At 38.7% G+C, this 72,089-nt stretch overlaps 3 pseudogenes; 2 read left to right on the forward strand and 1 right to left on the reverse strand.

The window, feature by feature from the left end:
• Positions 1-21,041: 21,041 nt before the first annotated feature.
• Positions 21,042-59,690, reverse strand: LOC149181458 (threonine--tRNA ligase, mitochondrial 1 pseudogene; annotated as a pseudogene).
• A 5,206-nt stretch (positions 59,691-64,896) lies between these two features.
• LOC149181459 (pre-mRNA-processing-splicing factor 8A pseudogene) lies at positions 64,897-66,155 on the forward strand (annotated as a pseudogene).
• Positions 66,156-69,840: 3,685 nt separating this feature from the next.
• LOC149181460 (pre-mRNA-processing-splicing factor 8A pseudogene) lies at positions 69,841-71,105 on the forward strand (annotated as a pseudogene).
• Positions 71,106-72,089: the final 984 nt, after the last annotated feature.

Here is a 72,089-nt window from a genome sequence, read left to right on the forward strand (position 1 = left end):
ATCCAGGATAACTAGGAACAGGAATCGCATTAGGGATATTATATCCTCCTGGAAAACCAGGATTAACCGGACCGTACTGGGGTTGTTGAGGTTGTTGATAAGTGTACCCAGGATACGGTTGATACTGGTAAACCGGCTGCTGGACAGCTTGCCTTTGTTGGTACTGTCCCTGGTACGGTTGTTGAACAAATTGAGGTTGAGAAGTGACAACCGTACTTATACCAGGCTGACCCATAGGCATCTGGACCGTGGTTTGAATCGTAGGTCCAGACAACGGTAAAGATGCCTGAGGAGTGGTTGCAGAGACAGTAGAAATCAGAGCTGTCGATACTCCAGAAGTAAGTGCGGTAGATGCAGCGGTAGTTGCAGCAGCCGTTTGAGATGGAGTACTAGGTGCAATTGGTGGCTGAGTAACTACCGAAGTTACAGAAGTTTGAACATTTGACTGGGCAGGTTGCGGTTGCTGGGGTGAACCAGAAACTACGGGTTGTCCAGCTTGAGGTACCAACTGTATACTTGGCTGCAACACCTGTTGACCCTGTGATGGATCCCACACTAACATTCCAGGGTATTGACCCGTAACAGGTTGAGAATACTGAGGTCCATAACCGGATTGAGGATAGGATTGATAATTGTAAGGTGCAGTTCCCATACCTTGACCATATGACTGACCTTGAGGTGGTTGATAACCTTGACTCGAGTATTGACCTTGAGGTTGATAACCTTGGGGTAAATACTGATACTGGGGTTGACCTTGACCTTGAGGTTGATACCCTTGAGGTTGATACCCTTGGGGTTGCCATCCTTGAGGTTGATATTGATACTGAGGTTGACCCTGGGGTACATATTGAGGCTGGGGTTGACCTTGAGGCATGTATTGCACCATAGGTACATACTGACCTTGAGGTTGCCCCCCAGACACAATTTGTGTACCTTGAGGTTGCCCCCCAGGCGGTAATTGGGGCTGCCCCCCAGGCGGTAATTGGCCACCTTGAGGTTGGGAAACGGGAGCTGAACCTGACATCATGTAAATGTCTCCTACACCCAATGGTATATTACCATTGTTTCCAGCTAATAACCCATGATCAACAGGTTGAGGGGACGCCCCCGCAAAGGTACCAGAAAGCGATTGATACCCAGTGGGAACAGAAGGACTGCCGTGTAAGAAAGATTCAGGAGCTTGAGTAAACACGGACGACTAACCAGACATATTTACAGGAGTATAAATACCTCCAGGTGGAAAAGGAGTACGAGGTGGAGAAAAACCTATCCCTGAGTTGTCTAAATAATTAGTTAACGAAAGGTACCAAGTAGTACTTCTAGGAGGACTGTAAAAGATAGATTCACGCTCCCTGAGCTCAATAGTAAGTTGATCTTCAAGGTTAGAGATGCCTATTTCTTCCTCTGGAGCAAGTTCTTCAATAGCAATCAAACCAGTAGGAAGATTTTTGGTGATAACTCGTTCTATCCTTGGTGAATCTGGAACACTAGAAGTCGGAGTAACAGGTTCGGATATTTCAGGTTCTTCGCCTATATCACTAGTAGACGAAAAACTACCAGCAAGCTCAGAAACTGTAACAGCTTCAGGATTATAACCTGTCTCTAGACTTTGGTAATCTGGATGGACTACCAAGGAAGATTCTCCTTCTTCAGGTGAACCTACTTTACTGCCACTAGGAGGAGTTACAAGGACCTTCAACCCTTCGTACTGACCCGGGACGTCTTCAGGAGATCCACCCCGTGATCTACGGAGTTTCCTCAACAAATCAGTTCCGGTAACAATCTCAGGTGACTTGCCCCGAAGTCTACGGGACTGTCTCGGTAATTCCGCCACAGCTAAAACTTTTTAACTACTACACATGAAAACAAAGTAAAATCTCAAATCAAACCACCTAAAGTCGCTAAAGAACCAAACAAATTTGAATCACACGCCTAAAGAATCTAGGGCGTCAAACCAAGCACAAACAGTAGCCTTCCAGACCGAAAACGCTAGTTGGAGATGAAACCCAACATCGCTGGATTCAGTACAGAAGTGGCGGGTGGAACAGTTACCCCGGCAACCTGCTTAATGAATAGACCGGCACAAGTTCCTCCACTTTAACCGTCTCGAGTGAAGTGAACCCCCCAGAAAATCCAAGTGAGTCTAGCCGACGTCTGCTCCAGGTACAGTGGGATCTTCCCTCCACCGTCACCTCGGTAGAATCCTAAAGATAATGGTCACTAAGGTTACCAACCGCAACAAATGCACCTGGGGGAACAGTCTACACTCCGACAGCACGCAAGGGCAGAGTATCAAGCTCAATCCCCTTGCCGGTTCCTTGACAATAATCCAAGGTTTACCGACAAGTGACCCCTGGCTCCTCGACAATGGTTAATCCGAGGTTTACCGTTTGTAATACGTGCGTGTCTGGCGTCGTTCCCAATGAGGGGGGATTGATCCCCTCACTGGTTCGGACACGAGCTCGTGCTTCTCCTTTAAGAGGAGCTTTCCCAGAGTACAAATGAGACAATTGGATTTATTCTATCACAAGATAAGCTACTTGTTTGGTTTTGTTGTCTTGGAGAGTTAATTACTCACCTACTCCAAGACACTAGCCTGATCTAAATTGGTGTTTCAGAGCCCTAGTAAATAAAAGTTACTACGTCGATTTTACTTTAAGCGTTAATTTTATGGTTTTTCTTAAAGACAAAAGGTAGTGGAAGTGAAACCAATGGTGTGTAGACTCGACTCAAACCACTACAAAGATGCACCTAAGATGATTTACGCTACTTTCCTCTTTCAATGAAATTCCTAACTAAGAGAGTTGAGAGATGCAAATTTGATAGAAAACAACTTTCTTAGTAAAGACAATCAAAGAAACAATTCTCTTTATCTTTTCAAGCATACAAACATGACCACTCCTTACGTGCACGGAAAAACTCTTTTTCTTTCAAAACTTTTCAAAGCTACTTGAAACAAAACTTTTCAAAGGAGATGTTTTTTTTTTTTTTTTTGTATTTTCTCTTTTTAATAAAGCATATAAATCTATTTTAACGAAAACTAATCTCAAAAACTATAAAATCTATGAAAACTTGACTCACAAGCAAATCAAAAAAGGAAAATACTCTAAGCAAACCTAACAAGGCAAAAGCTCACAAAGATGATTCTAGGTTGTTTTACTTGACCAAAATCAAATCAAGGACCAGCTAATGCAGAATCAAAAGACTAGTCAAAACAAAACTCAAATCTTTTTGTTCTTTTTGTAAAATGGAATTCAAGACTCAATCAACAAGCACTTCGAAATTTGCCCAAAGAAACAACTCAATGGTAAGTTGCTCTCACAGGTAGACTTTATGACAGGTCTGACTTCTAAGAATGCTGACAAAACCAGAGATATCTAAGGCTTGACAACTTCTACCGCCAAAGTCACTACAAGACCTACTCAAAAATCAAACCCTAGGGCTTAAATTTCTATGAAATCCACTAAAACACTCAATGCTATTGAAACAAGTTCAGGTGAAGATCTTTGACAAGAGACTAATGGATCTGGGCGGTAAAAACTAAGAAAAAGAAAAATCTAAGAGAAAAAATGCAAAAAATGGAATTTTCTTAAATTTTAGCAGGGGACGCAGGCAACCCGTTAAAACAGGTGTGGGCCCGCTCTGTGCACACAGCGACAGTGCGTCCAGGGACGCACTATGCAATACTCAGAGGGTGCGTCCTACTGGAAAATTCAAGAAAAACTAAATTGAATCTAACCCTAAGCTAACCCACCCAAAAACAAAGTCACAGAGCCAAAAACCAGAAAAATAAACCAATTTTCTCAGAGCAAAGTTCATACAAAGGAAAAGACTTTCACATCAATGGAGTCCCCAGCGGAGTCGCCAATTTGTCAGGCGGAAAGAGTCGATAGTGCGGACACAAATCAACCTCCCTAGGAGCCTAAGACTCTCTAGTGACAAACAAGACAAACAAGAGCAATCCTTCTCTAAACATGCATTTACTATATGGGAAATCAAGTGTTTAGATCCTACCTGTAATCCAACACTGTTGTAGCAGTCCAGCTCCACTGATCCGGATGAGCTCCTCCTTCACTTTGAAACCTGCATACACTAAAAATCAAACGATTAAATAGCACTTGATAATCTCATAGAATAAAACATATTTAACACATAGACCAAGGAGTACATGAAACAACTCATAAATAACAAGTTGTTGAGAAGAATGGACTCATTTGCATTAATAGGTAACAAAAGGAACAAATACAACCTAAGCCTTGGTGTTGTGCAAGTCCCTCCCAGGGTCCATCAAGAGTTCTCCTTTACTTTGACAAAGCTCACCCACTTCCAAATAGAACAAGCAAAGATGGCAATCTCTCCTCACAAGCTTCTAAATGGGAGTCCTAATTCCTGCAGCATTTACCCTTAGAAATGTATAGCTTCCAACCTCCCCTCCTTCTGGCCCAATGCCTGTATTTATAGTGCTCAAGAGGAGGTTAATCAGGTCCACCATCAATGGGATAATCCCCTCTTTGGATGGGATAGCTCCCTTATTGATGGGATAAGTTCCTCTTTGGTAGGAGTGCATGAACCATCTGGAGGCGCTCAATACACGTCGAACAACCTTCTAGAATGCTCTAGAAATGACCACAAGTAACTTTTTAAAGATGAAACTTGTGCATTTTAACCTTTACAGGGGGACGCACCTGCCCCTTTACATACAAAGCGTCCAAAGACGCAGCTTTTGTGAACATTGGGTGCGTCCCCACAGGTAAGGTTGAGAGAACCTGCGTACCCAGAGATAAATACATTTATAAAGACTTTCTCTCTTTTTTGGAGTTTGACATGGAGAGCAGAGGTATAAGACTTGCCTAAGAGGATAGCATGACTGTTGATAGAGCCATACTAACTGTAAATAGTCATGGTGACATTTTTTAGTGTAACATGGTGAGAGGGTTATCCATTACAATCAACCCTGAGGTGATCAGCAGAGTAACCACACTTCCTCAAGGGGTACAATGGAGGAGGGAGGACAAGGCTAGTAGCACCTTTGCTAAGAAAAATGTCTTCCTAAATGATGAAGAGCCAATTGAAGACAAAAATGGGGCCAGGAGGGAGAGCCTTTCCTATCCTTGGGATGAGGTGAGCTACCACATCCTAAAATACATTTCTTGTGAAGGGAGGATCAGTGTAGTCTATGGCTACCAATTTAGACTCCTCCATGAGTTGAGGTTCAGAGATGATTTACCCATAAACCAAAGGCTTAGTATGCCTTATTTCCTCTTGCAGTCAATTATAGACATGAGCTAGAAGGTGCAAGAAGGGAAACAACATCAATTAACACATCATGGACTCATTAACTTGATAAACAAGGATGCCTTGAACCAATTGAGAATTCCTATTCTCTGGTCAACATTTAGAGACATGGATAGAGAGGCTATCCTTGAAACCCAAGCCCTTGAATATGGTGGGACCCCAACCTCTAGTGATGAAGAGGAAGAAGAAAAAAGAGGAAGAAGAAGAAGCAGAAGCAGAAGCGGAAGAAGAAGAGAAGGCCGAAATAGACAAAAAAGAAAAAGAAGGAGAAGAAGAAGAGGAGGAGCATAAGGTAGAGACCAGACCTGAGAAGCATACTAACGAAGGGGAGATATCTCCAAGATTGTATCTTGAGCCCACTAAAAAGGAGGCATTTGCTGCCTTGGTTGCCTTGAGCACACCTATCAAGTCCAAGAGGAAAAGACAGAGGCATACTCCCCTTTATTTTAAAATAAGAAGAAGCACCAGGATCAAGCAGGGGAAACCAAAAAAACCTACAATAACTCCCATCATAATTGAAGAGTCACCAAACAAGCAGGAGGAGCTAGGTTCCTTAGGAATGAAGAGTGAGGAAGGAACATCACAACAAGCAACCCCAAAGGCTCCCATCACCTATGTTAGGAAGCCTGTCACTAGGTCAACATCAACAAAGCAAACCAAGGCACCTGTGACCCTCTTACAGAAAGGAAAAATCCTGCTATAGGATCCTCAAACAATGCTACAGGAAACACTGTCAGTGCTACAGGAAACACAAAAAAAGCTATAGGAAGGACAACAAGGGTAGAGAGAAGGCAAGGAAGAAACACCATAGGTGCAAGAGGGGGAAACTTCTCCAAAAACATTCGAGGGAGATTTTCCAAAGTTGTATGAGCCTAACCCACAACCAAATCTGAGTTCTTACTACAAGTTCATTGAGGGAGGCAGAGTAATACCACATAAATTTTCAATCCCTCTCTTCTTTGAGCTTGAAAAAGAAAGGGCAAGAACACATCACTGGATGCAAATTTCCAAGTCAAAGAAAGTAAAATATGTGGGCCATATGGAAGAAAAAATCCTAGAGATGGGAAGGGATTTGAGTGAGTTGAGAGATAGAGAACACATCATTAGATATCAATTACATGTAGTAAACACATGGCTAAGGAGGCATTTGTAGGAAAAAGAGAGCCAATTGTCCACCACAGCAAGCCTCTCCATGGAGGCACTTCTATGCAGGATGCCATCCAAATCATATGCACTATACCTCAAGGATTAATGGTGATAGTTTCAAATTAATACATTATCACAACAGGGGACCATGTCATTACAAGACTATAGACAATTCATAGAGTTATGTGACAAGAGCACCCTGGAAGACAATGCTAAAATATATGAATGTTGCCTAGATAACTTTTCCTTGACAAATTTGAATGTGTGGGACCCTAATTCAAAGTTGGGGGACTTGCAGCTGATGGCCCTTTGGATCATGGATGAGCCATGAGGAGGCTAGGGTTGAGGAAGTGAAGAGAATAGTAGAAAAATAGGAAGGAAAGGCCCTCTACATCAGAGCAGAACAAATAAATTCCATAGCTGTTATTAGTAACCACAAAATCATTTCCAATGATGCTCAACTTCCAACAAGATACCTAGCTACACAAGAACAATTCATCTCCCATTTTGAAAACACTTTAAGGTTATTGGGACTAAGATCCGGCAAGCATGTCAGAGGAGATGGAGCAACCTTCCACACAATCTAATGATCATAGAGTATCACTCCCCTGAGAGGTTGAGAAATGCATTGGAAATGAACCCCCTATATAAGAATGCCATGAAGAGACTAAAGATCAATTAGATTGGACTAAAACTCAGTCCACCCTTGCTGTTGGGTCTATTAGAAGGTAGGAAGGAAGAAGAGGAAGAAAGAAGTGGGAAGAAATATTTAAAAATGCAAGGTTCTATCCTCAAGAGGAAAATCCATCAATAGAGGCTTGGGATGTCAGAGAGGCCACAAGAGCTATGAAAGATATGGATATAGACTAAGTTTCTAATATGATGAGCAACACTTTCAGTAGGGGGGTGATGATGAGGCTCGTAAATATGTAAACTATACGAGTCAAAATTCCACTCTCTAGCTTATTAAAATTGACTTTCTCACATTTATTTACATCTTTTTCTTAGTGAGAAGGGTGAAGGTGAGTTACTATGTCATGTGGCCTAATATGTATTAAATGCAGGAATTGGAGTAGTTCTGGGTTGACTTAAGTGCAGGAACTTGAAATGGGCAAGCAAGAGAGATTTTAGGAGATTGGTCTCCCTCCTTAACTCCTCAAATCATTCGAATATTCCTCCACCATATCTCATTAGCTCGAAGTTACTAGTAGCCACACAAGTCGAGTCTATTGGCAGCCAAGCCAATGACATTTAAGAAAGAGTCATTCTTGAGTTAGGGAGCCAAGTATCCCTATTTTATAGGGAGTTGTTGGGAGCTCCAATTTTGTATAAATAAGAGAGACACAAGACTCATTAGGATTCAATTTTTTGATTTAGCCAAGAGGCAATTTGAGCTTAAACATTGTGACTGTTATTGTTATGTTGTAATTGACATTTTGACTATAATGAGAAATTCTACCTTGATCCAGCACTGAGTTGACTCAGAGGGCTTAAGTTCTTGGGTTAGGGCCTAACCCTAGTAGCAGAAGTTCCTCTTTTTGTATATGTATTCTTAGATTAAAATGATAGTTAGCTGCTGAATTTATTTATGTTTTGTTTAGCTTAACAAGTATTTGAATTATTGCTTAAACTAGTTTCCATTAGTTTGAATAGGTAGATCATTGGTGCAGTAGTGGAGGAAAGTACTTAAAAAAATCTTGTGACAATGGCCTCTATCTCATCTCCCTCATGGAATCATGATTAGAGGCCCCCAATCTCACAACCCCAAAAATAGAGTTTGTCTTTTGGTCATGGCATAACATTCTTAGCTAGATCATTGTTTATGATTTCTTGGAAGCACCTGTAGTTGTTATCATGTTTCCTTAAGTTTTTTGTAGCTTAAAATGCATTCCATTTCATATATCTAGTCCTTAACAATAGATAGATCAATGTTCTTAAATTCAATTCATGTTTTCCATGTTGACATGTAGTGATGCATAAATGAAAAGAAAAATAGGTTTTGTTCCAGGGATTGTTGATCTGTAGGGATGAACTCATCCAACCAACTCTACCTAGGTCCTCTCCACCTTTTGCCAAGTCATACCATCCCATAGTCCTAACCTCTATTTTGCAACCACCATGAGAAAGACACCTTAGGAAAATCCAACCTGCTTGGAGTGTTGGGCTTAGTCTTGGGTAATATGCACCTTCCCTACACCTTCTCTCACCATCATACATCTCTCCAACACCTCACATCACTTTTCTTGCCCCCCTAAGCCCTTCAACTAACTTCTTGTAGAAAACTAGGACATCTTGTAGAAAATTAGGACATCCTAAAGCAGTTTCCTGTAGCAGCTACATGATCTCCTGTAGCAGCCTGTTTGACCCTGTTTTGACCAAAGATGGTAGTATAAGAGTAGGTTATGCCCTCATCTTGGATTTGATGCCTATCAATGCCACCTGAGATCAACTCTCCTATGCCTTCTCCCTCTGCAAGATTAGACAAAATAGCATAGCATTTACATTTCTAAATGTAGAAATTATAAGATTATTTTTCTGCAATTGTAAAATGAGATAATTAGTGCATGTATGTAGGAGTCCTAGAATGATAGAAAAACTTTCCATTTCCAAACAGTCCTAATAGTTAGAGGATACATTGCAAGGTTAGCATAGTTATTTTCTGCAAGTAAATTGTATCATTTCCCAGCTAGATGATTTATGGCATTTCATAGCATTTACCGTTCAGTAACTTTCATTTCATAAATAGGCAATCATTTACTTTCCTGCATTAGAAATAGCTTTACATTCACCGTCAGTAGTTAGACTCCTTCTAGTCAATAGAAGACTGGTTTGGAACCCCAGAGGTCTAGCGCCCTAGTTGAGAGGTGAAATACGCAGAATGTTGCATTTGTTGTGTATATAGCACTGTCACATCCAAGTTTATACGAAACCCCAGGTTGATAAAGTAAATTTGGTAGCCCTAGGAGCTGCAGCATCCTTGCTGCAATACTGAGGCTCATCATGAAGTACATCAGATCCTGCATTGCATGTGGCATTGTCAAACCGACCATCAAGAAGAAAGTCCTATATACTCCTCTGCATACTCCTATTCGGCCTTGGGAATCCATCTCCATGAATTACATGCTAATCCTTCCTTCTACTAAGCATGTAAATGACTACGTTTTCGTGGTCATCGACAGGTTCTCTAAGGTGGCCATTATGGCGGCCTGCAAGAAGAGTATCACAACAAAAGCCATTATTAATCTCTTCTTTGAACAAGTGTGGGTAAATTTTGGGATCCAATAGTCCATTATCTTAGATTGGGACAATAGGTTCCTATGTACATTTTGGTCAAATCTCTGGTAGATGTTGGATACCAATCTCACTAAGTCCAGGGATTTCCACCCCCAAACTGATGGCCAAACATAGGTCATCAATAGGATGATCATACACATTCTCTGTATGTACATATTGAAGCATCCATGAACATGTTACGAAAGCCTCCCCTATAAGAAACTAGCCACAAACCCTTTTAGGTGGGGTTAGGATTCCAGCCACTATGCCCCATTGATGTGGTCATACCATTCGTAGCTCTTAGGCAGATTCAACCCATGTATAGTCCAAAGATGATAGGGCTAACAACTTCGTTGAGCACATTCAACACATTCGCCAACAGGTCCATGAAATATTGGACAAAGCTAATGCTAAGTACAAGCAATGCCATGATCAACATTGGGTGCCACACAAGTTCCAGGTGGGCGACAATGTTTGGTTACATTTTAAGAAGGAGCGCCTCGTTGGGCCCCACCACAAGCTTCACCCACTCCGATATGGGACTTACAACATCACTAAGGCTGTAGGGGACAATTATTTCGAGCTCAACATTCCACCATTCCTTGGCCTGAACCCAATGTTCTACGTGGACCGCCTTCAACCATAGTTTCCACCATTACTAGACACATCAGACATTGCAGAACAACTCACACCAATAGAGTTAGACATGGATTGCATGGAATAGGTCACAATTGATTGGATCATGGACATGTACATCAAGAACACTCGCTAGTAGAAGATCCATTGTACCAGGTTGTCAAATTTGGCCAACTCCTGCACCAAGGCAAGTGGCTCACCAGGGACCAAGTTCAGTAGAATTTTCCCCATCTCATGGAGGCACTCAATGCAATGGGGACCATTGCTTCCTAAGGGGGGAGGACTGATCCAGGTGGATATTGTTGGTTTCCTGCCTATTCCACTTGGATCCGCACCGTTTTTTTTCCACTTTCCTTAATTGTAGCACAACTTACTATTTTTGGCATTTCTTTGGGTCCTGAACTTCTGGAGCCATTTTGAGGAACTAAAAGATGTTTTTAGGGGAAAACAGAGAGACCAAAAAAGTTCCAAACCAATTATTGGTTTGTTTTTGGCCTCCTCTTCATGATCTTTGATAAATGAGGTATTATTATAGTGAAATGGAGATCGTATGCCAAAGTTATGACCCTAGGATGTTGATGTACCAATTTACCTAAATAGGGCCTACAATTTTAGCACTTCATCTCCTAGGGTTAGGATGTTTAGGGTTTTCCATTTTTTCTCAGTAGTAAATAGGCCTTTGAGCCTCATTGTAACACCTTTCATAGGCATGTAGCCACCACATCTCTTCTTAGAGATAAGCTACCATTGCTCGAGCTAGTTTATTTTTATTTCTATATGTAAGCATATTTCAGTTCTTTGATATTAATGAAGTGAATTTTTATTTTTTCCGCATCTTTGTGTATATGGGTGTTTCTTTATTTTGTTGCATTCCTACATATGTCCGTATTAATGGTATTAGAGTGGTCTGATCTTTCTCTTTTTTTATTTGCATGTCCCCAAAGGTTAGGGTATAAGGAGTTAGGGCTCGATCTAGTTGAACTGTTGCAAGACCAGCCTCACAAAACGAAATGACCTCCCATGGTGGAAGAAAAGAAAGAGGAGGGGGTAGGAGATCCTTTCAAAATACTGCTCAAGGAATCCCTCAAGCAACAGAGGAATGCAATGACAGATAATATTTCCCAGATCCTTCGACTGCTACCCACATGCGACACATATTCATCTAGTAACCACTCTGGAGGCATGACTCCTTTGAAGGTACAATTTAACTTTTATATTCCCATATTTGAGGGCCAAATAGATGTAGAGGCCATAGATAAATGGTTAAATCTGTTGGAAGGATATTTTTTAGTTCATGACTTTTCCAATTGGGAAAATATTACTTTTGCACTTCTCAAAGCTTTCCCACACATCAAGGACTGGTGAGAAACCTACTATGAACAAAAGGATGAGAGGGAATCTTCATTGTTTTCAGCCGCACCCACTTGGAATTCTTTCCAAGATGCCATCAAGGAACAATATTACCCTGTCAGAAGGTCTGAAGATAAATACATAAAGTTGACAATGCTACAGCAGGGAAGGGACCAAGATGTGCCAGATTTCACAAATGTTTTTCATAACCTTCGCATGAAGCTAGGTATCAAGGATTTTAAGAGACATTTGGTACTCAAGTACCATGACTATCTACACAAGTACATCCAAGGTGAAATGGAGTTCTTCGACATCTCCTCACTCAGCATGACGTACCGATACATTGTCAAGATTGAGCAGAAGTTTATACAGAAGAAGCGAGACTTTGGATCTGCGAATCCGAAGCAAGGAAAATGCACCCCCAAACCACAAAGCAAAAGGACAAAGTGAAGGTGGGGCGACCCAGGAAAACCCATCAAAGCCGAAAGCAAAGAAAAACACCATGAAAACAAATAAGGACATGAGAAAATGGTGTGAGTTCCATAAGAGCTTCATTCACAAGAGAAGTGAGTGTTAGGCCAAGCAGTCATTGGTGGCTGAGCTGAAGGCTTCTGAATCAAACACATTTTCTGACTCTGATTTGGAACCTAACAAGGGGAATGACAAAGGGAAGCAGATCGTTGACATGGAGCCCAGTACCACCATGGCCACCACTAAGATCTAGAAGAATGAGCCTGAATATCCAGAGGAGGGGGAACGCCTCTTCCACTCATAAATGTGGCCGAAGGTTTCTTTTCTGTAGTTCATTGTCAAAAACGAGAGCCAAAATAACTTTATTTCAGTAGAGGTCATGAAGTGGTTGTGCCTACTGACTACAACACATCTGCAACTGTACATCATTGGGTGGCTTCACCAAGGATGAGATGTCTGCGTCAGCCAACAATTTCTCCTTCCCTACAACATCAAGCCCTTCATGGATGAGGTATTATGTGATATCTCTCCTGTTGAAGTTTGTGATGTATTATTAGGAAACCCATACTTATGGAAACGACATGTTGCATATGAGTCTAGACCTTGCTTTGTGATTATTACTTTGGGCAATAAGTTGTACAGGATACCAGAGGTAGCCACGCCTACCACCATCTCTTTGATCATTGCAAAGTAATGTAGTAAGATCATTTTCCAGACCAGGAAATTTATTTTCCTTGTGATTCAACCTTAGGGAAAGAAGAAGGTTGTGGCCATGGCTTCCAGACAGGGCTTCTCCATACAACAACAAAAAATGGACAAGGTCGTGTAGGAGTACAAGGACATTTTTGCCTCACCTACAGGGGTACCTCTGCACTATCAAGTCAAACACTCCATCGATCTAACCCCGGGCACATTATTACCTAATGGACCAATCTATGGACATTATGTTCTAGAGAACGATGAGATCAAGAGGAAAATTCAAGATTTGTTGCAGAAAGGGAAAATCAAGCTAAGATCATCACCTTATGGGAGCCCGATTGTATTGGCACAGAAGAAGGATGAGACCTAGAAATTTTGTATTGACTATTGGGTGCTAAACAAGATCACTGTACCTTCTGGACCAGCTCAAGGGGGAAAAATATTTTAGCAAGATTGACTTGAAGTCTGGTTATCACCAGGTGCCTATCGAACCCTCTGATGTATGGAAGATTGCCTTCAATTCCAAGGAGGGCCTCTTCGAATGGTTGGTCATACCTTTTGGGCTGACGAAAGACCCCACAAATTTCATGAGATTGATGGACGACATGTTGTGACCCTTCACCAATGAATTCATGGTGGTGTATAAATTAGACGACATATTTATCTTTAGCCAGAGTTGGGAAGAGGACCTCCACCATATTCGATAGGTCCTTCAAACCCTGTGACAACGCAAGTTGTGTGCCAATTTGGAGAAACAAACTTTTGGCCTCACCCAGGTTCAATATATTGGGTACATCCTTGATGAGAAGGGTGTGCATGTGGACCCAGCTAAGATACAATTCATTCACGATTGGCTAGTCCCAACCACTCTAACAGAGCTTCGCAGTTTTCTGGGTCTTGCCAATTTTTATCACAGATTCATGTTAGGGTTCTCTCATATCACTTGGCCAAGGAAAGTCACCAAGGGTGGAGCGAAATCAAAGTTCTTTTAGTCCGAATCCCAACATAAGGCATTTTATGAGTTGAAGCATTGCCTCTGCTTTACACCAGTACTCACATTACCAAACCTACAACAACCATTTGAGATCGATATAGGTGCCTCCGACTATGCTATTGATGTAGTTCTTACTTAGCAGGGGCATCCATTGGCATATGACAATGAGACACTTTCAGACACAGTCCGAAAGTATCCCACCTATGACAAAGAGATGTATTCCATTGTGCAGGTCTATCAAGAATGGAAGCATTACGTTTCAGGGAAGGAAACGATCATCCACACAGACCACCGACCCCTATAGTTCATATAGACACAAGGGAAGTTGCAAGATGATTTCCATCATAAATGGTCTATATATCTGCAACAGTTCCATTTGAACATTAAGTACAAGAAGGGAAGTACCAATAATGTTGCAGACTGCCTCAGCCAACCACCTATCATGGCGCTGACCACTGTGTTCAACTCTTGTGGGCATGAGACTGCGGGGTGGCCACATATTTATAAGAGCAATCCATAATTCAATAGCACATACCATACACTCCTGGAATGTAAGAAAGTTCCAAATTTTCACCTTCAGGATGCACTATTATGCAACCCAAGACACATCCATATTCCTTCAAGAGAGCATGTCAAGGTGATTTTGGAGGTGTACTATAGTCGGGTCGTTGGACATTTCATGGTAGAGAAAATAGTGGCAGTGCTGTAGAAGTATTTTTATTGGCTGAACCTTCGACAGGATGTTGTGAAGTACATCATATCCTGCATTGCATGTGCCATTGCCAAACTGACCATCAAGAAGAATTGCCTATATACTCTGTTGGAAATAATATTGAGAGGGGGGTGAATTAGTATTATTAAATCAATTATTTGTCATTTCACAATCAGATTTGTATACGCTACTTCAGCTATGGGAAACTGCGTATATACGCTACTGTGTCTAAAGAAACCAACGTATATAAGAAAACTTAAGATTCATTAATTGTTGATCTTTAATCAGTGCATCAGGACTTCATTAATCATAAGAACAGTAAATAGGAGTAGTAAAACAGAACAGATCATTACACACATGGACACAAAGATATAAGGTGGAAACATAATGTGGGTGAAAACCACCTGCTGCAATTTGTCTCTATCTTCTTTTAATTAGAAACTTCTTTTTACAATGATTTTGTACTGGTGCAGTCTTATACCAGTATGCAAGTTGCCACCTATAGAAGGCTACAACCTTCTCTCATTCTCCAGCTTCTCTTGGAAGGGAGCTACAACCCCCTTAGCTCTTGTACTAGCTGAGGTACTAGTACGTAGGTGCTGACCTATAGAAGGCTACAACCTTCTCTTTTCTTCCAGGGACAAAGTTTCATAAATTTTTAGACTGGATCCATGAATAACATCAATCAAACATCAAATATATCTGCATCAACCAATCTCCTTTGCACCAAAAAAGCTGAATCAAATAGTCACTTCTCTGAATGTTGTACCCAGAAAACAATAACAGTAACCAGACGCCAATTCTAAACCCAGAACACTACAACAACAAATAGAAGTAGCTAAAACATATTTCAAGAGACGTATGCTACTTCAATGTGTACAACCTACGTGCATACACTTCTGAATTAAGCCCAACCTGTGTATACGCAATTTTGAATTACAGAACCAGCGTGTATACGCGCCTTTGCTTTGATGAACCTGCGTACAGATCTATAAAGGATAATTCATTCTTTCAGATATTCAGACATCAGTTACACCTAGATTATCATATTTATAGATCAAGTCATGCGCCAAATATAACAAATCAAAATCACACAAAGATACTACTATTCAAGTCTTGAGTTTTGACTCATCAATAGAACTTATCCATCTTCTTGTGCTCAAGTTCCTCCTTGATTCAGATTCAGCTATGCACCATAAACCAATCACCAGATATTTCCGATCTTGCTCTTCATAAGATATTCAATACTTGAGTTGACACCTTTGCCAAATGATCTCCTCCTTTTTATAGTCTTAGGCCTTACTCAAACCATGGTCCAAAACCATAGAGAACCAATACTAGGTACCTAATACCTGGGTTTAATACTTCGGACGCAATACCAAGGTCCAAATGCCATGGACCTAAAAATAAGCTTTCCCACATGTACGCACTTTTTTGTGCATGAAAGTGCGTGCATACGCATACGTGACTTTTGATCGGCAATACCGTGTGTATACGTGACTTCGCCAAAGGAAACCTGCGTATACCTCACTTTCTTTCATTCTGAGAGCCTAAATAGTGATATGCCATCTGAGTGAGTTGTCATCAAGGACAACACCTGTGTCATAGCGCCAAACCTGTGTCATAATGCCAACAATCTCCCCCTTTGGACTTGATGGCAACCCTAAGTCACTCAAAGTCATTCTCCCCCTTTGACATCAAGGGCAAAGCATTATGTTCCCCCTGAGTTCATGCTAAAATCTCTGCTCTATTGTGTTGTTCACGCTCCCCCTGACTGTAGGCAAGGTCTGCAAGAAGATGTTCTACAAGAAGATACATAACTTTATACATCATAAGTGACCTTCCTACCACCAAAGACTCATACATACATCCATCTCCCAACCAATTAGGGATACACCAAAAGGTTACACAAGATAAAACAAGAACATTACATTATCCATCCTAGGCATAGTGGGGAAATCAAAGAAGGTCGTTACATGACCTTGATAAGAAAAGAAATACATGACATAGAGACGAAATATCTATAACCAGACTATGATAGTTATCAACAACTATCATCAGCAGCATCTGTCAATCATCATTCAGACCAGCAACCATGTTCTCCTTCTACACCTGTTCCCCCTGAAACCAAAACACTGTGATCTTGAACCAAGATCTTCTTGGATAATGCCAACAATGCATTATTAGAAGAATATATATGCTCCCCTGAACCTGTGCTAGATGGTCTCTATCAGACCCATATCAAACTCCTTTCATCTTGAGCCTGGCCCATTGTTTGTCCTCAAACCAACATATACGCGACTGTACCCACATAAACCGGTGTATGTACGCGGATCCTCCTCATGAAACTCACGTACACCCACTTTTCTCTGAAACAGACAAGTTTCAATAGCAAGATGATGCATCGACTACTCCCAGCTTCTGTCTGAGGTATTCAAATGTTTCCCTGGGCAGTGGTTTGGTGAGTATATAAGCGACTTGTTCCTTGGAGGGAACATACTATAATTTAACCTTTTGTTCAAGCACTTGTTCCTAGAGAAAATGATATTCGATAGGTATGTGCTTGGTCTTTGAATGCATGACGAGATTCTTTGAAATACTAATTGCACTTGTATTATCACAAAAAATGGAGATAGGTGGAGTACAAGTGATTTGCATGTCTTGCAATGTTTGCATCATCCAAAGGAGTTGTGTGCAATAAGATGCAGGAGCTACATATTCTGGTTCAACTGTAGATAATGCAATTGAACTCTGTTTCTTGCTGAACCAAGATACTAATTTAGGACCCATGAATAATGCACCACCACTAGTGCTTTTTTTGTCATCCACGCTTCCTGCCCAATCTGCATCTGTATACACATGAAGTGTGAGATCTGTACTTCTAGGATACCATAAGCCATTGTTTTGAGTTCCTTGAAGATACTTGAAAATTCTCTTAACTGCCTGAAGATGAGTTTCCTTTGGATTTGCTTGAAACCTTCCAACTATTCCCACTGCATGCATAATGTCTAGTCGGGTACCTGTTAGATAGAGCAAACTACCAATCACGGATCTATAGGTTAGTTGATGCACTGCTGCTGATTCATCATTTGCGTTGAGGCTACATCCTATTACCATAGGGGTACATACTGGTTTCGAATCCTCCATCCCATATTTCTTCAAGATCTGCTTGAGATACTTGGTTTGTGATAGAAAAATACCGTCTTTGTTTTGTTGGACTTGTAAACCAAGAAAATATGTGAGCTCACCAAGCAGGGACATTTCAAATTCTTTTTGCATCACCAAGGCAAATTTTTGACTCATGTCTTCTTCATTGCTACCAAAGATGATATCATCAACATATACAACAAGTATTAGCAACTTATCATTGTCAATTTTTATATATAGATTGCTGTCTGTTGATCCTTTTGTAAAACCTTGTTGATGGAGATACTTATCCAAATGATAATACCAAGCCCTTGGAGCCTGTTTAAGGCCATAGAGAGCCTTTTTGAGTCTACATACAAGTTTTGGATCATTTCCAAGGATAAACCCATCTGGTTGCTCAATATACACTTCTTCATCCAAGTCTCCATTTAGAAAAGTAGACTTCATGTCCATTTGAAATACTTTGAACTTCTGAAAGCTAGAAAGAGCAAGGAACATTCTTATGGCCTCAAGTCTAGCAACTGGTGCAAAAGTTTCTTCAAATTCTATGCCTTCTTGTTGAGCATACCCTTTACAAACAAGTCTTGCCTTGTTTCTAATAACATCTCCATTTTCATTCAGTTTGTTTTTAAATATCCAATTTGTGCCTATTACATTTTTATCTTTTGGTCTAGGAACCAACTCCCAAGTGTTATTGTTTTCAATCTGATCTAGTTCTTCATTCATGGCCTTGACCCAGCATTCATCTTTGCATGCTTCACTTATATTTTGTGGTTCAGTGGAGGAAAGAAATGCTAGGTTTCTTGAAGCTTCTAAAATAGTTCTTCTTGTTTGTACACCTGCCTCTTTCTGCCCCAAAATTTTAGTTTTTGGATGATTCTTCTGAACTTACCTGGATGGAGTCGTTTCTTCTATCCCTGTCTGTTCTTCTGGTGCCTCATGGGTTTCTTCTTCATCATGAGTCTGATTTGTTGTTGTTAAACACACATGGGCAGCAAAGAATAGGAAAGATAAATCATTTAGTACATTTTTTTATTAACAGGAGATGTACATTTATAATACAATGTTGTGACTCTTGGGTTTCAGATCCCACAGTCTCTTGGACTGCTTAGTCTTTTCGGCTTCCACACTAACCCTTTAGGATTAGGTGTCCAACATTCCCCCCCTTAATCCGAAGGGTTATGTATGAGTCCAAGAAGAGAGCTGTAATACAAAATGTGCAAAAAATGCATGGCAGCACTAGGCTGAATGTGCTCTATGAAATGTTGGTAAAAAGGGCGGTGGTTTAAGGATGACCACCAACAGTGGAACGCTTAGTGCAGTTCCTGGAACTCTTCCAAAACTGGCAAGAAACTGAAGTTTTCTGCTAGAGGAAGTGATCCTATTGTTTTAAAGAGGGAAACCTTCAACCATAAAAGGGAGGTCTCACCCCGCATAAAAGGTAAAACTTCAACCTGAAAAGGGAAGTCTCAACCTGTGATGGTTTAAGGATAACCAGCAACTCTGGAATGCTTAATGCAATTCCTGGAACTCTTCCAAAACTGGCAAGAAGCTGGTGTCTTCTGCTAGAGGAAGTGTTCTCAATCTATGATGGTTTAAGGATGACCAAAAACTCTGTAATTCCTGGAATTCTTCCAAAACTGGCAAGAAGCTGGAGTCTTCTGCTAGAGGAAGTGTCCCAGATCGCCAACTGAAGGCATGTTCAGGCATCTTTGTCTCTGGCTACAACTCTGAAACTGGTGTGGCAGGTTGTGGCTCAGGCTCGCTTGATGTGACTTTGAAGCTTGTAGATGACCATCATTTCACCCCCTGTCAGGTACAAGGTGAGAAGATGGAGAAAACTCAACTGCAAGACTGTTCAATACTCTGGAACAAGTTCTAACATGTGTTTGGAATATCTTCTTGGCTGTTGATGCCCATTGCCAAGAAGTGATCCATCCAAGATGAATCTTTGTTCTTGCAGGACGTTTGTTTTTGAAGCATCTGTGTGAAGAATGGCTGGTTTTATCACAGTGCTTACATGGATGAAGATCAAAACAGTGATCTTTCAAATGGCCAACTCGGTCACAGTGTTGGCATTTCACGATCTGTTGTTTTTGTTGTTGTTGTTGCTGTGGAAGAGGGGCAGAATCTGGAACAGCTGGAGGTGAGCTGTCATGAGGAGCAGGTGAACTGTCATAAATGAATCCAGCACTCTGAAACTGAATGGGCTTGGCATAGTCTGGAATATGAAAGGACAAGTCCTTGTCATATCCAAGACCAGTTCTGTGCTTGTTGTGGACAAGCTGTTCCCAAGGTCTGATGATGGGCTTGGGAAGTGCAGATTGAGTTTCTGCATCTGCATGTACAACTGCTGCTTTATCTGTAACATTATTAACATGCTGCTGATGGGTGGTTGTCTCAATGTTCTGAACAAAAACAGGTTCAGAATGGTGTCTATTTTGATGTAGCTCTTCTTGCTGTAGCTGTGATTCAAGCTGCAAAAAATCGATCTTTTCTTGTGCATTTTGTAAACATGTCTGAATTTCTGAGAGAGATCCTTTGCTGATTTGTAATGTGTCATCAACAGTAGATAATATCAAAGTTTTAAGGAACTGTAATACTTCACTGGTTCTGGCCATCTGTCTTAATGCAGAAAAATAATATCTACTCACAGTACACAACAATATCCTTTATAAATGTCAGCAAATGATCAGTGTGCAGTATAAAAGATTACAATCAGCTCACCAAAATCTTTTATAGATCCACGCATCCAAAAAACTCTGTGGGTCCTCAAAAACCTGTCTGTGTGCCGCACTGCATATTATTCATTTATAAGTAAAGTAGTCTCTCCAGAATCCTTGTGGAAGGCATGGGTAAATATCACTTTTCCTCCTCTACTAAAGCTGACAATGATATGTAGTTTATACACACCCAAGTGCTTGGCAAATGTGCAAAAATCGAGAAGCAAAAACTAATGGCAGGATCATATGATAGTTTCAAATATCACTGGACAGCGCGCATTTAATATTTAAAACGTTTCACATATCATTGTGTAACCATGCTACCTCAAAAGTGTTGTTCAGGTTCTTTAGTTCTGCGCTCCTGCTTTCTCTTGCAACAACAATAATAACGCTCAGTATCAAACGAATCTCTGGTTTTTCTTCAGTTGTAAATCTTCCATGGCAGTTCCTCAGAAAGAAGGGACTGGACTGTAGCAGCAGCTCAAAGATGCATCAATATCGGAGACTAAACAAGAATGGCGTCCCTTATTAGCCAATTCAAGAAAAAATATCGGAAAATATTTTTTTATATTTCTGTGGTCACTTTACTCATCAATACACAAAATTTCATCAATAAGAACTTTGACTTGGTTCAGGTCAAACCCTGAACCTTGATATACATTTCCTGATCAGAGAACACAGGTTTTTACACTACATTGTGCATTTCTTCACTTCCAAATATGATATAAAATTTCTTTCCAATTCAGGGCAACAAAATTAGCTGAGAAATAAAGACCGAGGAGAATTTTAACTCTGAAATTTTATAATTTTCTAAGCAGCTTAGCCTGCCTTGAGCTAATGAAACGCTTCAATCTCCTCTCTAAACAATTTAAGAAGTTCATCCATACTCCTTACTTCATGTGTTGATTTATCTCGGATGCGAACACTAACCTGTCCAGTGTTTGCTTCCTCTTCACCAACAACTAAAATATAGTTGTATTGTGCTAGCTGTGCCTCCCGGACCTTCTTCTGAATCTTTCTGTCTGACGTATCAACATCAACATAATAACCAGCTTGATGAATCTGATCACGAACTCTCAATGCATACTCTGAAGATTTCTCTGACACCGGGCATACAATTGCCTGCCGAGGACTGAGCCAGAAAGGCCATTTCCCTGCATAATGCTCCAAAAGTATTGCAAGCATGCGCTCAACAGAACCAAGTATGGCCTCGAGTAATACTAGGCTCGAGTGACAAACGCTCTGAGCCGTCACTCCTCACACACGAGAAGCGGGGGGAGGAGCTGAAGAGTCTTCTTACAGTTCTACGCCCCTTTTCTCTGATTCCAAAGGCTAAGACTGCTAAGATTGTTAGAGGAGTAATTGATGCGGTTGGAAGATAAGGAGATTGATACACCGGGTCTGCTCGCCATGATGATACTGGGAATCCTTCAACTTAGCCTTGCTAAAATTAAGCTTTTCACGCAGATGTTGTATTAAAACCTGGTAAGTTCCCCAGCAAGGTAAATTTTAGTGAAACAATCGAACCTCGAGTGAAATGAAAGGCCAAACAGTCACTTGAAGAAGTCGAACCACTGAGATATCTCCAGCAAGGAAAGTTTTGCGTCTTTTTTTTCCTTATAACAGCAGTATACCAGCTCTATAAAACTCCATGTAGCTCAAAAAATGAGAAGTTAAGGGACTGATATTATACACAATAATATATTTCTTTGCTCAGTAGGTATATTCTCAGCCAGCCATGAAAATGAATGCAGACCCCGCAATGCTATTCTGACGGCACACAACACCAGTGTCCGCAGCCTAAATAGCGGACGGGCGCACCACACAAGTAATCCAGACAAGACACTGGTAGGGATTATAAAAAATTAACTGTAATAATGTCGAATAGCTTCCCATCGCAATTTTATTCAAGAGAATACTGAGCTTTAAAGGGCGTTTAATATAGAGGGCCCCGGGGTAAATTTAATCTTCATAACCAGATGATATCGCGTGCAGGAAACGATTCAACGGTAGAATAAAATGCACAGAAAATGATGGCAAAGATGCGCAGATGATGAAACGTTCAGGTATGGCCAGACAACAGTTCTGGCACGTAATCAATGCCCAGAGAGAATCAATGTCAGACTGCCGAAGGCATCTCCTTTTCCAACGCACTTTTCAGTAACGTCAATAATAAGTGCGCAGAGGCAGAATATGGGACAGAGGAGTGCTCAGGACAGAGGAGCGATAGACTCAGCAGTGGTAGCGCTATGTCAGGCATATGCGTAGAGAATATTGTGGACAGATGCGTTTATGAAGACAAAGGTGTTATAATGCAGCGCTTGAAAAGAATATGGCAGAGGGCCAGGACTGCCATGCACATAACAGGCCACAGAAAAACAAGCGGCTCTGATACCATGTTAAACACACATGGACAACAAAGAATAGGAAAGATAAATCATTTAGTACATTTTTTTATTAATAGGAGATGTACATTTATAATACAATGTTGTGACTCTTGGGTTTCAGATCCCAAGGTCTCTTGGACTGCTTAGTCTTTTCGGCTTCCACACTAACCCTTTAGGATTAGGTGTCCAACAGTTGTTGAAGGATAGTCCTCATCATCTTCGAAATCTTTAAATTTTACTTGCCTAGGAATGTTTCCTTCTTCATCAACCACTACATCAATACTTTCAACAATTTTCCCAAGTCTTTTATTGTAACACTTATATGCTTTGCTGTGGGGAGAGTAACCAAGAAGAATTCCTTCATATGCTCTAGGTTCAAACTTACCAAGGTTTTCATCAGTGTTTTTGATGTAACATTTGCTTCCAAATATTTTGAAGTATTTTACTGTGGGAGTCTTACCATACCAAAGTTCATGAGGAGTTTGAGTGCTGTTTACTCGGACATTTGTCTTGTTGAGAATAGTAACTGCAGCAAATGCGACTTCACCCCAGAATGTTGCGGGAGTTCCAGACTCATCAAGCATAGCACAAGCCATTTTTTGAACCGTTCTATTCATCCTTTCCACTACTCCATTTTGCTGAGGAGTCCTTGCAGTAGAGAATTCCCTTCTTATTCCATGTTCTTCACAAAAATTGAAAAATTCATCTGAGGTAAATTCCCCACCTCTATCAGACCTGAGGCATTTGATTCTGTGATCTGATTCGTTTTCAACCAAGGCTTTGAATGCTTTGAACTTTTTGAAAGCTTCGTCTTTATGCTTCATAAGTCCTATCCAACACATCCTGGAAAAGTTGTCAATGAACAATATAAAGTATTCTTCTCCTTGAGGTGACCTTTTCCTACATGGACCACATACATCAGTATGGACAAGTTCAAGTGGCCTACTAGCTGATCCTTCCTTCTTAGGGAAATTAATTATGGTTTGCTTCCCAAACTGACATGATTTGCATATTGTATTGTCTGGAATTCTGATGTCAAGGAGATCACGAACAACCTGATATTTGCACACTTTCCTTATTTGAGGGAAGCTTAGATGCCCCAATCTTCTATGCTATAGCCAATGTTCATCATTCTTGCTTAGATAGCATTGTTGTTGTCCTCCATTGAGTATGTATAAATTATTTGGTATTCTTATGCCTTTGATCACTGTTTCTCCTGTATCAAGCTCATGAACAATACATCCATTTGATCGAAATATTACCTCATTTCCTTGATCACACATTTGACTGACACTTAACAGATTATGCTTTAATCCATAAACATACATAACATTCCCAACTTTGACCTTTTCTTTCAAAAGAACAGAACCTGTACCTTTTATGAATGCAGGAGTGTCATTTCCAAATGAGACCTTCTTTTCCTTTTCTAAGGCACTATATGATTGAAGTTTTTCTTTATCACCTGTCATATGTTTCGAGCATCCACTGTCAATGTACCACTGGTTTTCCTACCCTTCCGCATATAAGGCTATACCACATCTTTTTGGTTGCGGTTCTTTCTTCCTCCATGTTTTGGGGCTCAATGAAGCTTTCTCCTTCTGAGTTGTTTGCCAAAACCTACTCCTGCATTCAGAATCTTTATGACCAAAGTTGTTACAAATAGAACATTCTATTTCATTTTCAAGAGCAGAAAAGTTATTGTAGGTTCTTTTCATGATTCCAGTCACACTCCTTTGATTTCGTGCTTCTCTGGTCATGATGGTCTTGTAGGCAACACATTGAGCTGCTTTATGTCCAAAGTTATGACAAGAGAAACATTGGCCATTGAAGAAATTCCTGTGATCATCAAACCTTCTGTCTAGGTGATTGTAATAGCCATTCATTCTTGAGGCAAATTGAGAATGATTTACCTATGGTTGGTTGTAGCTTCTGTTCATCCTTGAAGTAGATTGCCCTCGATTTACTTGGTGATCTTCATTGTGCCTTTGCTGTCGATTGTCAACCTGTTCACTTCTCCTTGCTGCTTCAAGATAACTTTTGGAGGTAGATGGCTTCTGTGCTTGAGATGTTTCTTCAGTATACCCAAGACCAGTCTTGATTAGAGGAGAACATTGCACTTTGATAATCTCATCTAAAGTTTCATATCCTTTAGCAAATCTAAGATTAAGAGCTTTTGTTTTCTCAATGTCCTTTCTAAGTCCCACAATTTCACATTCTAACTTTTCATTGTGTTTTTCCCTTTCAGCAAGCTGGAATGTCAGAGTATCTATAATCATATTATTTTCTTCTAAGAAAATTTTGAGTTTAGAAATTTCTTCATAAAGACCTTCTTCATCTATAGCATCCAAGTAATCATCATCTTCAAAAGCCATCAAAAGTCTATAATCATTACCTTGTTCATCTTCATCACTATTTGAAAATACATCACTGTCTTCATGTGTGTAATAGCTCTTCTTACTTACATTCTGTTTTCTGTTCCATCTAACTGGTTCCTTACCTTTGTCAAGATTATCTTTATGAGGACACTTGGCAGCATAGTGACCGACTCTTCCACAAGCAAAACATTTGAAAGGTAGCTTACCTCTGAATCTTCCAGAACCCCATTGAAGGTTCTTGACAAAATTTGATTCTTCCTCTTCTTCCGACATATGTCTTGAGTCATTGTAATCTCCTTTTCCTGAGGCTTTGAATGCGGCTTCTCTCTTGTCTGATGGTCCCCCTTTTCTCATTTCGTAAGCGGTTAGGATTCTGTGTAGCTGTGACATGGTAATGCTCTATAGATTCTATTTTTCTTCTATGGCAGAAACTTTTGATTCAAACTTAGAAGACAAAGATCTTAAAACCTTTTCAACCAAAACAACTTCTTTTATTTCTTCACCCAAATTTTTCATATGATTAACAATCTCATCTATACGTAGGAAATAGTTAGCCACACTTTCATCATTGTACATTCTGAGATTTTCATATTGAATTCTGAGAGTTTGTAGTTTTGCTCGTTTTACCTGATCATCTCCTTCATAGCTCAGAACGATCTTGTCCCATATTTCTTTTGTGGTTTTGAGCTGCATAACCTTGACGAATTCTGATTGAGATAGACTCCCTAATAGAGTATTGACAGCCTTTGCATTTGTTTCATACTGCTTCTTACCAGCCGTATCTAAAGGAGTTACTGATGGAAATGTGTATCCTATGTCCACGATATCCCAAACTTTTGTACCAAGAAATTGAAGACATGTTGTGATTCTTAACTTCCAATAGACGAAGTTGCTCCGATCAAAAATTGGTGGCCTGATCGATGCTTCTTTCTTGTAGTTGCTCATGATGATAGATCTTCCTTCAAGCGATCAAGCTTCTTCTGAAGGACCTGCTCTGATACCAATTGTTGGAAATAATACTGAGAGGGGGGGTGAATCAGTATTATTAAATCAATTATTTTTCATTTCACAATTAGATTTGTATATGCTACTTCAGCTATGGGAAACTGCATATATACACTACTGTGTCTAAAGAAACCAATGTATATCAGAAAACTTAAGATTCATTAATTGTTGATCTTTAATCAGTGCATCATGACTTCATTAATCATAAGAACAGTAAATAGGAGCAGTAAAACAAAATAGATCATCACACACATGGACACAAAGATATAAGGTGGAAACCCAATGTGGGTGAAAACCACATGCTGCAATTCGTCTCTATCTTCTTTTAATTAGAAACTTCTTTTTACAATTATTTTGTATCGGTGCAGTCTTATACCAGTATGCAGGCTGCAACCTGCAGAAGGCTACAACCTTCTCTTGTTCTCTAGCTTCTCCTGGAAGGGAGGTACAACCCCCTTAGCTCTTCTACTAGCTGAGGTACTAGTACGTAGGTGCTAACCTACAGAAGGCTACAACCTTCTCTTTTCTTCCAGGGACCACGTTTCATAAATTTTCAGACTGGATCCATGAATAACATCAATCAAACATCAAATATATCTGCATCAACCAATCTCCTTTGCACCAAACAAACTGAATCAAATAGTCACTTCTCTGAATGTTGTACCCAGAAAATAATAACAGTAACCAGACACCAATTCTGAACCCAGAACACTGCAGCAACAAACAGAAGTAGCTAAAACATATTTCAAGAGACGTATGCTACTTCAATGTGTACAACCTGTGTGCATACGCTTCTGAATTAAGCCCAACCTGCGTATACGCAATTTTGAATTACAGAACCAGTGTGTATACGTGCCTTTGCTTTGATGAACCTACGTACAGATCTATAAAGGATAATTCATTCTTTCAGATATTCAGACATCAGTTACACCCAGATTATCAGATTTATAGATCAAGTCATGCGCCAAATATAACAGATCAAAATCACACAAAGATACTACTATTCAAGTCTTGAGTTTTGACTCATCAATAGAACTTATCCATCTTCTTGCACTCAGGTTCCTCCTTGATTCAGATTCAGCTATGCACCATAAACCAATCACCAGATATTTCCGATCTTGCTCTTCATAAGATATTCAATACTTGAGTCGATACCTTTGCCAAATGATCTCCTCCTTTTTATAGTCTTAGGCCTTACTCAAACCATGGTCCAAAACCATAGAGAACCAATACTAGGGACCCAATACCTGGGTTTAATACTTCGGACGCAATACCAAGGTCCAAAACCATAGGTCCAAATACCATGGACCTAAAAATAAGCTTTCCCACATGTATGCGCTTTTCTGTGCATGAAAGTGCGTGCATACGCATACGCAACTTTTAATCTGAAATACCATGTGTATACGCGACTTCGTCAAAGGAAACCTGTGTATACCTCGCTTTCTTTCATTCTGAGAGCCTGAATAGTGATTTGCCATCTGAGTGAGTTGCCATCAAGGACAACACCTGTGTCATAGCGCCAAACCTGTGTCATAATGCCAACATACTCCTCTGCCTAATCCTAGTCGACTTTGGGAATCCATCACCATGGATTACATGTCGGGCCTTCCTTCTACTAAGCATGGCAACGACTGCATTTTTGTGGTTGTCGACCTGTTCTCTAAGATGGCCATTATGGCAACCTATAAGAAGAGTATCACAATAGAAGCTCTTCTTTGAATGAGTGTGGGTATATCTTGGGATCCCATAGTCCATTATCTCATATCGGGACAATAGGTTCCTAAGTACATTTTGGTCAAGTCTCTGGTCGATGTTGGATACCAATCTCATTAAGTCCATGACTTTCCACCCCCAAATTGATGGCTAAACATAGATCTTCAATAGGATGATCACACACATTCTGTGTATGTACAACTCAAATCATCCACGGACATGGGATGAAAGCCTCCCCTATGTCCAACACAACTAAAACAGAGCTATACATAGCTTAACTGGCCACAACCCCTTTCAGGTGGGGTTGGGATTCAATCCACTATATCTCATTGATGTGGCCATACTATTTGCAGCTACTCAGGTAGATTTGGCTCATGTCTAGTCTAAAACTAACAAGGTCAACAACTTCATTGAGTTCATTCATCACATCTACCAACAGGTCCATGACATACTAGACAGAGCTAATACTAAGTATAAGCAGTGTCATGATCAACATCGAGTGCCACACAATTTTGAGGTGGGCAAAAATGCTTGGTTACATTTGCAGAAGGAGCACCTCGATGGGCCCCACTGCAAGCTTCACCCGCTCCAATATGGGCCTTACACCATCACTAAGGATGTAGGGGAAAATTATTTCGAGCTCAACATTCCACCATTCCTTGGCATGCACCCAGTGTTCAATGTGGACCGCCTTTGACCATACTTTCTACCATTATCGGACACATCAAACATTGCAAAACAACTCACACCAACAGAGTTAAACCCGAACTGCATGGAACATGCCACAATTGATCAGATCATGGACATGTAGATCAATAACACTCGCCAGCAGAATATTCAATTGTATTGGACTGTCAAAGTTGGCCAACTCTCGCACCAAGGCAACTGGCTCACCAGGGACCAAGTTCAACAAACGTTTCCCCATCTCATGGAGGCACTCAATGCAATGGGGAGCATTTCTTCCTAAGGGGGAAGGATTGATCCAGGTGGATATTTGTGGCTACCCACCTATTCCACTTGGACCCCCACCATTGTTTATTTTTAGTTTCCTTAATTATAGTATAACTTACTATTTTTGGCAGTTTTTTAGGTCTAACTTCCGGAGCCGTTTTGAGGGACTAAAATATGTTTTTAGGGAAAATGGAGAGATTGAAAAAGACTCAAACCAATTGATATTTTTGTTTTTAGCCTCCACTTTGAGATCTTTGAAATGAGGTATTATGATAGCCAAACGAAGATCATATGCCAAAGTTACGACCCCGGGAAGTTGATGTACCAATTTACCCAATGGGGCCCATAGTTTTGACACTTCATCTCCTAGGGTTAGGATGTTTAGGGTTTTCCATTGTTTCTCAATAATAAATAGGCCTTTGAGCCTCATTATAACACATATCAGAGGCATGTAGCCGCTATATCTCTTCTCATAGATAAGCTACCATCGCCCGAGCTAGTTTATTTTTATTTCTATATGTAAGAATATTTCAGTTCTTTGATATTAATGAGATGAAGTTTTATTTATGTTGCATCTTTGTGTATATGGGTATTTCTGTATTTTCTTGCATTCCTACATAAGTCTAGATCAATCTGTATACTAAATGCTTTGCCACTAGAATGGAGCAACTTTTGCGACAAGCATCTACTCCAAGAAGGATTTAACTCTCTTTGATGAGTTATGGGCTTAGTGCATATTGGAAGAATCAAGGATCAACGTGAAATATGATATTGGATCAGATGAGCAATCTCAAGCCTTTCTAGCCTGAGTCAAGAAGTTGAAGAAGGGAAAGTCTAAGAAGAAAAACATGTCCAAGGTTCAATTCCTCAAGTGCAATGCTTTTGGACACCTTAAAAGGGATTCTCCAAACCAACAAAACAACAAGAGAAGGGAAGGGAGTGAAGTTCTGTCGAAGTAGTGGGAGAACTTGAGAAGAAGGAAAATAAGGAAAAAGTGAAGGATCTTTAGTACTAAAAAAGGTTCACTAACTGTCAGGTTATTTATAGGGATTAATCTTTCTTTTAGGATAGTATGTTTTGCATAACATCATAGAAAGAATCATATGATAGTAGCATGTCTAAAATTTACATGATTAAGTTGCTTTGTAGAGATCATCTAGATAGATGGATAGATAGACATTTTTCATATTGATCATCCAAGCCATTATCTAACATTATGTTAGAAGAAGTCATATTGCTTAGGTGGATCATCAGGATCCTGGAAGAACCATAATCATGAAAGGTTCTCGGAAGAAGCATTATGACAAAGGTTAGTAGACATTCCATGTAATGTGGAATCAATACTAGTAAAGGGATGAAAGAATGTAATGGGTCAGGATGTAGGCTCTTTGTGAGATATATGAATAAATAAATGTTAGACTTTAGGATTTTGTGCCCTTCTTTTGGAAAATTATGATTTAGATCATCCACAGTATTATGTACATCCTGTCGATGTTTCAAATCGCAAAGGGGATCCATCTTCAGGACAAAAAGTGAGTGACTGATTGAAAGAAGAGTTAAACGACCAAAAAAACCAGATAAATATCTAATGAGTGAACAAAAATATTAAAAAACCGACTAATTCTTTATATATATATATATATATATATATATATATATAAACTATATCTACATTAATAAAACGTATATATAAAATAAATAATAATTAATTATAAACAATTAATATATTTTAATTAATTATAAGTAATTAATAATTTATTTGTTGAAATAGATAAATAATAATTAATTTTATTTATAAATTAATTTTTAATTTTTATTTATTTCAAATTAATATAAATAAATAATAATAAATAATTTATTTATTTTTGATAATAATTTTTTATGAAAATTACTTGAAACCTGATTCACTTAATTAATAATAATAATAATTTTATTTATTTATTTGTTTAAATAGATAATTAATAATAATAATTAATTTTATATATAATTAATTTTAATTTTTAATTATTGAACTAACTAATTACTATTATTAATAATATATAATTTATTTCTTTATGATAATATTTTTTTATGAAAATTGATTGAAACCTATTTCACTTAATTAATTAATAATAATAATAATAATAATAATAATATAGTAATTAATTTGTAATAAATAAATAAATAAATAATTATTATTAATTAATTATCTATTCTTAATAAATAAATAATTATTATTATGAATAAATAATCATTAATAGTTTATTATTTAATTAATTTATTTAATAAGATAATTAACTGAAGAATTAATTCATATGTTAGTTAAAATGTTTATATATATCTATATATATATATATATATATATATATATATATATATATATATATATATATATATATATATTAATGAGATTCAAGAAAATGAGAGAGGGTTATACCTGGGATACTATACCTCAAAAGATCTTGAAGCATTAATATGCCTAATCAGGGGAAGCCAATTTCTACTGATCTCATTCCCACCATCCCTGTTGAGGTTATGCAGATATTTCATATTCTCTAGTGCCTCTTTGATTTTCCTCTTTTGATAATGATCTTCCCTAGCGATAATTTTGGCATTCTCCAAACAAACATGACACTTAGTTTTCGAGGAGTGTTCTACAAGGGTTGAAGTGCGTGATTTCCCATTCTTAATATTTGCTTCGTGCTCTTCAAGTCTTCTTTTTAAAGAGCACCCTGTCTCTCCAATATAACTCTTGCCATAAGAACAATCAATCTTATAAACTCCCTTAAGTTGTTTCTGATCGATGCTATCCTTGATAGACCTCATTCTTTGCTTAATTGTTCCACATGTCGTAAAATGAGTGAATATGTCCTTTCTTAAAATCTTAGCGATCTTATCAGTAACTCCTTGAATGAATGGAAGGAAAAATTTTCCGCAATTTTCTTGAGGGCCCTTGGAGAGGACCTTTCCTTCAACTCTTTTTATAGCTTTCTTAATATCGTTCTCCTTGTATCCTATATCCTTAAAAACAGAGGTTAAGTGCTTAATTTCTTGATTAAGGTGATCATTGATTTTGGTAGAAATGGATTAGGACACATTGATTTCAATATTGCAGAAAAATTCAATAGTTTGGACAATGGATTAGTAGGGATGACATATTGTGACGTCTTGGTGGGTGAGAGAATCTCTAGAAGCTCTCCTAAAATCAAGAATAAAGAATGCGAAATTAATCCAGAGAGTATGAGCAGCGTGGGTTTCTCTGTTGGATGGAACATCAACTGCCTTGATAATTCAGACAATGTAGGATGCCCAATTAAGGGTTTTTATAACAATGGTTGCTACATTAAAAACCTGGAAGATGAGCACAACAGCTTGATAGTTGATGGTAGCAGCTCCAAGGAGGTAAACAATTTGGAAATCAAAAAAGATGATAGTAGCTCCAATGATGTCAACATTGGAGGGAGGCATAAGATATTGAGCTTGGATGAGCATTTTATGATCAGACCCAATGAGAGCGACCATGAGAGTAGTAAAAATTGCGGGAAGAATAGTTCAGTTTTTAATAGCAAGGAGTTTGGTAGTTCGAATAGCATTGTTTCGAATAACATTGTTTCAAAATTTGAGCCTAAGAATAAGGTTATTAATATTTCTTCCCTAGATCTCAGTCCTAAAGCAATTAATATTCTTAGCAAAGGTTTGAGATTCACAGTTACTCCTAGGAGCTTTCCATTTGAGAGCATCATTTGTAACATTGAGAATGGGACTCAAGGCCTCTCCTTAGATGACAAAGAAGTATTAAGACATGAATATTCCCTTATAATGAGGAAAGCCAAACCGCCAAGAAGTAATTTGAATAAGGATGAGAAGGTTGCTTTCAAGTCCCTTTGAAATAATGACAAGATCATGGTGCTTAAGGCAGATAAATGAGGAGCAGCTGTTGTTTTAGATAAATATTATTACATTCATAAAATTAATGAGCATATTAATTGCGGTAGTTATAGGAGACTTAAGTCCAACCCCATACCCAAGGTTATAAAAGAGGTCAAGAAGGCAATCTTGGAGTCCAACCTTGATGATAAAATAAAAAAGAAGTTAATTCCTTCCTATGAGGTTATCCCTAGAATTTATGGGTTACCAAAAATACACAAGGAAGGGATCCCTCTTAGATCAATAGTCAATACCATTGGATCCCCCACCTATGAATTAGCTAAATATGTTGCTAAGATCCTGAAGCCTCTTGTTGGGAACACATACTCTTTTATAAAGGAATCTAATGATTTTGTAAAACTTATAAAAAATGAGAGGGTTGATAGGGATGAAATTTTGGTAAGTTTGACGTAGTATCCTTATTTACAAAGATTCCCTTGGATGAGGCTATTCATGTTATAAAATAAGTCACTGATCCAGAAACAACTTAAATTGCAGCGATCTGTTTGCATTCCACTTTTTTCAGTTTCCAAGGAAGTTATTATGAGGAGATATCTGGAGTCATAATGGGATCCCCTCTCTCACCAATTGTTGCCAATTTATACATGGAGTATTTTGAGAGAAAATCCCTTGACTCATATCCTTTGAAACCAACATGGTGGAAGAGATTTGTTGATGACACCAACTTAAAATGGACTCATGGTAGGGCTGAGCTTGAGAAGTTTTTCAATCATCTTAACTCTATCTCATTAGAAATTAAGTTTACTATGGAGCTTGAAGAAAATGATAGAATTACTTTTTAGATGTCCTTGTTATCAAAAAGGAGGATGGTACTTTGGGACACCAAGTCTTTAGGAAGAAAACCCACACTGAAAGCTATCTTCATGCTGATTCGTACCATCATCCATCCCAAAAATTTGGTGTCCTTAACACTCTTGCTATTAGGGCCCTTAGAATATCTGACTCTGATCACCTTAATGAAGAAATTAAGCACTTAACCTATATTTTTAAGGATATAGGATACAAGGAGAAGGATATTAAGAAAGCTATAAAAAGAGCTGAAGGAAAGGTCCTCTCCAAGGGCTCTCAAGAAAATTATGGAAAATTTTACCTTCCATTCATTTAAGGACTTACGGATAAGATCGCTAATATTTTAAGAAAGAAGGACATATTCACTCAGTTTACGACATGTGGAACAATTAAGCAAAGAATGAGGCATGTCAAGGATAACATCGATCAACGACAACTTAAGGGAGTTTATAAGATTGATTATTCTTATGGCAGAAGTTATATTAGAGAGACAAGGCGCTCTTTAAAAACAAGACTTAAAGAACATGAAGAAGATACTAAGAATGGGAGATTGTGCACTTCAGCCCTTGTAGAACACTCCTCGAAAACCAAGCATCATGTTTGTTTGGAGAACGCCAAAATTATCACTAGGGAAGATCATTATCAAAAGAGGAAAATCTGAGAGGCACTTGAGATGATGAAATATCTGCATAACCTCAACAATGATGGTGGGAATGAGATTAGTGGAAATTGGCTTCCCTTAATTAGGAATATCAACACTTCAAGGTCTTTTGAGGTATAGTATCCTAGGTATAACCCTCTCTCCCTTCCTTGAATCTCATTAAAATATATAAAATTTTAACAAACATATGAATTAATTCATTAGTTAGTTATCCTATCAAATAAATAAATAAAATAATTATTTATTAATGATTATTTATTCATAATAATAATAATTTATTTATTAATCCTCGATGGGGGTGTCCAATATATGAGACAATTGGTCTCACGCTGGAGTGTCGAGCTAGTTGAGCCTCCACGCATAGCAAAAATGCCTTAAAGGCCCATTGTGACCTGGGCCGGAATCCCGTGAGCGATACTTAATGTGAAGTGAAGATAGGAGGGTGGCCATTTGTAGTTGTTGGGTGATGAGGAGGGAGTGTTGGGCGTGATAGAGTAGTGAGGTATTGGCACCCTAGCTTAGGCTAAGGCTTGGGGTGACAATGTAGGATGAACTCGGGGCAGGTGGATGTGTGGGGGACTGGAATCTGTAATCAATCTGGTTGTGGGATCTGAGTGGGAATTGGAGCAATCGACGCAACGAGGGATAAATTTTTTGGGTTGGAGATGCTAGTTTTTTGTATCATCGGAAGTGATCTAGCCTTGAAAAATGGTGGAGAGGCTAAGGCACAAGATTTCTAAAGAACTCATAAACCGTTTGGTGAAATTCCACCCGGATTGTATTTTATTAAAATAATTAATATTTTTAATGGCGTTCTTAAGTCTAAACTTAGGGAAATTAAAATATTAATGGGTATTAATCAAAATATGAGTGAGAATGATCTAGAAGTTGGATCAAGTCATGTTTTAATCTTATCCATCGATTAGAGACTTAATCTCGGCCGTTGAACACTCAACAAGAAAAGTATAAAATGGAGGTTGGGGTTCATTTGAAAACACATAGAGAGATTGAGGAAATCGATTTTGTGAGGTGAGAAGTTATCAGGAGAAAAATTGATTAGGGAGATATTGCAGCTGAGGGGTAGAGAGAATCTAGGAGAAGGACTTTTCAGAAAATACAAAACAAAGAGGTGGAGAGAGTTTGCAGAGAGACAACGTAGTAGGCGGGTGAGCTGACGCAAAAATGTTGCCTTTCACGCATAATCCAGAAATGTCGGAACAAAAAACACTGTTGGGAACTATCGGGAGAGCTGACACAGAGGAAACATAGTCGCCAAGAGAGATGATGCAGAAAAGATGCATGTCACGTAGAATATAGAACTATCAGAACAATCGAAACTGCCAAGAACTGCTGGAACAACTGAGAGGGCTGACATAAAGGGCAGAGAAGGTGATGCAAGGCTGACGCAGAGTCAACACAAAAATAGTCAGGGTTAACCAGTCTTGTTTCCGAATCATCTGGAATTTTTCCAGGTGAAGTGAGGTAAAACTCACTTAGATTACTACATGAGGATCCTAGATTTGTATTCAGATATTTCTCCTGCATAATGATAAACCCTCAGAACCGCTACATCATTTTTCCCGCATTGGGTTTTTCGGGGACTATTGTGTCAAAAAATAAGTGTATCCTATGTATCTTGTTCTTTACTATGTTTTCTGTTTCATGAGATCAAATATTTAATTAATGTAGGTTGTAGAAGTAATTTGTTTTAGTATTCAGAAGAATAACTTGATGAATGTAATTTAAAAATCACGTAGGCGAAGTAGATTCAGATTTGTTGCAATAGGGGTTCCTTTGAGTGTAGGAATTTTCACGTGGTATCAGAGCATTGATTTCGAAATAGGAAGAGTAGATCCAGTGCTAAGTAGTGAGGCCAAAAGATGCATTTGGTAGCAATTCAAATCCCCTTGAAGGGATTGCGCAGTCCTTGCCGGGAAGCAGAGATCTAAGGAAATCTCTCTCTGAGTTAGATGACAGAGAGGTATGATTTCCAGTTCGTGAGTTTTCATAGGTTGAGGGAGTGACACAAAGCCTTAGTGTAGTGCCTGAACGGCACAGTTTCTACCAGGGCAGAAATCCGCTAGAAAAGAACGAAGACACATTGTTATCAAGAAAACTAGTGTCTATGCAGAGCTGCTAGTCCCACTAAGGCTGGTAGCTACCTTAGAAACAAACAAACTAAAACTACTTTCATTTTCCTTTATGAGAAATAGATAAGAGGGGAATAAGGAGACCAACCTCTGTCTTGCGCTTTGTTCCTTGCTCGATTCCTCTCTCTTCTAATAGGTCTTCGCCACTCACTTCCTCGTCTACCCAGCTTCAAAGAGCACCTGTAGAATCAAAGCAGCATAACACTATCCAATAACATAGATCTATTATCATAAACAATATAGGACCAGATATATATTAACCACACAAATGCATATAACATCAATCATACAAGAATGTGCAGGAAAACTTGAATAGCTTTATTGATAATAAAGAAAGAGAAAAGAGGATTACAACCAATTGTTCTGACCCAACATCATCCTCTCAGCAAGAAATCCCTTCTTCACCTCATGAAAAGCTTAGATCACCCAACACTATGATATTGCACCAAGAAACCAACAGCACTTCCTTACAAGATATAAAATTCCAACCCCTGTATCTCTGGGATGAGGGATCCATATATAGATGTTTGCAAGGGGGGTGAGTCAGCTTTTGAGATTTGATTAGTGTCCTCCCTCTGATAGTTCTTGATTCCACTTGGAGATTGATGATCTCTTACTCATCCCTGGGCGAATGCAGAGAGGCAAGTGTCATAGGAGAAGTTTCTGGAAGATTCCATGATCCTCCACCTTGCGAATTGACCCTGCCATTTGTCCACTCTCGCCCATCGCACCCCATAGAATGGATTTTCAACATGCATCACACCTACTGTGTGTAGGCAGGTGGGATGCAATGCACTTTGACCATGGAGCAGTTGAAATGGTCCAGTTTTGACCAGTTCTGAGTAGTTTTTCATGGATAACTTCTGGGAGATGCTGTAATCAGTTGACCTTGTTCTTTTAGGGGTTAGAACAACACCTTTAGGGACTTAGGAGCCCTTGGTTTATGGACATTTATGATTGGGGTTGCAATGCCAAAAAATGTCTATAACAGTTGCCCCCTAAAGCATGAGGTCGTTAATCTTTTGATGTCGGGTGAAATGCTTTATCATGAGGATCCAAAGTTTTTTCAAGCTGGAAGGTGACGTGTAATAAGATACAATACAATACATTATCTTCATAATATTTTCATGATCTACCTGAGGCAGGCATTCCCATGCTCAGCTTTATAAATTCATTTTCGTGTACATGAGACAGACAATCGTCTGAGTGTAGACTGATGATTCTGGTAGAGCCATCATCCCTTAGATTGGATGATTATCTGTGCAGCAATGATGTACATTTGATGTATTTATTTTCTTGAATATATATTGCAGCCCAGATGGATGAAACTAGATCCGGGGTCTTCAATCTCATTCGATCTTCACTCAAAGTACAAGTCGATCCATGTGAGAGATGTTCTGGAGTCGAACATGGAAAGACATCGCCTGATTACCAACCAATGATGTAAGCTGTTAATAGGCGCGAGAGGAATCACCGATAATGATGATGACCCTCAAGGTACTACAATACAATTCACGTGGTGTGAATAAGGAACTTGGCATCGAACACCATGCAAAATCTTTCGGTCGAAGGCCATTTATGTAAACCTATCGCCGAAAGTGAGAAACTTGCCATTCAGGCATGCAAGCTTCAAAGTACTGAAAGGGTTGTTCCTAGATCGACTTCTTGGATAATGAGCTGATGTCAACAAGAAGCGATCCGTCATAGGAGGGCCTTAGTGAATCCCACATCAATGACATGGAATGGAGCAAATGATTTTAATGGAGGTGAAAACGATCTGGTGATATAAGGTTCAGGGTGGCGGTCATGAAAGAATGGAGCGTAAATGTATTGCAGTGGGTGAGACACAGGTGAATTCTCTGAGCGACTTCTCTTGAACATATCGGCGAAACTGACATGATGGATCGGTAGCATTAACCCCAAATATGGATGGTGTGACGGAACCATGGTGATGTGACCAGTGAATGGAACAACCCAACCCGACTCGGATGTGGAGTGAAAGTGTCATGTTCAAGAGCGACTTGCTACCAATAAAGTTTTCTTCCCAATTTTTCCCCAGTCATTGCTAACCAGTACCTCTTTATTTTTGTCAAGCTTGAGGAGGATAACATATGCTTGTTCTATAATTTTCCCTTCGGGCAAACCCATCGCTACGTTTTAATGAGCCTAGCAATAGTGAAACTCGTTCTTGTCTGTTATGGACAAGTTTGTCGCTATTCGGTTTTAACAAGTTTAACGACAAAGATATCTCAGTCCTTTTCAATTTTATAGAGTCTGAAAAGGGACGTAAAGAAAACTCCAAAAATCCTTTTTCGTCACATGATCCCTTGAGTCCGAAAAAGTATAAAACAATACAAAAGGGATGGATTTTCGGTACTTTTAACGAGCCGAACAAAACAAGCGCTCGATCTTTTTGTGTAATAATCCCTCAAGTCCAAAAAACATTAAAATCTAAAGGAGGGATAGCACTTCTGGTCACTTTAATGAGCTGGAGAGGCCAATGGCTCGGCAATATTTTCATATTTTACAAGTCAGTTGAAAAGAGCTTAAAGGAGACTCGTTTTTGAGGAACGAGTGATAGATTCGGGTAGTAGCTAATTCCAGGGAAGGTTTGGAATTTTCCAATCACGGCAGTGTCACAAGGATGGCTAACAGGATCACTCTTCGCAGCTATTCGTCAAAAAGGGTAAACAATCAAATGGGGGTGAATGATCAGCCAATACAGAGTGCAGGTGATGATGAAAACACAACCAAGGCTTCAAAGGTTGATGATAATACATTCACAATGGTTATTTACCGGAAATTTGTTCATTTTTTAATGAGCTTAAACTCTGGAGGAACATTTTCTCATTTCTTATGTTTATTTTTTAACGAGCTTGAATTCCGCGTTAAAACTGCTCGATAATCCAGTCGTATAATAAGGATGTCTCATATATAAACGACATCTTTTCAAAGCTTTGCCCCGCATCCTTTCTTTATGCAAGTTAGGAAATGACCAATCCTATGAGTTTAAAGGGTTAGAGGACCTATAAATTTAAAAAATAAATGGTCACTCTTCGCTTGCATGCCAAAAGGTTTTCATGCCCCCATGTATAGCGAAGTAGAGTTTCCAGGTTACCTCTCAATTTGCAGACAAAACATTTGTTTTATCGGGAAAGGCCTACCTTTTCAGGTTACCCCTCAATTTGCAGACAAAACATTTGTTTTATCGGGAAAGGCCTACCTTAACAGAGGTATCTTATTCCGGTCTAATCCCATTTTCCAAAATGGATGGGTGTGTCAGGCCAGTCATATACTCTCCGCAGAAACCCACCCTATACCCAAGGTTTTCCGGTCGAAACAGGCCAGGGTGAATGCCCCCTGGGTTTCAGTCATATCCTCTGAATCACTCTCGTTCATCAGGAGGACGGACTGGGGATTGATGAGACATTCCTTGCATGAAAAGACCATTCAGGGTTGGTATATGACTATTTGCTATGTGTGAACCGGGGAATGAAAGCTGGTTTATGAGCTTGACCACTCTTCCTTCGTGCGAAAAACACATTACTCTAAAGAGTGAGGAGACAATGGCTCCCATGCAATAAATATAGTCTCGTCCAAGGAGTAGATTATAATCCAGAGGTCCTTGGACTACCATTACGTTCATGTGAACGGTTTTCCTTCTCAACGTTATCGGCACATTGGGAAGGATCCCTAACGGTCGACTGGTTCCTTTGTCAAAGCTTGTTAGATTTCTCATCTCAGGCAAAAGCGATGGTGAACCAAGCGCTTTCCAAGCAGTTGAGGAAAGGATACTCATAGAAGCCCCTTCATCTATGATGGTACTGGCCATGACCATTCTATATATTTGAGTGATGATTCGAAATGGTACACTAGCCGGTAAGCGGGGTTTGCCTAGTAGATTCCAATCGAAGGAAACAACTAGGTTGCTTGGAGGTGGGACCGAATAGACGGCCGGATATGACTCTGACGAACTTCCTTCCTGCGGTAAAGGAATGGGTAGACTGCCCCCATGTTCATCGAAGTCTGTGCTTACGAAGAGAATTTGGACGGTGTCATCCTTGTTCTCTTTGGTGATTGTATCATCTGAAGACGGATCCTCTGAAGGCATGACCGGGTCAACTGCCGCCTCGACCTTTTGACTTTCGTTTGGTGTGGATTCAGATGGTTTATCTTCAATGATAGACGTTTCGGCTGACCACAAGGGCATGTCAAGCGGATTTTCAACTAGTGACGGACTCGGCAAGAGTTTCTTATATCCAGGAGGAAGCCGTAATGGTGAAACCGGACGGTCTTCCAAAACTCTTTTAGCTTCGTCTAAGAAGGGACAATGGTGGATGGCGTGATCGCCTTCACACAATTTACAGGGAAATTTATATTTTCCTTTTTTTCCAGGGGATTCACTTTCACTAGTTGACAGTGTATGCTCAACATGATCGTCAGAGGTTGATGACACCGGATTGTGCAAACGAGGAGACTAGTCCCTTAAGATCTGAGGGATGCAAGGACAATCTCGATGATAGTGGTCTCCTTTGCAAATGACACATGGTGATTTAGGCCTGGACGGTGCAGTGTGTGGATTTTCGCTAGACGATGCCTGGTCGCCCCTTTTTGCCTTTGGCTCCTTCTTCTTCTTCTCAGTTACTTGACTTTTGGCTTTACCAGCTTCATCAAGCGAAGAGGAAGGAGGAGAGGAAGAATTGGACGAAGTACAGGGTTGAGGGGTAACTCTGGTATCGTTTAGTTGTTGACTTGATTGTTTAGGAATCACGGTGTTCTAAACGATAGAAGTTGAGAAGAGCCATACGGGCAAGCCAATTGTCAATCCTAGAAGAGACAATGTGGCCATATGGGGTGCACCAACATCTCCCCAAGAGGAGAAGGGACTAGGATTTCCTCCAAGGGGAACTCCTTGGTTGGTGGACTCCATTTTTCTCAACCTAAGACCAACATAGGAAAGGTGATATTTATTCCAATTAAAATAAATTTTAGATGCTTTGACACAACTTGTTTTTTCAATTTTTAAGAGTCGAGAAAAAACAAAAGATGACTCTAGTCGCCTTCGATTTTTAATGAGCCTGAAGTGACAAGTGCTCAGATGGACCTTTTCCTTTAAGGAGTCTGAAAAGGAACGAAAGGGACTACTCTAGAAATCTAGACAGAGGGATTACCAAACAAATCGAAAAATTGTAGAATACTTTTTACGGTACGGCAGTCAATCTTCCCGAATGCTGTGTTTAGTGCATTGCGATCGATAGGGCAGTAGACACGACTTCCTATGGATAAAGGATATAGCCTATTGTGGTCTCCCAAAATATACTCGACAGTACGTGGGAGCACAAGTCCGTACTGGCACTTGTCGTCTCAAAGTGGAGGAATCACCCAACCAACAGTGAAAACAACAGTTACCAGGCTTTACGACGTCGAAATACATCTCTAGCCTAGACTTCTAGATGTTGTGCGTTAGGTTACAAAGCGTTTTTAGATTCATTAAATTTATTTTATAGTTGATCTTGCTTAAGAAATTTGCCTTTTAGGTTCACCGCGTGATGTAGATGTACAATTCCTAAAATGCAATCTAAGATGATAAACAGTCGTTTAATCTTCTTTTTGCAATGAAAATCCTAGCTACTAAGGAAAGAGAGATGGCGTTCTTTCAACAAAGAGCAGAGAGCACACACTATATGCATTGTCCTAAATCAAACCAACAAATATTCTAAATGCAAATGCACATGTATGTGTTTGTTTTCAACCTTCTTAATGTGTGAATGATAAAAGGAAAGCTAAGCGCAAATATGAATTATTTTTCAAAGTGACGTTACTAACAAGTTTCTTTTCAAGACAAAATGAGGACAATGACGACACTTGCGACTTGGAAATGAAAACTTGCTTTCGACACTTGAAAAACTACTAATTCAAATCAAATACAAGAGTAACAGTGTAATCAACTATCAAGAACAATCGGATTCTCTTCTGTGACTGAAAACGACACTTGCGACACTTTCAAATCAAGAAAGGACAGTACAATTACACTACTTCTTTGTAAAAGAGAACTAAAAATGGCTCAAAATCCATAAAAACATTTACAGTTCTTTGCACAATGGAGGCGGAATAATGGCAAGGAAGGGGGTTTCCAATAGAGGTGTACTGACTACAGGCAGCAAAACTCTTGAATAGAGCTGAAAAGAGTGAACACAGAAACCAAAATCTAAGAGCAGAAGAGGTCTGATCAATGCACCTATAGCACAGGGAAACTAAAATGCAACACACCTACTACACTCGGGAAGTGCAATGCATTCAGGTTTCAAAGAAGAGATAGTGCGATGGACCAGGGACGAGACTTTAACTGGGTTCCGGGTCACAGTTTGCAGCTCAGTTCAGGGATTTAGGCCGAGCAAGTGGTAATCAGTAAATGAATCACAGGGGTAGATCTAAGGAGGTTACTAGAGCCACCACAAGGGAAATTAGAGAGCTTGTAAATCAATTGTTTAATTCATAAACAAAACCCGGAGATAGACTGAAGCAACATTGATCTACTTTACACTTGCATAGAAAATGCAGTTCGAAGGCTAGCTGGCTTGACTTCAGGCTCTGTCTGTAAGTTTATAAAGTAAACAAATGTAGATAAACAAACAACCTATTTGCTCCCCAGCGGAGTCGCCATTTTGTTATCGGGAAAACTAGTGTCTATGCAGAGCTGCTAGTCCCACTAAGGCTGGTAGCTACCTTAGAAACAAACAAACTAAAACTACTTTCGTTTTCCTTTATGAGAAATAGATAAGAGGGGAATAAGGAGACCAAGCTCTGTCTTGCGCTTGGTTCCTTGCTCGATTCCTCTCTCTTCTGATAGGTCTTCGCCACTCGCTTCCTCGTCTACCTAGCTTCAAAGAGCACCTGTAGAATCAAAGAAACATAACACTATCCAAGAACATAGATCTATTATCATAAACAATATAGGACCAGATATATATTGACCACACAAATGCATATAACATCAATCATACAAGAATGTGCAGGAAAACTTGAATAGCTTTATTAATAATCAAGAAAGAGCAAAGAGGATTACAACCAATTGTTCTGACCCAGCATCATCCTCTCAGCAAGAAAGCCCTTCTTCACCTCATGAAAAGCTTAGATCACCCAACACTATGATATTGCACCAAGAAACCAACAGTACTTCCTTACAAGATACAAAATTCCAGCCCCTGGATCTCTGGGATGAGGGATACATATATAGATGTTTGCAAGGGGGGTGAGTCAGCTTTTGAGATTTGATTAGTGTCCTCCCTCTGATAGTTCTTGATTCCACTTGGATATTGATGATCTCTTACTCATCCCTGGGCAAATGCAGAGAGGCAAGTGTCACAAGAGAAGTTTCTGGAAGATTCCATGATCCTCCACCTTGTGAATTGACCCTGCCATTTGTCCACTCTCGCCCATCGCACCCCATAGAAGGGATTTTCAACATGCATCGCAGCTACTGTGTGAAGGCAGGTGGGATGCAACGCACTTTGACCATGGAGCAGTTGAAATGGTCCAGTTTTGACCAGTTCTGAGTAGTTTTTCATGGAGAACTTCTGGGAGATGCTGTAATAAGTTGAAATTGTTCTTTTAGGAGTTGGAGCAACACCTTTAGGGACTTAGGAGCCCTTGGTTTATGGACATTTATGATTGGGGTTGCAGTACCCAAAAATGTCTATAACACACGTAGAAGGGGAATTTTCTCCTTAGAGAACTTTTCGCCAAAAAGTTTGAATTTCTCACTTGCTGAGCAGTCCTAAGTAGTGACTAGAGGAAACAATTTCGCAGTTGGGTGAGATGGCATTGCATGGGCTTACAAATGATGACAGGTTGTATGAAGCCTCCAACTATGTCATATGGAAGACTAGAATCTTAGCTGTTATGGAGGAATATGATCTCGAGGCTTACGTCAATAGTGTTGTAGCTGTTCCTGCTGAAAACAATCAAAAGAATAAGTACAAGGCCAAGTAGGGGAAGGAAAAAGGCTCATTCTCAATGGAGTTCGAGATCATGTGGTCTCACACTTGCAGGGAAGGGATACAACTCGAGAGATGTGGGAAGCCTTATCTTCTCTGTATTAAGGCTCTTCCGAATAGTGGAAGATGTATTTAGAGAAGAAGTTGCAGCATAATTTGATGTAGAAAGGAGAAGGGGTGAACATCTATCTTCAAAATCTTCAAGACACTAGAGACCAGCTTAATGCAGTGGGGTCCACTCCTCAGCCAATTGCGATGGTGAGGATAGCCCTGAATGGAGTCTCAGATGAATGACAAGTTTTCGTCCAAAGCATATTGGGCAAGGAAAAACTACCTTCATGGGAGTCGATGTGGTCATCTCTTCAATAGAAGGAGTTAAGGAGGGATCTAGTGAAGTTCAACCTCAATGACAATAGCTGGAGTGGCACAAAGACAAAGGAGGAGGAGGAAAACATAGCTCTAGCATCGAAGGGACAACAAAAGTTGAAGCGGAAAAAGGATATTTCAAAGGTGAAATGTTTCAGATGTGGCGAGATGGGTCACTTTGAATCTCGATGTCCTTTGAAGAAAAAGGATAAAAATGAGAAGCATGATCCAAAGGCTGCTTCAACAAATATTGACAAGGATGAATTTTCCATGAGTGCCCACGCATCTCCAGGAGGGAGATGGGGCGATATTGAGCTATAGTCGGGAGGACTACATGTGGGCAGGATCCTTGAGGAGTCCACCTCTTGGATCAATTCCTTGCTATGGGAGCCCAAGATTCAGAAGTAGCAATATGGAATTAGTGTTAGATGATGCAGTGGAGTGTTTGGAGGATAGATGTAGTGTCTTGGAACCAGAGATTGATCAACATAGAGCAAGGTTGGCAAAAGTGCAGATGGAATAGTGCAAAAGTAAGCAACAACACAGAAGATTCAAAGGGTCAGAAATAGTCAGACTCCAACATTCATTGTATTATGTTAAACATAGTTAAGTTCAACTAATTTTGGATGTTTTTCAGTTGCTTCTCTTAGCAACTGATTTTCAATACAAATGCAGTGTTAGCAGTGGCAGTGCTAGTAGCATAGAAAATGCAACATTTGAGAGGGAGCTGTAGTATAGATACAGAAATGGCAGTGGCAGTGTCATGGGAAACAATACAGTAGTAGCAACAACACAATGTTGGTGGTAACAACAATGTAGAAAGGAGGTGCTTCAGAAATAGAGCAGCATGCAGGTGGACATTGTTACTATAACACTTTCCTTGCTAAGAGGGAGTATTAGTTTTTGGTAGCATCAGAAGTTCTCTAGCCTTCAAAATTGGTGGAGTTGCTAAGACACATGAGCTCTAAAGAACCCATAAACCATTTGGTGAAATTCCACCTGGATTATATTTTATTAAAATAATTAATATTTTTAATGGAGTTCCTAAGTATAAACTTAGGGAAATTAAAATATTAATGGGTACTAATCAAAATATGGGCGATAATGATCTAGAAGGCAGATCAAGTCATGTTTTAATCTTATCTGTTGATTAGAGAATTAATCTCATCCATTGAAAACTCAATGGGAAAAGTATAAAATGGAGGCTTGGGGTTCATTTGAAAACACATAAAGAGATTGACGAAATCGATTTTATGAGGTGAGAAGTTCTCAGGAGGAAAATCGATTGGGGAGATCTTGCAGTTGAGGGGTAGAAAGAATCTAAGAGAAGGAATTTCCAGAAAATACAGAATAGAGAGGCAGAGAGAGCTTACAAAGAGGTAGTGCAGTAGCTGGGAGAGCTAAGGTAGAAAAGTTGTCTGTCATGTAGAATCCAGAATTTTCTGGACTATCAGAACAACCAGGAGAGCTGACGCAAAGGCAACGTAGTAGTCAAGAGAGTTGATGCAGAAAAGTTGCCTGTCACGCAAAATCCAAAACTATTGGAACAACCGAAACTGCTGGAACAGCCAGGAGAGCTGACGCAGAGGGCATAGAAAGTGATGTAGGGCTGACGCAGACCCAACGCAGAAATAGCTGGGGTTAACTAGTCTTATTGTCGGATCAACCAAAATTCTGTTAGGTGAAGTGAGCTAAAACTCACTCAGATTTTCCGCCAATATTTTCTTTGTAAAGGATTATTAGATGAGCATCCTAGATTTGTATCTAGATATTTCTCCTGCATAATAATAAACCCTAAGAAGTGCTGCACTAGTTTCCCCACATTGGGTTTTTCGGGGACTATTGTGTCCAAAAATAAGTGTGTCCTATGTATCTTGTTCTTTGCTATGTTTTCTATTTCATGAGATCAAATATTTAATTAGTGTAGGATGCATAAGTAATTTTCTTCAGTATTCAAAAGAACCACTTGATGAATGTAATTTAAAAATCAAGTAGGTGAAGTAGATTAAGGTTTGTTGTAGTAGGGGTTCCTTCGAGTGTAGGAATTTTCACAGGAGAGTGTGGGTGGTGTGCATTCATTTCCCCTTCCTCACTCTGGTTCTATATCTGGAAAGGGGTAGCTCCTCTAGAGAGGAAGTGTGGCGGATAATTGGGATCTTGGTTCTTTCTCTAGAGTGGCCCATCCACTTTAGCAACTGGTAATGCACCCCCCAGTTCGCCGGCAGATAGGGAGAGGGATATGAGAAGAATTGCACCAGTGGGTCATGGCTCCCTGATGTCAAGGTGTTAAGAAATGTTTTTTTGTGTTTGGTTCATATCAGGATTGTGTGGTGGGTTGCATTGGGCAGCCAGATTCGTCCCTGCGACTGTGCAACTAGTGGTGGTGGCGTCGACTATATGCCGAGAGAGAGAGGTCGCACTCGTAGAGGAGGAGATGGTCACTGCATGGAAAATCATCCGCAACAGGGTGTGCCCAGTTCAGGCTCGAAGTCGACCAAGAGCCGCCATTCTGATGTTGAGGCAACCATGTCCCCAGGTCGCTCCCCCGGCCACATAGAGGCTCCGACCACCTTAGACTCCATTACGACACAATTGAATAATCTCCATATGAGCATGGAGACTTTGAGGGAACACCGTTATGATGATTAGCATGAATTGGTGGCCTACATCAATGACCTCCAACACATGCAGAATGATCTCCTGGATTCCATAGATGGCCTTCGGCGACAGCTCCAGCGAACAAATGACCACCTCTGGGCTCTGGAGACTTGGGTGGAACATATTGACTACCATACGCATGAGCAGGCTGCGTTCTTTGTTGCCCCACCACCGTTTCCTCCTAACCCCTCGTAATTTTGTATTTCTGGTAAATTCTCTTTTTGTGCAACTTTTGTATCGGAAATAACCAACGACATGGGTTGTCTTGGCCTCTTCACAGGCTTAATCTTGTTTAGAGCAGGACTCATGTTAGCTCTCAAGCCTAATACTTTGCCTGGTGTGGCAGCAATGATGTATTCAGACTATCTGGTGATGATGTATTTTTTTCTTGAAGTTATGATAATATAAAGCATTTTTTTTTACCGACAAAAAAATAATTTATTTATTTATTAAGAATAGATAATTAATTATTATTAATAACTAAATAAATAATTATTAATAATGAATATAAGTAAAACTTATTAATTAATTTAATTTAATTAATTTACTTAATTTATTTAATTATAATAATTTATTTATTTCTTACAAATTAATAAATACATTTATTATTATTATTATTATTAGTATTAATTAAGTGAACTAGGTTTCAAGCATTTTTCATAAAAAATTATTATCATAAATAAATAAATTATTTATTATTATTAATAGTAATTAGTTATTTCAATAATTAAAAATTAAAATTAATTATTAAAATTATTATTATTATTATTAATTAAGTGAATTAGGTTTTAAGCAATTTTCATAAAAAAAAATATTATCAAAAATAAATAAATTATTTATTATTATTTATTTATGGTACATTCAAATAAATTATAATTAAAAAATAATCTATGAATAAAATTAATTATTATTTATCTATTTCAACAAATAAATTATTAATTACTTATAATTAATTAAATTATATTAATTGTTTATAATTATTTATTATTTATTTGATATATACATTTTATTAATGTAGGTTTAGTTCTAATATATATATTTTAAAGAATTAGTCGGCTTTTTAATATTTTTGTTCACTTATTAGGTATTTATTTGATTTTTTTGGTCGTTTAACTCTTCTTTCAATCAATCACTCACTTTCTGTCCTGAAGATGGATCCCCTTTGGGATTTGAAACATCGACAAGATGTACATAATTTTGTGGATGATCCGAATCATAATTTTCCAAAATAAATAAATGAAATCATAGGAATGCATATTGGTTATAAAGACTTTGGATAAAATTCATATGTATAGAATGTTGTGGAAAGAAATTTGATCATAAAATATGCTTAGGTATATGGATATATGATGCTTAAAAAGAATAAGGATTTGACTTTATTAAGGATTTATAAAGATTAAGACTTTCTCTAGAATATGTAAGATAATAATTAACATCCAGTATAGTATCCGGAAGAAAAAGTTATAACTTTGTAATCGAGTTTCATCCTTGGGCACGTTGATGCATGAAGCAATATTCATATGGATATGGACCATTGAGGATGTTGATGGAACAATAAGGTCATCATAATGAGGTAATTTATCTGGTTAACATATTATTTTGCTAACATATGTTGATTTTTATTATTGTTGGTTATTTGATTAACATATTATTTTGCTACCTGGTAGAATGTTGTAGGGATACATGATGAAAGTTGAGGCAAGTTCAACTGTATGGATGAAAATGTATGAGGATTATTGAGGGAAGCTCAATAGCTGGTACCTGGAAACTGTGAAGTCAAGATGTGGACATCTTGGGGTTAAAAGGTAACAGTGCAATAAGATAACCTGAACGTTAAAGGAAGACCACTTTCCAGAAGAAGCTATGATTACCTTGAATTTTTTAAAGGCTAAATATAATGCCTTCATATCAAAAAAGAAAGTGATGAGCAAGAAGATTGGTCTGGAACCTGTCACAAGATTGAAGAGAGAAGGTGGCTCCATAATACCTTGAAAGAAAGAAAGCTCGATGATGCAGAGGAAAGAGGGAATCAGACAACTATGAAGAACTGGTAGTTGATAATCTTATGAAGACAATTTGTAAGGCTTGTTATGATGACTTCCCAAATAGAAAGGAAGTCTAGATCTCTAATTTTGAGAGGGAGTAAAGGTGTCTCCTTGTATAGGAGCAAGGTTCTATTCTCAAGATTAAAGGAGAATAGGGATGTCCTCTTTGGTTGAGAGGGGGTTATGTTGGAAATTACATGTGAATTCTCCTCTTCAGGTGATGAAGGAAGAACGAAAAAGGATTGGATAAGAATTTGTGGTTTCCCTGAGGATAGAATATCCAAGAAAGGAAAGGTATCAAAATTCTTTGAGGATGTGACAGGTATCTAAGAGAAGAGTGGTAGAAAAGGATTGATATTCTTCGAGGACTTAGGATTGGAGATCCAAGATAAGAATAATACTAAAATTACATATCTTGTAGACATCTAGATGGGGTATGTACCTTGTATTGGTTGTGCGGTATCACACGTAAATCCTCTCAGCATAATGCTCTTGATTAAAGAAGAGCTTGTCTAGTTAGGCCTTAGAGATAATGTTGGTCATGATGATGATGCTTATAGTATGGCTTATAAATCCAAATCTTCTTGTGATAACTCTTCAATTTGAGATATGATGTTGTATAGGTTGTACAATTATGAATACCTCCCTAGTTAAGAGGCAGTATTGCGAAATGTAACTAGTTTTGTTCTTCATAATTGTTGTACTAATTTCAATATGTATTCTATGTAACAAACAAGAAAAGAAAAGAAAAAGTTATTGTAATTAAATCATGGGTTTCACACTCATTATTGATGGTCTTCTAGGTAAAAGCATGTTATTCATGGTTCTAGGGTTTGTTAGGTCTTAGTATTTATTGTCATGAGTCAAAGGAGTCAACATCATGTTTATAAGACCCTTCTGCGCAAAATGTAATTGTAAAAATATTTATTTTTTAGTCTATAAAGTCCTGGGAACTCCTAAAGTACAAGTCAACTTTGGTAGCTTCAAGTCGGCCTAAAGGAGGGAATTTGACCCCTTGAGAAGGCTATATATGGGAGAAGTTCTACCTCATTTGGACTCACGCGTCCACAAGTTTGATCTATCAAAAAAGAGTTCGATCTGTAGTTAGGAAACTGTAAGAAGGAGAGTAAATGTCTAAGAAGAGGAAGAAGGATGAAAATATATTGTTTTTGGGCTCTATCTCTCTCACACGTGTGGATTTCTAGGGTTTCTAGTTTGTAGGAAGAGGCTAAAGTTGCAGGTCTGAGTTGCAATATGACAAAGTGGAGTAACTTGTATCTGGAAGATAGAATACTCTATCTAGACCTCATTGACCTTGGTAATACATGTCTTGCTCTAGGAAGATTCTAGGAGGAGGTTGGATTAGGGTTTCTGAGAAAGCTACAAGGCTGAATTTGCAAGGCCAAAGTTGCAATACAGGTTGCAATATTGAAACTGGCAGGTTGAAGTTGCAGTATTGAAGCTAGTTCATGTAGAACCAAGGACATGAGGAAGGGATGACTTGGTACTAGGAGAAGGACTTGGTCTAGGATTTGGGTCTTTTTATCTCATTTGAAGCAAATTCTTAGAAGAGAAGAGTTTATGGGTTTTCCCTTGATGAGAACCTAATATCTGTGTCCTATATTGTTTCTATTATTGTTCTTCATATTGCTTGATGAAAATATCTAAATAAATAACATAAAGAAGATAATTAAGATTCATAAGCAAATATCAAGGTTAAGAAAAATAATATTAATAACTGTTATTATCCATTTTCCAACAAAACCCCTCCAAGGAGAAAACCTTGAAATTATATTCTCTTCTTATAGAATTTTATTCAAATGAGACTATCAAGATCCAAACCCTAGACCAAGTCCTCCTCCTAGTACCAAGTCAACTCTCCAAAGAGACCTTTCAATTAGGTCAAAGTCAAACCAACTCAACCAGAGACAAACCCTTCCAGCACTACACCAATCTCAGAATTTCAGCCCCCTTTACAACAAAGTTTTAGATCTGCAGTTACTTTAGAAATTTTGGCCCCTGTAACTGCTCCAACAACTTGCACATGTGATAGAAAATGCCCAAAAACGAGTCTTCTTTCTTCAGTAGGGTTTTCTCCTAGATTCATTTTCCTTCATTCTTTTGTCTTGTTCTTTCTATTGCAGATAAAACTTGTTGATGTTGTGTGTCAAATGAGTTTAAAGATGTCTCTAGCCTAAGATGACTTGTCTCTGTCAGGGCCGACATGTATTAGGAGGTTTCCAGCACTTTCTAGACTCAAAAATAAATTCTTTTACAAAGTACATCTTACCCAAAAGGGTCTTATAATCATGATGTTGATTCTCTTGATTCATGAAAATAAATCCTATGACCTAACAAACCCTAGAAGTACAAAGGTCATGCTTTTACCTAGAAGACCATAAATAAAGAGTATGAAACCCATGCTTTAAAATAATAACTTTTTATTTTCTTATTTTGTTTGTTACATAAGATACATATGGAAATGAGTACAATAACAATTATGAAGATCAAAACTAGTTACATTTCCAACATCTAGAAGGGTCATTGATGGTGAGGCTAGACATGCTATTGAATAGAGAGGACAAGGCTAAAACTTCATGCAAGTAGTTTTTAATGGAGTGAATGTACTAGCCGGAGTTGGCTTTCTTTCTATCCCATATAATATTTCAGAAGCAAGTTGGATAAGTCTAGAATTGGTGTTGATGTTTCCATTCATTTGAAACCAATACATGTATGAAGGAAGAATCTCCTACACAAGTTAAATGGGCTATGATCTATTTTGAATCATTGCCAACAAATTTTGATCACATATTATAGGTTGATGATGCTAGTGGAATAAAACCGCATATATATTTTTTTGGATTTGGATCATTTCACAACAAGAGGATATTATCAATTGAATTATCATAATATAAATCAATAATATTCTAGAGGATATTGTTGATAATATAAATCAATAATATTATCAATTGATTTATCATCATAGAAGATGTGGGAGGGAAATCATGGAAGTTGAATGGAGAAATTTTTGTCCACTTCCTTGACCTCAGTTAAGGGCACAAATAAATTTTCAACAGATGAACACTTTGGGTGATCTTATTGTTCATATGACAATGTACATGGAAGTTATCTTTGGTGATATTAAGCTGCATATTTACTTGTTATTTGCATTCAAGGGATTACAATTTTACTATGTAGAGGTGATTTTTATGATGAATATTGTTACCCCTCAAAATGCATGAGTATTTTGATATTTCAGAGGCATGATAGTGGTCCTATTATAGGAAGAAAATATTGTTCTGTGACAATGATATATCTAAATTGAAAAATCTAGTTTCATGTCTAGGAAATATTGATGGGGCTATGAGAAAAAATGGAGATTTTTTAGCCTATAATAGTCATCATATTAGAGGAGCTATGATATATTAACTAGCACAAAAAAACATCAAGAAGGGTTTTGTTTAAGGAATTTCATGGTCAACCAATAGGACACATTTATTTAATGCAAACTGGGGATTACAATCCTTAACATAAGTGAATTTTCAACATGAATGACTAGGTATGACAGCAAGTTTTTAAGGAGAATCAAATTCTCAATAGATACAAGGTTAGAATTATGAATCCTTGACTTTCTTGTAGACTTAATTAGAGCACTGTAAAAAAATAAAATCTTCGCAAGTTGAGTGTTTGTAACTAACAGAGTTATGACGTACTAGTTTAATTTGCTAACATTGATCACCGGAGGATGAATCTATATTGGTTATGAATACTTAACAAACCATGTAAAAATTATTGGAAATGGGGGGTTGTTTTTATGATTTTGTTTCAAGGCCTATTCTATAGAGATAACCTCAACAAGTGCCAATGATGTTGGCTATGAGTATGTATGTAACTCACTCAATTACACAAGTGAACCTTCAATTGTTGTTTTCCATGAACAAAACCAAATATTTGTCACCAAATAATAATTCATAGTTAGAGAAATTGTATATGAAAACAAAGGCTATTACAGAGAAAATAATAAGGAAAGGATAAATCCCATAAACAATGACACAGAAAGGCGCCTTGAGCATGAGGATATTAGGCAACAATAGTTTTGCAGTTGTAAATTTTGATTGTACATGTATCAAATACATTGAGGACAACACATAAATAACGGGGAGGGGAATGTAATACCCATGGTTAGACCCAAAAATTGTAAATTTAATTGTGAATATGATAAATAGGTTGGTGAGGTAGGTTCCATCGATATTTTCATACATTTGTGTATACATATATGTTTTAAGGCTAATGTGATTGTGTATTTGGGTAAGATAATCTATATTATTAGGCTAGTAAGTCGAGTTTGATTGAGACCTATGTGCCTTGGTATGTATAATGTGTTAGGTCGATAGGAAAAAGTAATTATGAGTTTTAAGGCTAGAATGCCTATGAGATTAGGCCAAAGATCCTTTGTGGTAAAAGGCTAGTGGGCCTAGTAGACATATTATTTTTTGTGAACCAAAGGATGATTATAGTATGGAGGGATGAGAATCCACGACAGGAAAAGCATCATGATATGAGATTTTATTATAATATTATAATATATTGATATTATAATAAAAATTAAAGGGACACCATTCCTATAAAAAGGTGATTCCCCTATTTAGTTAATAATCAATCAGTAAAGGAAAAGTGTCCTTGGGTGAGGGCCTGGAGGGCACCTGGAGACCGATGATGGCAACAAAAATTCCTAGAGTTTTAAGACTCTATACATCCCTATCCAACCAACATAGAAAAATTGGAGGTATTGGCACAACCCGAGGGACTATAGGAACAGAGAAGGGGATACTCTACTTGGGTGTGAGGTTGAGGGGGGATGTGATCATGTTGGTTGGAGGCTATTAGGTTTGGTACCTTAGCCTTGTTATGTGTTGTATTGGACATGTACCTGGCTCACAAATCCAATTCCAAGTGGAGTCACAACCCTAGCTTGAGGGTGAGCAATTGCTAAGGGAACTAGGGTAGCACAGTCTATGGCTCAGTGGCACGTCTGAGTCTTGTAGCTAGTCAAAAAAATTTCATAGATAATTACGTGGGACCTATTTGTTTCATGTCTATGTATTTTTTGGCATACTATTTTACTATTTGGTCTTGCTATGTTTATGCATTTTTTTATAGTATCAGTAATGTTGCATGTGGCATCACCTTAGGTGGGAAGTCAGGGGATGTTACAAGAAGAATCTAGATCCATTCATCAACCATAGTGGAGGATGAATCTATCATTGAAAGGTATAGGTAAGGAAGAACTCGAGAAGTTACTTTTTTTGAATTTCATTTACCGTATTTCAAACAACCAAAGCACCTCTCCTCTTATCATTGTTCCCCCAAAAAATGGAAAATGGAGAGTTTGTGTTGACTATAGGGATTTAAACAAGGATACTCAAAAGGACCATTTTTCCCCACCCTTCATCGACTAAGTGCTAGACAAATTATCAAGGAAAAATTTCTTCTATTTCCTTGATGGATTTAGTGGTTACAACCAAATCCAAATCACCATCTAGGACTAAGAAAAAACCACCTTCACTTTCCCATGGGGAACATTTGTGTATAGGGTATTTCCATTTGGACTTTGCAATGCTCCAACCATGTAAATAAAATTTCTTGGTATATTCTTCAATCTCATCCATGAGTGTGTGGAAGTATATATAGACAATTTCATGACACACAATGACACCTTCATGTTGACTCTTGCTCATTGGAAAAAGTACTCAGAAGATGTGTGGAGTCTAATGTTGCTCCCAGTAATGTCAAATGCACCATGATGTTGAATAAAGGTATTTTCCTAGGACATCATATCTCTCCTAGAGGTGTAATGGTTGATTCATTGAAAATAAAAGTAATACTCAAAGTCCTCCCCCAAGAGACACAAAAGAGGATAAGAATTTTTCTAGGAAAGGTTGGATATTATAGACGCTTTATTGAAAATTTTATGAAAATTACATGTCCATTATTCTTATTACTCACAAAGGATGTTGAATTCAATTATACTAATAGGCACAATTTTTTTTGATTAATTAAAAGAAGAATTAATAACAATGCCCATCTTTAGGGGAAAAAATTGGCCCTTCCCATTCCACATATCCACACATGTGTCAAACACCACTATTGGAGTTGTGCTTGGACAACAATAAGAAAATTATAAGCCATATGAATTATACTTTATCAATACAAATCTTACACCCACCAAATTAAACTACACTATCGAAAAAAGAGAATGCCTTGTTGTAGTACATGCTATAAATAAATTTCACTATTACATAACTTATTCTGTAATTTTTCACATTGATCATGCAGCCATACAATATTTTATAAATAAATGCATTACCAATGGTAGAGAGACTAGATGGTTTTTATTTTTATAATAATTTGACATTACCATCATGGATAAAGTTAGGAAAGATAATGTTGTTGCTAATTTCCTTTCCTAACTTGTGAATGATGGGAATGCACCATCAATTAAGGAAAATTTTCCTAATGATTGCCTTTTTGTAGTATCTACTCACACATCATGGTTTGTAGTTGTTGTTAACTACTTGGATGCAATTAAACTCCCATCACACTTGTCTCTGAAATAGTGATAGAAAATCATTAGGCAAAGTGGTGGGTACTCCTAGATTCAAATATGTCTTTTCTACACAGGACCAGACCTCATCATCTAATGATGTGTGAGAGAAGATGATATATATGACATCCTAAAGCCAGGTCATGATGGAACCTATAGAAACTAGGACAAATTATAAAGTACTCCATCTCACGTACTATTGTCCCACTATCTTCCGTGATGATAAGGAGTATGTAAAGAGGCGTGATAGATTCCAAAGGATGGGACGTACAATTTAGTATGACGAAATGCCTCTATAAATATAATTGGTGGTAGATCCCTTTGAGAAGTGTGCCATTTATTTCATAGATCCTATTAACATTATGTCTTGGTTGAAATCCTACATCTTAGTTTTCAAATACTATGTTATAAAGTGGACGGAAGCAAAGCACTCACGACATCTACATATCAAGTGGTGGAAAAAATTCTCCATAGAAGAATATTCATCAAATATGGGATACTTATGGAAATTGTCATGAATTAAGGAGATCAATTCACCTCAAAGTATATCATAACCATTATAAATCTCTACTAGATTAAACACAAGACAGTTGTGCCATATTAACTCTAGGTCAATGGGTAGGTGGAAGGAACAAATAAAATCCTCAAGAACATTTTAATGAAGATTGTTTAACCACATATTATGGATTGGGAGAATAAACTTCAAAATTCATTATGGGCATATAGAACCACATGGTGGAACACCACAAGATGCACTACATACGAGTTTGTGTATGAGAAACAAACTATCATGCCCATAGAGACTAAAGTAAAAAGTTTGAGAATTGCACTCTGTTTTGGAGAATTTAGCATCTACGGATAAACACTAATTCACTAGACAAGTAGTTGTGCCTAGACCAATATTTTAAAGTGTTTTCAACTTTCCCTATGAACAATAGATAAGAAGAGAGGATAGAAGGCCTACCTATAGTATCGCTTTCCACTCGTCTCCCTTGTATTGATTCTGTTGTAGAAATTTCACTTGTAGATCAAACTGGTAATGCAATGTACTAAAGAAAAACACATGATCTACTTCTACAAAACATTAAGCGGAAGCAAAATCGATTTCATGAGAAACATCAACCATAAACACATACAACTAATCAAGAGAAATAATCATACATAACATAGATATATCACTGGGGAAAGCACCAACATAAAATCCCTAACACTTTATTATCAATCAAGTGGAAATCCTCTTCTGTTTACAAAAAATATCAACTCAAGAGCTATCCTGTACTCTCTGCAATCAAAAGATGAAGATCATAGACTCACTATGCCTCAATATGTAGGCCTCAAGTCCACCAATCCCCTATTTCCTTGTGCAATTTTGATTGGGGTCCAATTCATAACATGTGAGCATTGGCCCCAAATCATACCTGTTGTCAACCATAGGTCCAACTACGCAATCCTTGAGGACACTAGTTCCTCCTGCATGCAAGGAATATTCCATGGGAAGATCCAAGCATCTAATAGTACACTGTCCCTCATCTGATCTCAACCAGGTCTCTGACAGAACTGACATGCAACAGTTATCCATGAGTGAATCCTCAGTTATCTAAAATAATAGTTGTCACATGCATGCAAGCATTAACAAACTATATTTTATTATTTTAACAACTTGTTAAAATAATCTAACTGGACTTGACTAGTTAGAACTAAGTCAATTGATTCTCTCATTATAGAACTCATACTTAATTCCTCAATCAGTGGAGAGAATAAAGGATAAATTCCTCAATCAGTAGAACAACTAATTTGCATGTTCTCACAAAAACTTCAAGTTTAATTTTTCCAACTAATTAACTCATGGAGATTAATCAGTTAATATTTTAAACTGCTATTAAGACCAAATTCGATTTTACTTCCTATAGATAGACCAGGAACTGCTATAAATAGGAAGGGAACTAGAAATGCTATTTTTAGAACTTTCTTTTTTTAGAAGTTTCACCTCTCACCCAAGGTGGCTAATGACAAACTGCTATTTTAGACATGCTATTTTTATACATTCTATTTTTAGCACATTCTAAATTTAGCATTTCTTGTTGCCCACTTTTCAACCCTCCCTCTCAACAAGAAAGGGATTATCAACAACCCCAATCTTGTCTTTGTGGAACTCAAATTTTCCTTTTGACAATGCCTTTGTCAAAATATATGTATCCTATTCCTCAGTCAAAATGTAATGCAACATCATGATCCTCTTGACCACACAATCCCGTAGATGATGATAGCGGATATCTATATGCTTGGACCTGTCATGAAACACTGGATTCTCAGAGAGTTTAATGCAACTCTGATTATCACAACATATCACTGTAGGATCCATCATCTGACTAAATAATCCCACTAGAATCTTCCGCATCTAGATGGCCTCACATGCAGCCTGACTAGTTGCCATGTACTCTGCCTCTGTTGTGCTAAGTGCAACTGATCTCTGTTTTTGACTATACCAAGAAACTGCAGCTAACCCAAGGTTGAAGATTCCTCCAGAAGTTCTCTTCCTGTCTGATAGACTACCTACCCAATCTGCATTTGTGAAGCCTTGGAGCTTCACTCCCTCTATCCACCTGTACCATAATCCATACTGTGCAGTGCCTTTGAGATATCTCAGAACATGCTTTGCCACCTTCCAAAATAACTTGGTTGGCTAAACCATAGCTTGACTCAGCTGGTTCACTGAAAAGCACAAATCTAGTCGTGTGTTCACCAAATACATGAGTGAACCCACAAGCTGCCTATAAACAGTAGTAGCTACTACCTCACCTGAAGTAGCATCCTCCTTCCTCCAGTTACCTGCTAGAGGAGTCTCCATGGGCTTGCACATCTCCATGTGGAAGCGCCTGAGTATCTCATTGGCATACTTGCCTTGAGACACAAATACTTCCCCATCTCTTTGCCACACCTCCATGCCTAGAAAGTAGTGCATGAGGCCCATGTCCTTCATCTCAAACTCTCTTGCAAGATCCTTCTTGCAAGACTTGATCAACTGATCATCACCTGTCAAAATTAGATCATCGACATAAACTACAATAATCAATAGCTCACCATCTACAATGATGTGGTAGAGGTTCGCATCTGCTTCACTCTTGGTGAAGCCCAACCCAGTGAAATAGCTGTCAATCCCAGTATACCAAGCACGGGGTGCTTGCTTTAGCCCATACAATGCTCGCTTGAGCTGACACACATGTGACTCACCATCGAAGGTCTCAAATCCCTCTGGCTACTCTATGTATACCTCTTCCTTAATCTCCCCATTGAGGAATGTTGTCTTCACATCCAGTCGATGGATCTGCCAACCCATCTATGTTGATAGTGCTAGAATCAATCTAAATGATGAGTACCTTGCAACAGGAGAAAAGGTCTCATCATAGTCAATCCCCTCAACCTATGAGAAACCACGTGCAACAAACCTTGCCTTGTTTTTCTCAATACTACCTTCAGCTACCTGCTTTACCTTGTAAAGCCATCGGGAAGTAACCACTGACATGTCCCCCGCTCTAGGAACAACATCCCATACACTGTTCCACATAATAGAATCATACTCCTCTATCATCACATCCACCCAAACTGGCTGCTGCATTGCCTCCTCAAAAGAAGAAGGCTCGATCGCTACACACTCCCCAACCAGGGCCATGTAGCCAGTGTATCTATCGAGAGATCTCCTCTGTCTGCGCTGAGAGGATGGCTGCCCCACATTCTCTCTCGCATCCTCCATCAATTTGTCAGCTTCCCGTGAGCATTTCCACCCCTCTGGAAGACTCTCCAGTAGTGGTGATCTCCACAATTGGAATCTCTGCATGTGGCTGCTCCACATCATCAGGAGTCTCCTCCTCCTTAGGAACTAATAGTTCCTCATCATCACCATGCAACTTGAGCTCCCTTTCAAGTGATACTCGCATGGCTTGCTGCTCATCGAACTTCAAATCCTTGTGCACTATGGTCCTCTGACTGGCAGACAGAAACACACGATAGTTGTGAGGTGTATCCGTGTACCCCACAAGTATTTCCAACTCAGCTGTTGGGTCTGGCTTCTTCCGAGCATCTTTTGTCACATGACAGAAGACTAGTGATACAAAGATCTAGAGGTGACTCGCATTTGGTCTCTTCCACGAAAAAGCCTCCATAGGTGTCTTCATCCCCAAAATACGATGAGGACTTCTATTCTGAAGATATACTGCTGTATTGCATGCCTCAGCCCACAAATGAAGTGGTAGGCCTTGGTCATGCAACATCGATCAAGCTGCACCCACAATAGATATGTTCTTCCTTTCAACCACCCCATTTCGTTGTGGGTTATGAGGTGCCGTGAGTTCCCGTTTAATTCCTTCTGAAGCACAGAAGTCCTTAAACTGCTGGGAAATATACTCTCCACCATTATCACTTCACAAAGCCTTTACTTTCATCCCTAATTCTTTCTCTGCCAAAGCTTTGAACTCACAAAACTTCAAGAAGGTTTGCTCCTTCTTTTGCATGAAGTAGATCCAACATCTACGAGAAAAATCATCAACAAAAATAACATAATACGATTCTATCCCGAACTAGTATGATTATATCCCGAACTAGTACGATTCTATCCCGAACTAGTACGATTCTATCCATGTGAATGAATGTGTCGAAGTCGAACATGGTAGAAACCACTTGATTACTAGTCAATGGTGTGAACTGTTAACAAGTGTGAGAGAAACCACCAATAATGTCAATGGCTCTCAAAGTACTTAGTAAATCCATGAAATGTGAATAAATGAGCTGAAGTCGAACATGTTATAGAATCATTCGATCGAAGTTCAATGATGCAACCTATCGTCGAAGGGGAGAAAACTGCCATTAGGGCATGCAGCTTTCAAGGTATTGACGATTTCTAGATCAACTTCCTAGATAATGAGCTGAAGTCAATAAAAGTGATTTGTCATAAGCAAGCCCACAACAGGAAATCATAGATCAAGTTTTGAAGAAATATATTGGCAAGGACTGACTTAGGGATGGTCAAAATGGATGACAGATATTTTGCAGATGAATGGTTTGTTTGAACTGTTCTCTTGAACACATAATGACACTGCAAATGGTTTGTTGACAATTGACCCAAAGCTAATACCCAGAAACTGGCTGAAGACTTTCAATGTGGTTTGATTAACTGTTAGGCAAAGGATTTTCCCAACCCAAGTGAACAAAAAGTGTCATGTTCAAGAGTGGTTAACGGCTTTTTACAAAACAAAGTGTAACAAATAAGTTCATTTTTCTCTCTTTTCCCCCCCCCATTTCTGGAAAGTACCTCTTTATTTTTGACAAGCTTGAGGAGGATAACATTTTCTTGTTTATAAGCTCATCCTTTGGATGAGTCCAACTTAGTTTAAAATTTGAACCCTAAGAAGGAGTGGTTTGTTCCTGTTTGAAATTGAACAGGTCCTTTACTGTTAAATTTTAATGAGTCTAGTATAGGAAAAACTCGATGTTTTTCAATTTTAGGGAGTCAGAAGAAAAAATTAAGAAAACTTCATGGGGGTAATTTTTCGTAAAATAATCCCTCAGGTCCGAAAAAGGATAAAATAATACAGGAAGGATGACATTTTCAATACTTTAACAAGTTGAAAAGATAAGCGCTCGACAATCTTTTCATATTTAACGAGTTTGAAAAGAGTTTAAAGAGGACTCTATTGACCGTAATTAGTCAACATGTACCTTTTTCGTAAATAGTCCATTCTAGTCCGTAAAAGGGGTAAACTTATACTGAAGGGATGATTATTCATTTATTTTAACAAATTCGAACAATAAAGTGCTCGACAATCTTTTCAATTTTTGAGAGTCTGAAAAGAGCTTAAAGAGGACTCCAATGTTTCGATTTTTCATAAATTTTTGAAAGAGTCTGAAAAAGTGATAAAAGTATGCTCTGTATTGAAAAATGATCAATTTTCCCAAAAAATCCAATATTCTACACAAAAACTCAAGACATTACTCATACCTGTTTAAGATAAATAAAAATGATTTAAAAATTTACCTTTTTAAAGTGAAAAATAAATAAATTAAAAATTCATTTATTTGAAAAAACTTATAAAAAGGGCTTTTCTAACTTCATTTTTACCATTTAAGTTCAGAGTGAGAAGTGAGAGCTTTTGGGTAAAAAATTTCCTGTGAAGATTCTGGAAAATCCGTCCGTCGGAATCGAAAACCGTCAGCTCCAGGTAATCCACGTCCTCCTTAACTTGCATTTCATCCATTTACATTTTGATTTTAGGCTTTAAATTTGATTTTTGAAGGAAAAATAAGTTTAGAAATTCACTCGCAGGGGTCCGCACCTATTGCTTACAGCCTGTGCGGACCTACGCACTGTTTGTAAGCAGCGGGTGCGGACCCCGCGAAATGAATTTTAAAAATTAAATTTCTCCATTTTTGCCCAAAATTTTCCGAACAAGGTTGTTCTAATATGTCTTTTTATGCATTGTAGGACATTCAAAATGCTTATTTGGTGAGAATGCGAGCATGAGGATGTAGATTTTGCTGCACTAAATCATATGCCCATAATGCAGGCATTGAGAGCATGCGGATTGCTAAAGTTCTGGGGCATACAGGGTATGAGGGCCCAAGTAGACCTCTTGCAATGGCTGGTAGACAGATGGAACACATAGGACTAGTGTTTCGTGATTGGTGGCCACCGGCTCGAAATCGAGCTGGAGGACATATATTTTTTGATTGGTTTGTCCAAGAGGGGTGAACAATTATCTCTTTTCGGGACTAGGCTAGGTGGCCAGTCTGTCGCTAGTCTCTGATTAGAGTTTTGCGATGATCAAACAAAGGACAAACGGATTGATATTAAAAATATCAGTCGTCCTAAGCTTAAGGTTATTGCATTCACTGTTACCATACTATGCGGGAGTGTAGCATTGCATGTGGCTATTGGATCCCAGATGTAGATGGCTGTAGACTATTTTCGAGGCACCATATTCAATTGGTGCGAGGCTATGCTAGCAAATGTGAAAGGCCAACTAACCAGAGCAAAGAACGGACAACTGAAAATTTTTGGATATGGATTCATTGTAGTGAGCTTTGCTCTAGAGAGGATCCCCATGTTAGCCCCGTAGCATATTCCTGTTGATGTTGGCCTTCCTCGAGAGCCTAGGATAGTTTGTTGGGTTGCTTTGATAGCCCGTTACCCTGAGGAGGGTACAGAGATTATTCAATTTTTTCCTGAGTATTTTCATTGGTTGAACAACCAACTTTTTGTGATTCAGGATTTTCCATACGCTGGGATGGATTATCGTGGTGACCCAGACATGATTCTTCCACCAGGAGAACAATGGGATGATTCAGGTAAAATCATTTTCAACACTTTCTAAGTTTTAATTATTTTTATTTTTAAATTGTCCAAAACTGACAATCAAAAGTTTAAAAGTAGATGTGGGTCCACAACGACCAGCTACTCTCCAACCTTTCGAGAGGAGACACCGAGTTGCAGCAGCACCATCCCCATAGGACCAATCAACAGATATCCTAACTAACTTGGAGCATCATCTAGAGCGCTTGACACTAGATATTCCATAGACAGATATTATGATATTCCACTTAGGTTATAGAGATATGTGATTGGGGTTCGAGGACCTTTTAGGAGGTTCCTATGTAGGGTGGCCCGAGCAGTGGTTTCTTATCGTGATCATCGCCAGGGATAGGATGATCAATTTTGTATACTCATGACATTTTTGACTTTTATATTATCATTTTTGCCGATCATAAGGTGTTTTTCAACCTATGATCAAAGACGATGTATATTTTGAAACACTACTTCTATGCTATGATATATCATTATTACCGGCTATCTTGTGTAACATGTTGTCGAATGTTATTAAATTTACTGTTTTGATTATTGCAAATGTCTATTTATCATACTAGAAGCAACTGCATCTGCTAATGTATTTAAATGTCTTGGAATATGTTGATATTCAATGTAATCAAATTCACGTTCCAAGAGACGAAATTTCAAAAATAACCTTAATAACACTGGATTTATAATGGCATAAACCCTGTTAAGCTATAATACAACGAGTTCAGAATCCAACCTAACAATCAAACCTCGAATCCCAAATGAGATGGATTCAGATAATAACTCAATCACTGCACTATACTCTGCAATGTTATTCGTTGTTTGACCGAGGCTTACCCAATGCATAGATATTAACTCATCAGAGGGTGAATAGATAACCCAGGCTGCGGAAGAAATGTTCCGTGTATTACGACAAGCACCATCAGCAAAACCAATGTACGTTTGAAGAGACATCGAAATCTGCAATATCAAGAGTAAAATCAAGATAAGCAGGAATAATGATAAGAGCACTCTCTAAACTAGGTGTTATCACTTAAGAATTCTAATTCCAAAACTGCTCACATTAGTTTGATGGTAAAGATTTGGTGCTAGTCTAGGTTTGAGTTTTTGTTTGCCTTAGAGTCTGAGTCTTAGGAGTCCACTATGCATTCTCATTCACCACTGGTCTCATAATTCACACAATTTCCATGTGTCAGCTTTGTTCAAAGGTTATTATGTGCTACAAAGCTCTTTAGGTGTTTTCGTAGCGCATAAGTCAGTTTTAGGTGTTTTCGCAGCGCAACATGTTTCAGGTGATTTCGTAGCGCAGAAACCCGGTCTAGGTGATTTTGTGCTGATCCATAGCAAATCTCACCCAGCTGTCATACTTATCAGAATCCGCTGTGTTTTAGGTCGTTAGGTGTCTTGGTACTGGCACATGTTGCAGTTGTTGCTGAGAAGGAGACAAAGGGTTCTGTTTACAATCTGCATGTATTTAATGGAAAGTTGCTCGCTGGCATCAATTAAAAGATTCAGTTATACAAATGGGAGAACCGTTCTTTTGATGAAGCCTGGAAAACAGAATACAACGTCTCAAGAGAATCAACTGTGCCACCTGGTTTATCTTATTGAGAATGCCATTATGAATTTGCCACCTGGTCACGGAGATGTTTTCCCTGCTCTTTTGAACAGTGAGAAGCTTGATGAACTACTCTCACAGGATGTAAAAGGTGGTACGCTTATCTCTTATGAAGGCCGAGTTCAGCTTCTAGAGATTGCACAGGTTCCAGAGGAGCATACTGGCGAGTTCAAGGTCATTTTCACCTGCATCTGTGGTGGATTGGGCAGGCGATAGTTGGAGATGGGCAAAATCCTCGCAGAGAAAGGCAACAGATTGCTGAAATTGAAAAGCAGGCAAAGGAAGCAAGCCAGCTCACTGCAGTTACCACGAGGACTACAAATGTGCACGGTGATAAGTTGATTGTCACCACAACTAGTCTATTTGAGCAGGTTGCTTTCGCTTCTAAAACGGATTGGTGTGTAAGGGAAATATCTGCCACAAGTCTCTATCTCCGAGTCAATCATATATATGTTAACTCTGATGATATCAAGGAAACTGGCTATACATACATTATGCCAAAGAACATATTGAAAAAATTCATTTGCATAGCTGACCTTAGGACTCAGATTTCGGGGTATATTTATGGTATAAGCCCTCCCGACAATCCACAGGTGAAGAAAATTCGTTGTATAGCTATGCCTCCACAATGGGGAACGCATCAGCAAGTTCATTTGCCTTTGGCTTTGCCGGAGCACGAATTTTTGAATGATTTAGAGCCTTTGGGATGGATGCATACACAACCCAACGAGCTTCCTCAATTATCACCTCAGGACTTAACATGCCATGCTCGAATCTTGGAGAATAATAAGCAGTGGGATGGAGAGAAATGTATCATTCCTACATGCAGTTTCACTCCCGGCTCCTGCTCCTTAACTGCATATAAGCTTACTCCAACAGGTTATGAATGGGGGCGGCTCAACAAAGACACTGGAAGCAATCCACATGGTTATCTGCCTACTCATTATGAGAAAGTACAAATGCTTCTCAGTGACCGTTACCTGGGATTTTACATGGTACCAGATAATGGTCATTGGAATTACAACTTCATGGGTGTTAAGCATACAGTTAGTATGAAGTATGGAATTAAGCTTGGAGCTCCTCCTGACTTTTATCATGAGGATCACCGTCCTACTTAGGGATAGGAGAGGTTCAAGAATTTATTGACATGTGTGATTATGCGGTTGGCTTAAGTCAACAGTTGAATGGCTCCATCATACCTTTAGAATGGCCCAATCATATGATGATGGAGGTTTAGAATCCTCTTGGCATAGTCGGAGTAATTACTGCATTCAACTTTCCATGTGTTGTACTTGGGTGGACTGCATGCATCGCTTTGGTTTGTGGCAATTGTGTTGTTTGGAAAGGTGCTCCTACTACACCATTGATCACTATAGCGACAACAAAACTCATAGCCGAGGTGTTAGAGAGAAATCGTTTGCCTGGTTCGATTGAAAAGTTCAAAATCTTCAATACCAATAATTTATGGGTGAACTTGAAGGCGATTAAGAGGCTTGTGGAGACTAATGCTCTTAAAATGGAGATAATTCCAAATCCAAAGGAAGTAGATGAGGACCAGGGACCATTAAAGATATAGCAGAATATATTAGACATATTACAAGACTGTGTTATGGACAGTGGTAATGTTTTGTTCGTTGATCTCTCAGCGCTCCTATGCACCTTCAAAATGTAACTTTGATTCAATACCTTGGAACAGAGAACAATTTCAACCTTTTTACAGGGAGAAAAAATAGCGAGGTTGCAACTGCTGAAGATGGTGACTAATGCTCAGCAGTTTCATAGCGCGCTACAAAACTGCTGAAGCTACACAATCTAATTTCAATCAACCAGTTTTGAATATGAGCGGGAATTTTGAAAGGGGAATATCTACAAGGTATACAAGGCATCATCTGAAGCTATCAAGATTCAACTAGGTCAAGACAGGTGGAGAAAATATGTATTCGAATCCAACTTTAGATTTTTGTCATAAAGTGAGCGCATTTACCATAGTTTAGGATATGTCAAACAGTTTGCAAGAACTTTTGCCTTCACACATGAAAACGGTGGACATCACATCAAGGATGTGGCAACCTGTTCTATTTTGGATAATTAAAGATAAAGGGCATACTTCTTTGGATTCAAACATTTTGAGGCAAACCAAAGATCGGTAAACAGGGGTTGTTTCTTATGTTTCAGGGCAATGGAAAACATGTGACATTGAAGACCAACATGTAGCCTTGAACATCCATCACAGCCAAACTAGAAGGGGACCAGATGTCAAGGAACGAGAATGATTGTAAATCAAATCATAATATGGAATTAAATTCCTACTTGATTTAGATCTCTAGAAAGTCTAGTTGAAGTTTGTTACATTTAATAGGCAGTTAAAAGCTAAACAGGTGTCATTAGAAGTAGTTTTCGAGTTCCCTTAATGTTTAAGGAGGAATCTCAGTCAGGTAGGAGGGACTCTATATATAGAATAAAGGGAAATGTAATAAAGGTTGGAAGTTTATGTAAAAAAGCCCTGTTGTGAAGCTTATGTAAAGACTCTGTTCTTTTGGTAATACAGTAATGGTTTTTGCTACTCAAGAATCATAGTGACTTCAATGTATGAATTCCTCTTGTTGTCTTTCATGTTGTTTACAGTTTTATGAGTACTTGATTACTTGGAAATCACATGTTGTGTTCTAATTTCTTTCATGTACTCATATACTGTCCCTTTTGTGTCTGTTGTACTTTATATATATTGAAGTCTGAATGCCTTGATTTCATTGCAAAGCCAATTCACTGTTGATGCTAAATGACATATGATTCCATGAGCCCAATGGATTCTTGTTAATTTAGATTTCACCAGCCTCATTCCTATTTGTTTCATAAAAGAGTTAGCCATCTCAATCACAACCACAAATCTTAAACCCTTTGAGAGAGCCCTCTCAGGCTAAGGAGGCTAAGCCTTAGCTAAAAGATTGGTCTAAAATAGTTACTTGAAGTCTTCCTGGTCTGCAGCCTTCCAGGATCTGATTTTGAGATAACAGTTTGGTGCATCTGCCGGGAGTCTGAAGATTAATCATTCCCGAAATCAAGAGGCTGAACTTCTGAAGGTAGCAGGAGCTCAGAAGACTTTTCGAGGCTGCAAATCTACCTTGGCGACTCCATTGTTGAAGAATTCGAAATTCATAGATTCATGGTGATTCCACTGGAGTTATGAAGGACCTAGATGCTACCATTCTTATTTCAAGGTATGCATGCATAAATTTTTCAGGAATTCATGGTTTCCCAAATCATTTTCCCAAGGATGCATATTTTCTAAGGAATGGTCCAAAATTCAACGGAGAAGATTTGAGTTTAACTTTGAAGCATATATCAGATTTCTATGATTTTATCGAGCTTCATAGAGTTAAACATGAGGATGTTTGCATTATGTTGTTCTATGATTCATTTCAAGGGAAATGTAAACGGTGGATTGAAAGTTTTCCTGCCAAATCCATTAAGTCATTTGAAGACTTTTGGTTTATGTTTTTGGAGGAATGGATAGATAGATCAGAGGTGGTGGCAAACTCTCCTTCAATTCAAGGTTTCAAACAATGGAATGATCATCATATAAATGAAGAAATAGATGAAAATTTTTCTTTGTCCTTGTCTTCTTATGTAAAATCATTTGACTGCAAGACAGAGGATAAGATGAAATTTTTGGATGAAGTTGCTAAGGACATTGAGAAAGACATTGAAGGTTTAAAGGGTCAGATACAGTCATATAGTCTTCATAATCATGATCATTATTTTCAGAAGCTTTCTATGGCAGAACACAAGGAGAGAGTGTTGCTTCCTTTCTCTTTCACTATTGAGGAAGAGTACACTGTTGTTGAAGATCATTTTGCACAACCAGAAAGTTACAAGAATCATCAAGCTGATCATGTATTCTGGGATCCTATAGCCAAATATATGGAAGAGTTTTACTCTCTAGTGTTTCAGTTTTTCTATGAAGATCAGAGGCAATTTCAGTGGCAGTGGTCATCACAATATCATAGTGGCTCTAAACTCCGATGTAGTCAAAAAACTCAAATATCAGATAAGACAAATGATTGGCTACATTAGAAATTTCACATTGATTGAGCTGAAAGAAGTTTGAATTGATAGGGTAGGTAGGTAGGAAAATGCAAATAAGCTCAAGGTTGACTGAACATTTTTTTTTTAGTAGATGTAGACCTCTCTCTCCTACAGTGATCATCAAGCTCAAGCCCGAGGTGAAGGCCCCAGAAGCTTGAAGGGGATGCTTGTCAAGCAAATTTCCGTTTGTCATAAAAGGATAAAGCATTGGACCTGCGAGTTCTTAGTGTACTACAGGAGCACACTATCCCAAGTGGAGCCACTGTTATCACTTAAGAATTATAATTCCAAAACTGCTCACATTAGTTTGATGGTAAAGATTCGGTGCTAGTCTAGGTTTGAGTTTTTGTTTGCCTTAGAGTCCGAGTCTTAGGAGTCCACTATGCATTCTCATTCACCACTGGTCTCATAATTCACACAATTTCCATGTGTCAGCTTTGTTCAAAGGTTATCATGTGCTACAAAGCTCTTTAGGTGTTTTCATAGCGCATAAGTCAGTTTTAGGTGTTTTCACAGCGCAACATGTTTCAGGTGATTTCGTAGCACAGAAACCCAGTCTAGGTGATTTTTTGCTGATCCATAGAAAATCTCACCCAGCTGTGATACTTATCAGAATCCGCTGTGTTTTAGGTCGTTAGGTGTCTTGGTACTGGCACATGTTTGCAGTTGTTGCTGAGAAGGAGACAAAGGGTTCTATTTACAATCTGCATGTATTTAATGGAAAGTTGTTCGCTGGCATCAATTAAAAGATTCAGTTATACAAATGGGAGAACTGTTCTTTTGATGAAGCCTGGAAAACATAATACAACGTCTCAAGAGAATCAACTGTGCCACTTGGTTTATCTTATTGAGAATGCCATTATGAATTTTCCACCTGGTCACAGAGATGTTTTCCCTGCTCTTTTGAACAGTGAGAAGCTTGATGAACTACTCTCATAGGATGTAAAAGGTGGTACGCTTATCTCTTATGAAGGCTGAGTTCAACTTCTAGAGATTGCACAGGTTCCAGAGGAGCATACTGGCGAGTTCAAGGTCATTTTCACCTGCATCTATGGTGGATTGGGCAGGCAATAGTTGGAGATGGGAAAAATCCTCGCAGAGAAAGGCAACAGATTGCTGAAATTGAAAAGCAGGCAAAGGAAGCAAGCCAGCTCACTGCAGTTACCACGAGGACTACAAATGTGCACGGTGATAAGTTGATTGTCACCACAACTAGTCTATTTGAGCAGGCTGCTTTTGGTTCTAAAACGGATTGGCGTGTAAGGGCAATATCTGCCACAAATCTCTATCTCCGAGTCAATCATATATATGTTAACTCTGATGATATCAAGGAAACTGGCTATACATACATTATGCCAAAGAACATATTGAAAAAATTCATTTGCATAGCTGACCTTAGGACTCAGATTTCGGGGTATATTTATGGTATAAGCCTTCCCGACAATCCACAGGTGAAGAAAATTTGCTGTATAGCTATGCCTCCACAATGGGGAATGCATCAGCAAGTTCATTTTCCTTTGGCTTTGCCGGAGCACAAATTTTTGAATGATTTAGAGCCTTTGGGATGGATGCATACACAACCCGACGAGCTTCCTCAATTATCACCTCAGGAATTAACATGCCATGCTTGAATCTTGGAGAATAATAAGCAGTGGGATGGAGAGAAATGTATCATTCCTACATGCAGTTTCACTCCCGACTCTTGCTCCTTAACTGCATATAAGCTTACTCCAACAGGTTATGAATGGGGGCGGCTCAACAAAGACACTGGAAGCAATCCACATGGTTATTTTCCTACTCATTATGAGAAAGTACAAATGCTTCTCAGTGACCTTTACTTGGGATTTTACATGGTACCAGATAATGGTCATTGGAATTACAACTTCATGGGTGTTAAGCATACAGTCAGTATGAAGTATGGAATTAAGCTTGGAGCTCCTCGTGAATTTTATCACGAGGATCACCGTCCTACTCAGGGATAGGAGAGGTTCAAGAATTTATTGACATGTGTCATTATGCGATTGGCTTAAGTCGACAGTTGAATGGCTCCATCATACCTTCAGAATGGCCCAATCATATGATGATGGAGGTTTAGAATCCTCTTGGCATAGTCGGAGTAATTACTGCATTCAAATTTCCATGTGCTGTACTTGGGTGGACTGCATGCATCGCTTTGGTTTGTGGCAATTGTGTTGTTTGGAAAGGTGCTCCTACTACACCATTGATCACTATAGCAGCAACAAAACTCATAGCTGAGGTGTTAGAGAGAAACTGTTTGCCTGGTTCGATTGAAAAGTTCAAAATCTTCAATACCAATAATTTATGGGTGAACTTGAAGGCGATTAAGAGGCTTGTGGAGGCTAATGCTCTTAAAGTGGAGATAATTCCAAATCCAAAGGAAGTAGATGAGGACCAGGGACCATTAAAGATACAACAGAATATATTAGACATATTACAAGACTGTGTTATGGACAGTGGTAATGTTTTGTTCGCTGATCTCTCAATGCTACTATGCACCTTCAAAATGTAACTTTGATTCAATACCTTGGAACAGAGAACAATTTCAACCTTTTTACAGGGAGAAAAAATAGCGAGGTTGCAACTGCTGAAGATGGTGACTAACGCTCAGCAGTTTCGTAGCACGCTACGAAACTACTGAAGCTACACAATCTAATTTCAATCAACCAGTTTTGAATGTGAGCGGGAATTTTGAAAGGGGAATATCTACAAGGTATACAAGGCATCATCTGAAGCTATCAAGATTCAACTAGGTCAAGACAGGTGGAGAAAATATGTATTCGAATCCAACTTTAGATTTTTGTCATAAAGTGAGCACATTTACCACAGTTCAGGATATGTCAAACAGTTTGCAAGAACTTTTTCCTTCACACATGAAAACGGTGGATAGCACATCAAGGACGTGGAAACCTGTTCTATTTTGGATAATTAAAGATAAAGGGCATACT

Source organism: Pinus tabuliformis, chromosome 3_2 (assembly GCF_031772625.1).
Source record: "Pinus tabuliformis cultivar Carrire ecotype Pingquan chromosome 3_2, CPIR1, whole genome shotgun sequence".
Taxonomy (NCBI): Eukaryota; Viridiplantae; Streptophyta; class Pinopsida; order Pinales; family Pinaceae; genus Pinus; species Pinus tabuliformis.